This window comes from Corvus kubaryi, unplaced genomic scaffold (assembly GCF_017639235.1).
Source record: "Corvus kubaryi isolate FWS band 111438036 unplaced genomic scaffold, C.kubaryi_AGA036_p1.0 66, whole genome shotgun sequence".
In the NCBI taxonomy this organism is placed as follows: Eukaryota; Metazoa; Chordata; class Aves; order Passeriformes; family Corvidae; genus Corvus; species Corvus kubaryi.
Genome location: NW_024582054.1, coordinates 4,660,979 through 4,732,218, shown reverse-complemented (window position 1 = coordinate 4,732,218; position 71,240 = coordinate 4,660,979). Strand labels below are relative to the sequence as shown.

Below are 71,240 nucleotides of genomic sequence, written 5' to 3'. Positions count from 1 at the left end.
CTGGGGGAAGAGAGAAAGAGAAGCTTTCAGGCTTAAGACACACCACTCTTGGACATGAGATTTGTTCAGTACTCTGATTTGTATTGTTTTTTACGTAAGTTCTTTTTTATCTGAGTTAGCACAAACCTAGTAGGATATTTCTTACATTTACTGAAATTCAAGTCAACAAAATGCAAGATAAAGCAGATTTATGAAAAATGTGAATAAGAAGTAATCTTGAAAGCTAAGTTTTGTGACTCTAATGACGCTGTCATTGAGACAACCATTGCATTAACACTGCAGCATGTACACAGCTCAGCTGCTCACATGGAGTAACAGTATTTAGCTTTTTTCATAGACACTTTTCAGCATATTTACCTAAGAACCTTTATGTATGTGCCTTTAAACTTGATTTTATCTATTTGGATTGTCATTACACACAGTATCACACAGCTTGCAATCAGAGCAGGTGGAAGTAACACTCCAGTGTAATTGCTTTTTTTTTTTGTACCAATGCAGGATCATCAAGAATTCTCTATTTTGCTTTCTGTGGACAAAACTGATTTATACTTTTGTGATCTTTAGCAAAAAAAATACATTAAAAAACCCACAGGGGAACATACAACAATCAAACATGTTGCAGAAAACTCCCATATTCCTCATTCTGCACCTTACAAAACGGAATCTTGCATTATTTACTCGGCCAAGAGAGGTTTAGTTCTAATCACGTTAACTAAATTAAGGATAAGACACTGAAAATAAACTAACTTGATTAAAGGCAACGTCTTTTCACACTGGCAAAGTTGAAAGTTTACAAATTTACAGCTTTAACCATGTTTTCTAATGAACAAAATTTCATTTATCATGAAAAACCTATATAAATGCAGAAAGATGTTTTTCAGTACCAGAATGGCAGACCAACATTTCTCTTTTTTTAGAAGCTTTGAGGCACACCAAACTTTAGTAATCTATTGTAATAAAAAAATGTTACAAAATGAGCCCTCTCAGTACTGAAACATGCCACAAAGATTTGATTTAGCAAGAAACAACCATAAGGAGTCCAAATGCTTATTTCTTAAGCACAAATCTCATTTGTGACTTCATACTTTTGAATGCAAAGGTAAAACCAAAGCAAACTCCCATACTTTGTTGGTTACAGTTCCAAGGTCCAAGCTGGACCCATAGAGAAAAACTCAGATCTGGCAACAGCTCCTGAACTCAAATGTTACCAAAAAATACAGGCTGCTGTTCTTGTTAGCAGCAGTAAACAATTAAAATGTTGGCCAGTTATAAAGTCACATTTAGAATGTTTGAGCACTTTTTCTGTTCTATTTGGAAACATTTTGCTCTGTTAACTGATTTCCCCATAAATCTTCCTATGAAAACCTTCAAAAAAATTACCCAAGGCCTCTAGCATGAACTGGATCAACACATGCAAAAGCATATGATCTGGTATAACATCCCATAAAAGGGTGGCCAGCAGCTTTATTTACCTAAGATAGGGATTTACAGTAATAGCCGAGAACAAATCAGCAAAATGCTTCTTTTCCCAAGAGAAAAAGATATGGGAATGGCCCTCTCTCCTGCTGAAACATCACCAAGGCAAGCTACAACACCTATCACTTCCCTTAGCTTTTAAAATGGGAATGCAGACTGGGCAAGAAAGGCAAAAAACAGGCCATCTTCAAGCTGCCAGAAAGATGTTCAGAGGAGCACTAACCACTGCCACTAACATTCTCCGTAGAGCTACAGACATACCTTCACACAGACATCATGTCATGTATTAACATGCACCCGTGCTGTTTACAGTTATGTGCAAAAGCAAATTTCACAAAGGCTGACTACGAGAGCATCAGTGGTCCCAGCTGGCCTCACCTGGGAGCCCCACGCCCTGCCCATGGCTCTGGCAGCTGTGCTCAAGCTCTGAACTGGGCACACAGTCCAGCAGGTGTGCCTGCCTCCTGTCTCTGGGTTGAATCTCAGACCTATTTCACTTTATTTTCCAGTTAAAGTGATTAAATATTGTGTGCTTCTTCCTCCTTAAAAGAAAAGGAACATCAAAAATATGGCAGAATTTACTGTTAACCTGTACAAAGTTTGGGGGCTTTTATGTTGACCAGAGAAGCTCCCTCTCTATTTCAGTTAGGGTAGATATTTCTATGGCTGGTTTTCCTAACATGAAAATTAAATACAGGAAATCAAAATCTCTCATTTGTCCTTAAGGTCAAACCAAGATTCCCCACTGCTTTACTGCACTATATGGCACTTTCTAGCATGTGTTCCTTGCTACAGTACAGTTCTATGATTTAATACTCCCTAATAACTACTAACACACTACTAGTGTTTGAGACTCCTATTACATGCTGCTGTTGCAGTAGTTACCATGCCAAAACCAACAAATCTCAAAAAAAAAAAAAAAAAAATCTCTGATTGCACTCAGTAGGTTTAGCAACAAAACAGTCAAAAGGCAACAGGAAAAAGGAGATGTAAGAAAACTCTTTGGTCTGCCTGCTGTCTTCTCCATAGACCAAGGTAATTTTGTGCAACTCACCTCCATATCTACAGTCGGATTATTATATTCCAGTTATTTACAGTCTTTGCATCCTAACTTAAAAAGCACAGAATTTTTTTTTTTTTACTGCATGCTCCTGTGATGATCTCAGTTTATAATCAATCTTTTGGGAACCCCGAAGCAGCAGCAAATTGTTTAAAAGACTTTGCATGTCAAGGCAGAATTGTTCCACACAGTGGTAGTATCTGATTAATCAGAATTACTAAAAGCACTCAACACCCAGCAGGGATTTTCTAATTAAGACCCTTCCAGTGTAGTGAACCATTTTTCAAATAAAAATTTATTGTAAAAATAACTTGACTGAAACATGATAGAAGTGTGTAGGAAGGAGAGTGGGGGGATGTGGGTATGTGTGGGGGTTTTTTCTAAAATCAAAAGTATATGAATATTTAATTTCTAGAGTTTCCAAAGGTACAACCTGGCCATTGTCTACAATGAGAGACCACAAATAGGAGTATTGAGATAAGATCACAGTGTTCCCTAAGAAGCCATGTTATCTTTGGAAGTCACTTAGGCCCAATTTTGCAAAAGCCGAGGGTTCTTTGGGTGACATCCCAAGCCTGATCCTCAGCAGATGGTGACCATCCATCTGTATGGCTTCTCAGGACAGACAGCCAAAACTCACTCATAATTTCAAACAATTTCAACTGTATGAGTTTATATGCACATCACAACCATTGCTCCTTCTGCTACTACCTTCACATACTCTAGCTTCTTTTACTCTTTCCTTTGCTCTCTGGACTTCAGTATCTCTTTTCTTCTGCTGACTGTGTTTTAAAAAACAAAACAAAAGGATGTCTTTGCTGTCCTATTCCAGAGGCTTGTTACAGTCAGAAAAATTTTAGTGTGGTGGCGATTTATTCTTTTTTTCAAATTAAACTGCAGACATAGAATACTGAATACTTAATAGAATACTTAGCCAAATCTCACACAAACACTAGAGAACTGCAGTGGATGAAAATAAGGATAATAGATAACAATTTTTATAAGTGAACTAGAAGAACATTCTGTAATACACTGTTGAGTTCTGCAGCTTTTTCTGTAAGTATAATAGTAATTCCGTTGACCTGTACATGATGTTCCTTGCAATGTTCCCATTTCCTATTAATGCGTCAATGTTTGTGAGGAGTGGGCAAAATAAGCCTCTTTTAAAATATGGGCTCAAAATAAAACATGGACATGTCAGAGAACAGTATATGCGCCAACATCCCCCCATTGTTTCCTGATGATTAGTAGTCATATACACAGTGTTACTGTACACATATAGGTAGTTTCCCAGATTTAACTTAAGCAAGATAGAGACACAATGGATTTAAAAAAAAAAAAATTGGATGCTGCATCCACATCCAGCCATCACAGGGTATCTGTGCATGCCAAACAAAATAGGAAGAATGCTTATCTCTCTGTGGTGGGAGTACATGTAGCAAACAAAAAGGAATCAAACAGGGCAGGTGGCACAGCTGTTTTGCCCAGGAAAGACAGGAACAAGGAGAAGGTCAAACAAGACTGGTGAGTTTGGGACTGGCCTGCTTCCTTTGGTGGCCACATGCTTCTAGGTAAGTGGGAGTTTGCTGAGGCTACTCCAAGTGTTTGCCAAGAAACTACATCTTACTTCACTGCTAAGCACCTTACAAAGACACCATCCTACAGTACACTAGAGGGTCAGCAATCTTAGTCACTGAAGCAAGACAAGCTAAATTAATAAAACTTCTAAAAACTAACATGTTAAGCCAGCCAAATTCTGGAAAGAAACAATGCTACTGGCCAGAGCACAACATATGTGATTACCTGCTCAGGGGCAGAGAAGTCCCTAACTCAGACTGACACAATCCAAAGGGGTTGTAGCTAATGCTCCTCTGAAAAGGCAATAGGAAATAAACTGCCTAATACCACAAATGGAAAAGGCAATCAGACTACTCTTTTTTGGTCTAGATGCTCCTAAAAATTACAGATATTAAACTGAAACAACAAAAACCACCCTACCTCTGTGTTTTCCACTCGTTAAAATTAATTTAGGCAATAGCAGAAGAAAATGTATTTTAGCCCCTTTTATGACTGAATTTTTTATTTGTTCTATGGTATCAAAGAAATTATCCACACGAAATAGAGGTACAACAAAAGTAAGGCCTGCTGGAGTATGGAAACATGCCAAGTGACACAAGGTTTGTGGACAAAGGTGTAAGAGGTTACACAAGAAGCAAGATCACTTCATATTTTATCAAGTCTTCTGGAAAAAATTCATGAGTTCTTCTCTGTCTGCTTTGACAGACAAGAAAATAAGTCAAAGGTGGTAGAAAAAAGCATATTAAAAATAGAGTCTCTGTCTCCCAAACAATTACAGGCTTTTTTCCCCCCTCCCAAGAGAACTGGCAGAACAGAAGGAAGGACTGTATTTGCCAGGATGCCACACTATTCATGATGGAGAGGAATGTCAATTACAGCACTGAGTATCATAACTAACAAACCATTTTAAAAGGCAGCAGTCCACAGCAATGTCCCAGCAATTGCCAATGACAGCAATACCATGAGCAGGGAATAAGACAATTAGAGCTCTCCCTGCCATCACCATTTCAGCTTCACTACTGCTTTCGTTACTGCCATAATTGCAATTTGCATTGTCTGGCTAAACTAATGCCTTACCATGAGAGGTTACACAATTTCTTATTCAGCCAGCCTTCCAGTCCAGGATATTTTCCTCATTGCAATGTTTCTATGGAAGCTAGCTGACTACAAGGCAGCAGTTCTTCTCCCTGCTTCCAGCTGCTAAATCTAATTTAAAGATGCTAAAAATAAAAAAGGCTTACATGTAACAGTACTGTTCAGAAGACAAGAAGCTGTATTTCCTACAGGGAGAGCATTTAACCAGCAGTGAGATGAAGGGAGGTACAATATAATAATTGTTTCACTAGTATTTCTGCCATTTGAAAATTTTCGAGCAGTACCTAGCCCACTACCAAAACATTTTGACAACTCTTTCCTCATTGGATATTGAGACAGCAAGTTAGGAAACGTAACACGGAAAAATCCCAAGTCTTTTGGCATCCAGTTTAGCTACTGCCCCAGTGACCACCCATACCAGACACCTAAGACTATTTAGAGTAATTTACAAATTCTGTCATGAGCCACGTGGGTGCAGGCATCGAAAACAAGTACAAGAGGAAAACAAAACATTACTTTGGCATTATGGACATTTTTCCTTAAATATATACATGATGTATATAAAATCCACTTTTGGTTTTCTCTGCAAAGCACTTCACAGTGATATTCCCATTAGTATACATCTCCTGTATGATCTCAGAGCCTCATCCTAACCAAGTATCAAAAAGAAGTGTTTTGTAGCCTATATTAAGAAGTATGATTACCGACTCACCTCCATGAAGATGAAGGAGCAGAGAGATGGCAAGTGTGGGAACCTCAAAATCCTACTCAGAGAAAGGAGCCCCTGCCCCAAACCCTCCCCAGAAAACAAGGCCATTTGCCAAAGCCGATAATACAGATTTTATTTAACGATGAATGTGAGGTAGAATGAAATAGAAGAGGGAGGGGGACCAGTGGAGAGATCAACTAGAAGATGGTCACCACCTGCGGACCCAGTGATATTCCATTGGTTCTTCTTCACCCTGGGCTTCTCAGTGGTGGGGGTCCCAAGGTCATTCAAAACTTTGCTATTTATACATCCTAGCAAACAAAGGAGTTAATGCTCATTGACTACACAGTTCTCTTATTCTACTGGCTAAATTATTTCCTCGCCTCTAAGGCTAATTAGTCCATGTGCTTAGTCTTTCTCTTCTTTTGAGCTGGTGGGCTGTGAGTCAGTAGTTGCAATCTGCTCCTGCCAGAATCACCTTTTAGGGAATCCAAGCTGATTTCAGCACAGTTGCCGAGTTGGTTTTCCTTGTGGCTTTGTGTCCATTAACAGTGATAGATTCTTCTCCCCAAGCTTTCTTAAGATGCCCCTAGGTCTGAGATAACACCTGGACAGTAGTATCCCCTTTAACTTATCTCAAGTTCCCACTATACTGGCTTATCTTACAGTCCAAGCTCCAGGTATTCAGCCATGGTGGTTTGGGCAGGAACAAGTGGAGGAGACCAGAGGGAAAATGAGATAAAAGCCATCTATAAATTGGCACTTGGTTCATACACTGGTCTGGCCATGCCCTGCACCTGATCAGCACCGTCTGTCCCACCTTCTCATTAAATGCCATTTCCAACTCTTCTCATGGGTGAGGGGCTCTCTCCTCCATGGACCTGTGAGGAAACAGAAATCCAAGTGCAGTAACTGGGGGAAGACCATGCGACATCAGGGCTGATGCATCAGGATGGCAATGCCTGGAGAGACCAGAGAGTGAGTATTTGTGTGGGTGTGTGTCAGTGTGTGATCATGACTGAACATCAAGGCAGACCAGCCAGCAAGTAGGAAACACTCAGGAGGTAAATGTTGGCATGGCCATAAGGTGTGATCCAGGTAACCATGGGGGGACAAGAGGGCTATGAAAGTTGGCCAGCAGAGGACCAAGAGCTCCAACCCAGCTACTGGAGAGAGCCATCTACATCTGTGTGTCTGTGTGTGAGGCAACTGGGAGACAAGAGGATCCCAGGCCAGCTACTGGATAGACTGGGAGTCTAGGACCAGCTACTATGGAGTGATCCATATTGGCTTATATATCTGTATACTTAAGTATTTTATACTAATGGGCTTTCATCCTGAGCAGCCAGAGAAGGGAAGAGGATGAGGCCATTGATACTCCTTGTGTCTGCCTGAATGCTGCATCTTCTCTCTGTGTCAGTCTGTGTGGCTGCTTATGTATAATAGGTATAGATGGATCGTGTGCATGCCTGCCTCTTGGGAATTCGTGCTCAGCCTTGCTAGTCCTCTGTTCTGATGACATGGGGCTGCAGCAGGTACACCTCTATCAGCCTACAGGATTCAGCAGCACTGCCAGCACATTCTGTGGAGATGTATACAATTTTTTAGATCTTGAAAAATGTTTCTAAGTGGCAAGCCTACTTTTTCCAACATCACACAAGAAATTAATTACTAAAGATTAACAGAATAGAATAAAAGCCTCGTTTAAATGCTTATGATGCCTGCCTAATAGCAAGCCAATAAATGAAATTGTAACAGAACTAACACTATTTGAAATTCTTGCTAAGTGCGTGGGTTCATTCATGCCTAAAATGCTAACTTACTGCCCATAACATCATTACAAAATCTTGTATCTAGATTTTCACTGAAGTTCGAAACAGTCGAGTGATATACACCAGCAGGCATTTCAGCAACTGTAACTCACAGTGAAAAGCAAAACATGACATCCAGTCACTTAGTTAAAGAGCTGTGGTTCATAGGTCTCATTAAAGTGTTCACACAGGGACTACAGACAGTAAAATGACAGGTATGAATCAGTTTCTCCCTAAATAGTAGCAGTCTACAACTTCCTCACAAGAGGAGGCGGAGGAGCAGGCACTGATCTCTTCTCTGTGATCACCAGTGACAGGACCTGAGGGAATGGCCTGAAGCTGTGTCAAGGAAGGTTTAGGGTGGATATCAGGAAAAGGTTCTTCACCCAGAGGTGTGGTTGGGCACTGGAACAGGCTCCCTAGGGAAGTGGATACAGCAGCAGAGTTCAAGAAGCATTTGGACAATACTCTGGGGTACATGGTGCAATTCTTGGGGCTGTCGTGTGTAGGACCAGGAGCTGGACTCAATGATACTTGTGGGTCCCTTCCAACTCAGGATATTCTGTGATTCTAGGATAAATAGGGATCAGTTTAACATCCTTGACATACATGATCATTAGAGACACTGATTAACCCCCCCAACACATGTCTGAGGAACTCTTCAGCACACAGTATCCCCACAGCATCAGGCATGTGCATTTCAGGTATAAATCACTGCATCTCATGCTTCCAGGCTAGGTAAAGGGCTGTTTTCCCAAAGCCTCTCTTTTAAACGGCAGCAGCAGTGCTACCTGAGGGGCCGCTCAGCCAAATCCGGACACAGTGCCTCTGCTGAAGCTCGGGGAGAAGAGAGGTCTCCATGGCAACAGGGGCCCCAGCAGTCTCACAACCCCTCTTCTTCATCTTCTCCTAAAACTCGATTTTTCTTCCAAAGAGAATTGCTTAGTAGTTCAACTGAACACATATAAAAAGCAAAAGCATAACATCTACTGCAGATAGGCTTTACCAATGCACATCCTGAACTGAGCTTAACTGCTGCACAGTCCATGACCCCTGAGGCTTAGAACCAGCCATACAGAACCACAGGGGAAAATTATTACTACAGTGTTATGATACTGCAATGTGTTATTACCATGCAATTATTACATGCAACCACCACTCATATCATCATTTGCCTGATGCTTCTTTTTAGACTTGATTTTCAGTCACTTTTTGCTTTGCCAAACTTTATTTCAGCTAATCAGCAATTAAGTTCATCTATGCAAAGTGCCTGGTTAAGAAGATTTCATCTAAGACACTTATTGTGATACCAGTGAAACAGAACAGCATCATTCCCATCCCCAAACCTTTTTGTTTCTTCCCTTCAGATGACTCTACCCTTTTTGTGGGCACCACCATAATTTTTTATTGGAGGTCTTGCAGACGTGATCCTCATTCTTTAAAAATTCTCTCAGTCTAGCCTTGAATCACATACCTGCAGTATCTTTTACTGCAAGATTCCCTGCTCCATTCTGTACAGAAGATGCCTATGGCAAGCTTTACTGGTAGCTATTCAAAGACAGGTATTTATTCCTTATGCTAACGTACATTTGCCTTTACAAGCATGTTACCTAGGCTGCCAGTTACTTCAGGTTTGTACCCCAGAAGGGACCTATCCCTTTACAAATTAGTTGCTGCAACAATACCCTTTTACATCTCTCTGCAAAGATATCAAGACAAGGAGAAGAAGATCAGTTTCAGGGGCAGAGAGAGACTGGGAAATCCTCATGAAAAGGGGCAAGCCTGTCCTGCAGGACACTGGGAAGGCAGCAAGGGTTCAGTTTGCACTGCGATACTGGATATCTCTTTCACAGCACATCATTTTCCTTTAAAGAGTGGCTAGAAATCAGGAGGTAACCAATCTAACCCATGGCTTTCCAAAAAGTGCTAAAACCACTGAAATAGAGTTGAAACTTCAGCAGAGCATACTCAGCTTTTCCAGTTAAATTTTCTTCTGTACAGGACAGATTAAGGAAGACAAAAGAGCAAGTAACATAGAGCCTAATTCCCAAAACCTCAAATAAGGCACTGATCTAAAAGGTCTGGGAAAGTTTCCTGGATTTGGGATTATGTGGGATATAGTTAGTAAAAAATGAATAGAAAGTAAGATGCATATTCAGTCTGGGGAGTAGAGACTAGCAATGAGGACATCTCTTTCTTGTTATAATTTGCATCAATTTTTGCGTGTGTGGATTTTTTTCCTAAATGTCCAACAATCTTTTTTTTTTTTTTTAAAGAAGAAATTCGGTTTTATCTAGCATGAAAATTGTGAACATATTCAAATAACCTCAGGAACAAACGCTGATTCTCAGACCCTGGAAATACAAAAAGAACAGAAACCACAAACCACAAAAAGGGGGAATTTAAGTTAGATATTTGGAAGAATAAACTGTGAGGGTGGTGAGACACTGGAACAGGTTGCCCAGGGAAGCTGTGGATGTCCCATCCCTGGAAGTGTTCAAGGCAAGGCTGGATGGGGCTCTGAGCAGCCTGGTCTACTGAAAGGTTTTCCAGGCCATGGCAGGGGCGTTGGAAGGAGATGATTTTTAAGGTCTCTTCCAACCCAAATGCTTCTGCAATTCTATTCTACAATTCCATAATGGGATATAATCTTACCTAAACCTAATGTGACATGAACATTCAGTTACACCGGTCAGTAAAAGCATAACTCATAAGCTCCTCCATTAAATTGCAGTGACTTTATATGCAAGTAAGTAAACTGTGGGAAAGTCCAGGTTAAGAGTGAGAGAGCCCAGATCCTCATCTACCTCATAACAGTTACTTCTGGTCTTTCTTTCCCTTCTCCTGAGAAGGTGCTATTGTCCACTCCATTTCACCCATCATTTTTATCTCCCTTTCAAGCTAAGCTCACTGTGCATACTGGTTCCAAGAGCTCTTTGAAGACCCTCTTCATTTCCCAGATCTCATCCCACTGCTCGCACTCAACGGAAAGCAGTTGCAGCCACCTTCGGTGACCTCTCCCCACCAAAACTCAGAAGTAACACACTCTCTTCCTTCTTTCAAAGCTAAAGTAACAATTAGTCTCTGCAGACTGATTCCTTCTAATGGCAAGAGGAAAATATGCCTTGCAGATCAGTATTGCTGTACTCCTATATTCACTACAAAACAAATCTCAAGAATTTTCTTTGATAAAAAGAAAGCTATTAAAAATGTAATCACTTGGAAAAGGAGCCTTATATCATCCCAAGCTCAAAACAAAACAAAACAAAAATTGATGATGTGCTTTCAATGTATTTAAGAGTAACCATGAAAAAGAATAGTTTGACTCTTCCTTGCCTTCAGCAGGTATAACAAAACACTCAACACAGCACTGTTTTGTCATATCACAGTGAGAACTAACACAAGAATTTTTCCTAGTGTTCCAAGTCTGCCCACAGGTCTCAAGTAGGGGTCTTAAATGGAAGAAAATGAAACCATAGCATGCATCTCTCTCACAGCTGACAACATTCTTCTGTACAGCAGGTACCTAAATTAAATTTGCAACACCGACCGTGACTCTTCCCTCTTGCAGGACCTGGACTTCTCCATGCCATAGACTCCTGCTAATGTCAGACCCCTGTAATCATTATCAAGACTGAGTCATATAGGTTTGTTCCCTTTCAAGCTTAAACTAAGAATAATTTCTTCTTTTAAAACAGTAATGCTGTTTTATCAACGGCAAAGTGGCTTGGGCACGCACTGATGCTGTGAAATGTACAAGTTGCACATCCACCCAAACCAGAAAGGATTCAAACCCACACATCCTACCTCTGAGGGGTGTGACCCCCATCTCAGGCTCTAGGGAGAAGGATAGTCTTATCCACCTACTGAAGGGCTACCCCTCTGCAAAGAGGAACCTGGGACTCACTAGAACAAAGAACTGCTATCCTGCAGCTTAACTGAGGGGCTCATCTGATGGAGAAAAGAGAGGGATGCCACTCATGCTCTAAGGACCATGGCAGAGAATAAATGATAATTAGCAGTGTTTGTGCAAGCATTAAGTGTGAGGTAAATATCCAGTTGTTAACCCTTGCTGATGCAGAGGTACTGTGCAGCATGCGCACATGCAAAACTTTTGGCACGTATGAGAGTTGAGCACACAGGCACCAAAGCCCTGAGATCTTCTGGAGATGTGGCTTTCTTTCCATTCAGTAACAAAGAAATAGTAGTACATTTATTGGGTTGATAGGGGAAGACATTTTTAAAGACTCCAAAGTTTTCAGCTGTTATGATAGTGTGTATCATAAATGGCTTAAATTAGCATTTCAGGGACACAGGGAGACGAGAAGCGAAGGCTGTTTCAAAAAAATAGTTAAAATTGGTTTCCATCACTGTAAATTCACAAGGCCCACTGCTAACATTTGTCATTGAACTAGTGCATTTTCATGATTTAAAAAAAAAAAAAAATCATTTCCTCCCCTGTTTAGCTCTTTGATAGGCCTGGAAAAGTTATTGATCTGGAAGTTTCATCAGCCTCCCAGCCATCCAATCAGAAATAAACCCCTTGTGACATGTTGAAATCTTTTCCCAGTTCACTTCTTGAAAACAAATTGCAGGAGTGCCAAACCATAACCTGTCTTTCAAAATTTCTAGCTATAGTTATTTTTTGGTTGGTTGGTTTTTAAAAACTCCTAGTTGATGAAGGAATGATTACATGATAATGTCTGTTTTCTTCTTCAAATAAAATTGGAGGATCCATACTCATTAAACTAAATCTGGACATATGACTCAAATTTATTCTCTGAAAGGTTCAAAACCCAAAAAATAAAGAACTAAAATTCTGACTTTTCTCATCTAGTCTTGTTGTTTTAGGACACTATTTGCTGGCTATTGTTTTGTGACAGGTACTATCCAACATACAGGAAAAGACAAGAGTACCTATGATGTTAATAGTATCCTTTCCCCACACTATGTGCTAAATAGGAAAAAAAAAGCAAGAACCATGAGGATTACCCCCACTGCACAGAGGAATAATTGATGCCAAAAGACTCAGGGATTTACAGTAATAACCAGTAAGTGCACTGTTGACTGGGACTCGACACTGTTCCATGGCTATGCTTACCATCTTCTTAGAAATTATTTAAGTGATATTGCCAAAAACAGGCAAATGTTAGAATTCATTGCCATGACCACAAAAATGGATTTTAGCATTATTGAAGATCAGGAAAATCCAAAACAAATCCTTGATAAAATGAGCCAATGACCATCAGCAAATTCCGGCTGAACTCCCTTAAGAAAGCTGGACGTTTTCTCAATCAAGCCCTGTGTGTAAAGCTCTGACTGTTTGAGATAGTAGTGACATTTTACTGAAATCCAGCTTACTTTTCTCCCGAACAGTGCTAACTTGACTCACCATAAAGCTTATTTTGCCTTTTTTTTTTTGCTAAGAAATGAACACATATTCCTAAAAAACAATTTGCTACAAGCATCCAGAAAGCAACTGTACACACTTTAGTAAAATTATATAGCAATAGCTTACTACCACATATCTAATCTATGATCCCTACTGTAAGGATAATGAGTAGGCAAGGTTGCACATGGTTATACATATTTACAGTATAAAGTACTTCCAAAGGATTTATTTAAAATCTGCGAGACACAAATACCAAATTACTGCAAAGTGAAACAGAAATTCAGCAAAACTTGTTTAAAACCCTCCACACCCTCTTTTATGTTAAAGAGAACAGATCCCATTGCAGCTGAAAATAAGCGTAACCAAACCCATTTAATTTTTGCCCGTTTACATCCTGTTGTAAAAGATTATTTAGTAATACATGCATCTAATGTATAAGTTCTCATCTGTGACGAATACATTTCAGAGTAACAGCTTTTACACATCAAAACCCACAAGGAACTTGAAACCATACGCCTGAGGACCAGAAATGCAGTAAGACGAGTCACGAAGGCAGTCAGTGATGCCGGTTACCATTTGGTCCGCAGTCCCTGACCGCAAGGATGGAAAAAAAAAAAAAATCAACAAAGAACTCCAGCAACTCTCACTCACCCAGCAAAGAGCCCACGAAGATGACAACCTGCACGGTGGTGGTGAAGTGCCGGTAGCTCTGCTCCTCGCCGTGCTCCTCGCTCTCCACGCCGCCCGCCTCGCTGACATTCCCGCCCTGCCACACCATCTGCGCGGCCGAGGCGTTCCCCATCTCCAGAGCGCTGGTGACAGCCTGGGACGGGGCACGGTCGCTTTCATTCATCAACACCCAGCTTCTGTCGTACCCCATGGCGAAGTTCCCGCCTTCCTTGCTGCCACCTAGTATCACAGGTTGTCCAGCCCTTGCCTTTAGCGAGTGAATGGAGCCCACAGGCACCAGGGTGCTTCTGAGGATAAAGCCCGGTCTCTGCCTTTCGGAGGCACCTTCACCACATTCCTGTGTCCCGAGAAGCAGGGCTGGCTGTTCGCGTTTCCACCTTGTAAGTCATGATAGCCGGTAAAGAAAAGCAGAAAACAAGCCAGGCTTCTCCTTCCGGTCAGCTGTCCCATAGTTTTTGCTTCACACCGCCACAGGTCTCCTCAGCATATTTTACCGCAATAAGCGAGAGAGGGAATCAGGGTCCCCAGAATCACACCCCACGCCGCGGCTCATGTTCCCACCGCCGCCGAGGGTCGCGGCGCGCCTGCCGCACGCACGGCCACGGGCTCACAGCACAGCACAACCGGCCTGCAAAAGTGGAGGGGCCACGAACTCTGTCCTCTCGCTCCACTCTCAGCGTTGCCGCTGGCTTTGCTCACAGCCCTGAGGGAGGAAAAGCATGGCTTTCCCTGTGGCACATCTGCTCCCGCTCTCTCCTCTGCTCCTGCCCGCTCTGCCCGTGGTGAGACAGGGCTCCCTCCCGACTCTGCGCGGCGCTGAATGCCGCGAAGACCCTACACAGCGTCCAGACAGGCCAGTGACTGCTCAATAGCTTCCCCTGCACTCCCGCTATTTCTCGGGGAAAATGAATTGGGGTTTGAATCGCAAGGCGGGGACGCTCGAGCGTCCAGTGAACCGAGGCGGCTCCGTACGATCCCTGCGCGCCCCGCACTGAGCGCGGCTGGCAGCGACACTCCTGCTCCTTCGTGCTCCCACATCCCGACGCGGGCGCCAAGCTGCTGCCACCCCGCGCTGCCGAGCCCCGCGGCGACCCCGGGCCGGGGCAGGAGCCGCAGCCCCGCCGCGCTCCCGAGGGCGGGCGCGCCGCCATCACGTGGCCGCGGCGCTCGGCGGCGCCGCCATTTCGCTCGGGGGCGGCGGGAGCGCGGGGGCGCGTTTTAGACCGGTGTGTTAAAACAGGTCCCTAATCCTGATGACAGGCTTTCAAAAGACGGTGATGGGTTCTAGATACGCATGTTACTTGTTAAAATAGATTTTTTTTAAATGTATAATTTTCCAGAAAAGCTCTACAGGGGACGTAATAAGTTCGGGCATTGATTGTACAGAAGGTGTGCATCCATATAGTGGGTACACGTTTGCCTTTAATTTGAAGACTTTAGGGGGAGTGCTAGCTAAAAATTAAGCCAAAGAGGTTTTTTCAGACACTGGACAGCCAGTCTGGAAGTGCCCCGGGAAGAGGAGCTATCCACGAGCCCAGCCCCTGCACAGCAAGGCTTCCTCAGGGACCCCATGTCCATGAGACGTATCCCAGTGACATCTGCCCAGTCTCCTGCGATGTGAACTTGGGTGATCCAGGACAGAGCTAGGTGCTGTGCCATGGGTTCAAAGACATTTGCTGACCACAGGGATAGGGAACTGCCATTGTCCCATCCCACCATAGGTCCTGGAGGCTGTTGGCCAAGCCTCTTCTTGTACCTCCATGTGTTTGGGCCCTGCCATTTGCAGCCTCCTCTCATTCCTCTGGGAGCTCATTGCTCCAGCCTCTTTCCTAGTAATTCATGTCTCTGACTCACTCTGATTGTGGCCTCAGAATCACTCTACTTTTCCTCTCACCCATCCTACTTTTCCTCTCACCCATCCTACTTTTCCTCTCACCCATAACTCATTCACCTTGTCCACCCAGTCCCATTTTTCCCCACTTTCCCAGGCAATAATCAGCAGCTTTTACCATGCTTTCCCCTCATCTTTCCTTTCCTGAGACACCTGAACAGGTTTCTTCCTCCTTTTGGTCCTCCATCATTCTTGTGGCCAATCTCTGTAAAGAATCTGACCTCAGTCCCTTCACTTCCCAGCCACCTGCAAGGTGCTTTTCCTCACACAGCCGTCCCTTTCTTCAGCTCCTCCGTGTGGGATGATAACCAAGGAGCCAGGCAAGAGCTAATGCTTAGTGTCTACAGGCTACACTGTGTACCCTCTACATTGTCTTTGCATCCATCTGTATAGTCAAGAAAGGATGAGTTGGCTAAAGGAAAAGGTCCTGTAGAGATAGCGTGATCCGGGTTTGACTTTCGAATGGAACAGAACAGAAGTAAGTTGTACAACTGGACCTTTAAAGGGCACAAAAGCCAAAAAAGAAATGTTTGCCTGATTAAAAGTCATTTAAATATTAAAACACTCACACCTGCATATGCTAATAAGCTTAATGAAGTACATGCTACCACATAAATGACTGTATTACTCAACTATCTGCTTAGACCATGTTACAGATAACCTAGCAGGAGGGGGATCAGATTGGGCTGTATGTAAGAAGGGTAGACCTGTTAGGAGAAAGACCCTAAAAGACATTAGAGAAAGTTCACAGGCTACTCTCCTCCTCCTCCTTCCAAGTGGAGGTGCTGTGTTAGTAAGTGTCTACCTACTATTATTATTATTATTATTACTATTATTATTATTATTACTACCCAGGTTAACAATGTTATCATAAGAACTCTACCACAGCTAGTGCATTTATTCTGACTTTGTATTTCTGTTGCTTCAATAAATCTCATTATTTGTGAATCTGTGCTTGTGGAAGTTCCCACTGAACACAACCAGACATATAATGCCAATTTGGTTATAATCAGAATAAGCCCAGCTGCACCCAGCCCCTCTGATCTCTGGGGACCAGCTGGAATGCAAGAGGGTTCATTTTCTGCCAGGTTTCTTACTCTTAACACTCTGGACCCTTCCCCTTCCTCCTACACTTCACGTAGGAAGACTGACTTCTCCTCACCATGCACATGGGGAAGTGAAAGCACATTCTCACAACTCAATTACATTTTATTTGCTTGAATTAAATTTTATAAATTTTAATGTTGTGGGACAGAGTTTTAAAATTTGTCTTAAATTTTGGAAGGGAAGCTTCTGTCCAGATGCAATGTGGCACATGTTTGGGGCAGGTGGATGTTCATTGTATTCCAGTAAATCTGTGCTGAGCATGTGAATACGCCCTCCAGTAATGTAATTGGGTTTAGTTCTTGAAGGTTTTCACAAGGTTAGCTAGCAAAGCATTGAATAAGGTTCTCCTTCCTCTCTTCCTTCCACCTATCAAATTTTCACGCTCCTGCTGAAGTGCAAGACTTTTTAAAATAAATTCTCAGAATGTTTTTATTATTATGTTCTTTTACTCTTTCTCCTTGGAAGCAACAAATCATTATTAATGTAAGTAATTACGGAAAAAACATAGTTTGAGGTAGACATCTGGTCTAGAACATTTCATCTTAACTGGTTAAAATTTTACGAAGTCACAAAGTAGGGCAGCTTTAAAAGGCATGATGTTATCTGTCCCACCCACTGCAATACAGTGTAACAGGGGAGAAAGCTCCCATGTGCTGGACGGTGTGCCTCACACCACGTGCTTGGGAAGTATAAACACATAATTTCTGTTAAAGGAAATTTCGCTGACATTTCTTAATCACTTACTGCATTGCGTCTTCTAATTGGCCCTTCTTGCTGTGTCTTTGTGCGGGAGAAAAGATGAATCTGTGGCCTAGACACTTTTATTTCCAGTTTTTAACACAGGGAAACTTTTTATACAAATTGATAATGAGAGCACTCAACTGCACCAGAGGAAACTCCAGTGATCAGTTACAGTGCCCCAGGTCACAGCTGACTGAGCAAAAGGACGTCTCTGTTGTTGCTAAATAAACACTAAACAGCTTTGGTCATGCATTTCCCACCAAAAAGCAGATGAGATAGAAAGACCCTGCTGCCGAAGACGCATTCTAGGAATGGTAAGGAAAAGAGACCTGCATCATCACAACAGTGATACAATTTAACACTTGGTTTTAGTTAGATACTAACGACGTTATTGAAGTGCAACTGAAAGATAAAGTATGCATGGAACAAGCTTTCAATTTCAGAAGGACAAATTGAGGGCTATAGAAACCGATCGTAAGTGTAAATGAGTGGTCTTTTTTTAACAAAAATTCTGTACTCGAAGGTCAGGGAGTAAAGGGAAAATCAACAAAACTCCATTCCTAGATCTTGGTGCATGGTAGCAAGCTGCAGTCTACTGTAACATTTTTCTTTCCCTGGGGATTACTCCCTTAATAGATAAGCTTGTATGTATGAATTTACTTGGGGTTTCTATATGAAGATCCCAAAACTTTAAAGGCTCCATCCTGTGGCCGTCCTTTCCAGTAGTAACCGTATGAGGTGACAGAAGGAAAGCACGTTTTCTTCTCTGGTTATCACTGCTCCCCTGACAGCTCTCAGCTGCCTGTCTCTGGCAGGTTCCACCAAGGATACCCGGGGACTAAGGGGTATTCACCTGGTCTGGCCTCACTTTGTGTTTGTAGTTCAACCAGACAAAGACTGTTCGCGCTCCACCTGCTGTTAGTCACTACAGCAATTGTCGGTGGAAACCTTTTTATAGTTTTCACGGGAACTTGTATCCTGCCCCAGCTCTACATGAAATCTATTCTGAAATTCTTGGCTATTTTTTCCCTTTTGTGAATCTTTCTGAAGGTCAGTTTAAAAAAATCTACACAGTATCCAACAGTATTTGCTGTGTATTTCTGTATTGCAGATATACCTGGAGGTATATCTTGAGGGAGTTCAGACTGGACATTTGAAAATGTTCTTCACCCAGAGGGTGATTGGTCACTGGAACAGGCTCCCAGGGAAGTGGCCATGGCACCAAGCCTCCCAGGGTTTGGACAGTGCTCTTAGTCACACTGTTTAGTTTTAGGAGTCCCGCGAGGTGCAGGGCGCTGCACTCGGCGCTCCTTATGGGTCCCTTCCAACTCGACCCGTTCCTGTGGACGAGCCGCTGGACCCCACGCGGCGGTGGCGGCCCCGGCCCCGGCTCCTCCTCCTGCCGCCGCGGCGGAGGCGGTGCCGGGCCGCGCTCCGGCACCAGTTCCAGGCTGGCAGCGCGGGGGGCCCGCCATGGCCGCTGCACGCCCCCACCGGCGCCGCTGACATGGCGGAGCTCGCCGGGGAGCCGCCGGAGAGCTACCAGCTGCGGCAGGAGAACGAGCTCCAGGTGCTGGAGTCCATCTACGGGCAGGACTTTCAGGATCTGCGGCAGAGCCAGGCCTGGAAGGTAGCGAGCGGGGTCGGCTCACAGCGCGCGGGGCGGGGGCGCAGCGGGTCGGGCCGGGTCCCGGTGCGGAGCGGGGCTGGACGGCGGCGGGGACGCGGCTGGCGCTGCCTCGCTGCTGCCGGTCCGTGTCTTCCGTGCCTGCCGTGTCGCGGCTCTCGCTGCGTGCCCGCGGTCCTTCCTCCAGCCCTGCAACCGGCCGCCTTTGCGATTAATCCTCGAGATAGACGCGCTCGCTCTATAATCAGTGCTGTGCTCGTAAATCGCATTTTAATTAATTGTCAGGCTTTTAAAAAATTGTTTCTTAATTCATTCCTTAAGCTAGTAATTACATACCTGTTCAATTAATTCATCTCATCGGTATACATGATGATACTTGCATAGTTCTTATATGCTGTGGTTTTCTCACAGTGCAGCTATTTCCGTGATAATAATTTTGCTTTCATTTTTATAGGTTTGGGGTTTTTCAATTACAACTAGTTAGTGCTCAGGTCTGGTACTTACTACTCTCTTCCATTTGTCTTTCGTGTCCACATTTAATTGACACTTCCTTTCCAGCTGTGTCCGTGATACTGTTTTCCTGTACCTGGAGTTAATGGTCGCTCTGTTCTGTTCCACAAGTTCACTTTTACTGTTGTTTCTTTTTACATTCTTTTGTCTTGAATGTCTACGCAATATATTCTCTGCTTTCTTTTGTGCCATAGACTTGAACTTAAATTTTTTGCAGCAACTAAGGACTTTTTATGAACTTCGGTTTTTTTTCTCTTTTTATGAACTTTGGTAAGAATAAGTAATTTGTTGGGTTTCCAGAAGGGTTCACTCTGTATTGAAGGTCATATCTGACATCCTCTTGACTTGGCATGTTCTCCTCCTTGCTAGAAAAGCAAAGGGGGTAGTTACCATCTGTTTCTGTATTTGTTATTCCATGTGGTCTTACTTCCCTATCTGCTTTTCATGTCACTGAGGGCTGGGTTGTTTTGTTGTTGTTTTTTATTGTTTGTTTTTAAACCTAATTGAAAAGAAAAAGTTGGGAATGCTTATATGGGCATATTGTACTTTATTTTGATTTTGAGTAGGTGATTTGAACAGGTTGGGGATGAGGAAGGCAATGCTTGTTAAAATTCTGGTTTATGGCAAAACACAAAATACAACTACAAAAAAATTACTGTCCATTGGTTTGGCCATGTAAGGTGTATATCAGTGTGACATTATGGTCCGTTGCCATGTCAGAAAATAAAATAATGCCTAGTGTTAATGATCTAAACACAAAAGCAAAAATGCTGTTTTTAGAATGAATGCTTTAATTGGTGATATAAATAACATGTGTTAAGTTTATTTAATTTTTTTCTACTGCTACCTTACAGTAAGCAGAATACAAAAGCTTTATTATAAAACTTCATTTTTGCTCAGTCTGAATCATCTTTCTAATGACTTTAACCGCACTTATCTGAAGAAGTTGTAAAAATATGCTGGATAAACCATGATAGTAAGTGGACCAGCTCACTCCTATTGAGCAATGTCAACACATTAGCATATTTTTTTCGTGGTTTGGATGGTCTAAGCTGTATTCTACTATAATATAGATTGAGAGTTGTGTGTTTTCATTAAAACAAAACCAAACAACCATTTTCAATCAGAAGTTTTGTTTTGTATTTTAGGTACGACAGCCTCCTGAAATTAATTTAGTTCTGCGTCCTCAGGGATTGACTGGTGCTAATGAAGTGTATGCCAAAGTTGACTTGTGGGTTAAGTGTCCACATACTTACCCTGATACGTAAGTGAACATTCAAATATAACCTTTTTTCTCTGCTTTCCGTAGTAAAGTGTAAGTTGAAAAAAACATGGAGCTTTATTCATCACTCTTAGTCTTGCTTTCTGCATGTCAGTATTTATTAAGCTTGTGGTATGTTATAATATGCAACTCTAAACTTTGCACCTGAATTGGATTTAGTCTTTTGTGCAACGTAGAATAACAGGGATGAGTTTGTCAGTGCAAGACTGCAGCCCCAGTTTGTAGCTTGGAGATACATAAACACAGGTGTACCTGCCACTATCTTAGTGCCCTTGTTAAACTTCTTCAACTCCTGACTCTTTCAGCTAAGACAGACTGAATTTCCTTTTGATTTAAGGCCATCTGCTGTTCTGTTTTCTGCTGGATTACCTTTTGGAAGAGTTCTCCATAGAGAATGTAGAAGGGGTTGTGGGTGACCAGCCTGCCCCAGCATTTTGTTGGCAAGTGATTTCTGGGTGAACTGTTGGTGCCCCATTTTGTTCAGTCCTTATACCACTGATAGTCCAAAGCATAACTCCCTTCAGTCCATCCATTTGTGCTGTGGCATGAGTGCTGTAGAAGGGAAATGCTGTTCCTTACTAAGTAATTGCTCAGTTATACCCTATAGCAAGGACATAACAGCTACTCTCATTTTTTTTTCATTTTAGTTTAAAAGAGCATACCTACAGATATTTTGTTTGTTTACCTTACTTTAAATATTTTTTAAATTTAACTAGTATTTATTTATTGCATTTGTTTCTTGGGGTTTGTGTAATCTGTATAGTGGTGATAAATAAATTTTAAACATCTAAATGTTATGCTAGTAATATTTTAAATGGCTTGTTCAGTAAGTTAGTGGTTAAGTGCTGGATTATTAGAGTCTGCAGGGTTTCTTTGGTAGTTCTACTGTTAAGTGTAACCAACAGGTAATCTGGTAAACCAGAAAATTTGATGGTAGGGAATTTAATACAGTATTTCTGGCTTTATCTTGTATATGTAGTATTTATATTCTGCTTCTTTGACCACTGACTAATTGCCAAGTAACTATGAACTCTATTCCTTTTCCCTCACACACTGTTTTTATCAACAATCTGTTGCTTTTTACACTCAGTTTTTCTAATAAGGGCTTTTTTATGTTTTGTTGCCGTCCCTCAGAGTTCCTGAAATACAACTAAAAAATTCAAAAGGCTTGTCAAATGAGAAAATAAATGAACTAAAATCCAGACTAGCTGAACTGGCAAAACAGCGCCGTGGAGAGGTAAGAGCTTTTCACTTCCTTGAGAAATATACTCTGGACTTAAGTAGTTCTAAAAATGTATGGTATAATATAGTGAAATACATCCACATTGGAAGTGTAAGTTGCATTGCTTTTAAGGAAGGAGGGACTGTCTTTCTTAGGAATGTTTCTAATTAATGGAAGTCCAGTCTGTGAATCCTCTTAAAATCCAGTGCATGTATAAATGGTGGAAGCTTTATTCCTGTTTAAAGGTTCACGTTATTAGGTTTAAAGGTTCTAAGTTATTTGGCAGTATGAAAAGCAATGATAACTGTAAAACTGAGAGCTTTCTTCACTTTTCAGATTAATTTGAATATTGTAAGAGGCTGTATCTGTTTAGGCAAACAGTGGTTACCTGGGGAATTTTTCCATGTGATCTTGTTCACCTAATGCTGAACTGAAGGATAAGAGACCTTTGTTCCAACACCAGCTCAACACTTCGTAGCACAGTCACCCCATGCCATTGTGCCTTTTTTTCTTCTGTGTTTAGGAGTAGTGATAGTTGGGTTGCCCTGGAACAGGGTAAAAAGAGAAAGATGGAGAAATATGTGAAGCTTAGCCCTTGTATCTATTTTAAGGGATTTTATACATCCTCAGGTATGTTTAGTATTAATGATATCTTTCTGTTGTTGCTGAGGACTGAAATGATTCAAAGAATTATGAGCAAGCAAAGAATTCTTGGTGAAAGCAGGGGTTTTGGTGTTTCTTCCTGCTATTTGGAAATATTGCAGGTGAACATGCTTGAATAGCTCCATTTGCCTTTTTACAAGTGAGAGTTACACAGCTGTGTACATTATAATAGGCTGAAATGGGACAATATTTTGCTTTCAGTTTCCCAAGCCTGTCAACTTTACAGGTTTAGCAAGAGCTATCTGTCATTCAGTCCTGCCACATCAAGCCTTTTTTTTCCATTTGAGTACTATACTTGTATTTTGATTGCCAATATTTCTGCAGATACTTTCAAAATAACTCTTTTAGCCAGATTTGTTTTGTTCATTCTGTTCAATAACCAAGAATTTCCTCCGTTTTTTCAGTATCTTTGGAAATAAGCAGTTTAATGGTGTATTCTGGAATTTAGGGAGTGGGGTTTGTTGTTTGCTGTTTTTTTCTAATGACAGTGCTATGGACAATTCATTGGATTTAACAAGGGTTAAATTCTCTAAGTAACCACAAAACCATGCAATATATACTTGGTCTGCTCACAACGGACCCCAAGAGTTATCAAATCCCAGTTTGATTTCTGATCTCACTGAAAGGACCTAAAATATATCATACATCTTCCTAATGTTGATTTTCCAAAACAAGAGTCATGCTTGCTCCAGCAATGTGTAGATGTGTTTGTGAGTTACATGTATGTACATGTTTTGTATGAATGGCATATGCAGTTGCATTTATTACTGAATTACTTTATCTGCAGCAAAAGGGAGATAACTTCTTGCTCTACGTTGACAGCTATGCCTTATTAAATTCTATTCTGTGATATAGAAAGTTTTTCAATACCTCAGCCACCTGTTCAGACTGAACAGCAAACTGTTGGTGTTTTTTTTAATTATTGAAGCTTCTCTTGGTGGTTTTTTTTTGATACATATGTCTACATGCAATGATTGCCTTGCCTTCTGAACAGTAACCTGGGAAAGATATTTTAGTTGCACATGTCAGATTTATGCATGTTGTGCTATTCTTTCTATTTTGAATTGCCTCCTGGCTTCATTCTTACTTTCAAGCAGGGGATTCAGTGTTTGAGAATCTTCTAAATGTCACCCTGTTACAGGCAGATGGTACAATTTAATTTAGCTGATCTCCCACCTGTACATGCAAATCCTTCTCAGTGCTCCTTCTGACTGCACCTTTGTTCTGGACTATTCTTTAATTTTAGAGCTAAGATGGTCTATTAGCAGTGTAGATTGCTTGAATTAATAAGGGGATGCTACTAGACTGCTGAAAGCTTAAGCCCTGACAGGTCAATAGATTATCAATACATACACAGGTAAACAGTAAGTGAAAATTGATTCCAAGCTGGCAAGCCATATAGCAGAATTCAGCTGAGCAGAGTTTTCAGTTTTCTATTTTAGTAGTCGTGGTTATATGAATATGGAATGCCTTATGTGACTTACAGTTCTAACTGGGGGACTGCTTTGTGCAGGAAGGGTTGGATTTGCTGTTACTAGAGAAATAAGTAACTATTTCGTAGCAGTAGGTGCACTAACAGATAAGTGCAAAAGATTTGTTTTGTTGTAGCTCGTATGTCATAAACCCATATCTTTGGGAGTAGAAAAATCATGCCTAAAAGAAGATGAGAATGTGATTTTTAAATTTTACTTTTCTTTTAGAAAAATAAGATGACTTGGGTTGTCTGACTTCCAGTAATTTTTGCAATCTTTTCTACTGTGGTCAGGGATTTTTCCTGTTACAGTTTATTAATAAATAGAGAAATATGGTAAATTCTCCTTGATAAGTAAAAAAATTGGCCATCATGCTTCTGCTGTGTTGCTTTTTGGGTTGGGTATCATTTGGCTATCATTTGACTCTGTATGTCATTCATTTTTTTTTTTTTCAGGTGATGATATTTGAACTTGCTGACCATGTACAGTCATTTCTCAGTGAGTATAATAAACCACCTTCCAAGTCTTTTCATGAAGAAATGCTAAAAAATCATCAAAAAGAACAGGAAAGATTGGCTCAGGAGGAACTGCGTAGGGCACAAGAAGTTAAGAGAAGAGAAGAGCAGGAGGTAAGAGAAAACAAAGTATCAATAACCATATATTCTCAAAATAACATAATCATGATTTTAAAATCACTCTGCATAATGGTGAGTTTTAGTGAGTTATTAACTTGTCAGACCTGCCAGTATGAGTGGATCAATATGTACTATATGAACAATCTGCTGCTGTAATTGTAATATTTTAATGATGTGGTGTTAACCCTGGGGAATATTTATGCCTGAAACAAACCTAAATGTTGATTTCTCATCCTATGCAAATCACTTATCAAGAGGACCTTATACAAAAGTGTAAGCAAATGTGCATATTAAATGCATTCAATCTTAAACTAGGAAGCGTTAGCCAGGCAGACAGGCTATCATACCTTCTTTTGCTCTTAGGGTGACTGGAATATTCACTGTGACAGACATCTCTAGAGAGCACCAAATTTAACCTAAGGAGAGGTCACACCACCACCATCCTTCACTAGAAATGAAGGGATTCATCCGAGTCTCACAGGGGCTGGTAGTGTGAGGTTTCTGCTCTGTGGGGAATATGGATAGAATAGCTCTGGTTTTTAAAAGATTGTTTGGGTTTATCTCCCTGTCTTTTTTTGTGTGTGAAACTTTATTTTTGGGTCTGGCAGTAGAAGTAATTTACAATTCCATTCTCCTATATCATACAATTGATACTGTTAACTTCCTCAGGAGAGCTAATTTGACTTCAATTTTTTTATTCTTGTGACATCCTCTAAGTCCTCTTTTAAACGCTTCTGAAAAATCAGCATCATAGCTTTTTTCTTTTAAATCAGGGTAAGATTTTAGCAGTTGCACTGCATGTACTGTTGCATCTCTAACAATACTGAAATTCATTTCAGCAACGTGAAATCCTTAATGAGATTCAGAGAAGGGAGGAAGAGAAAAGGGAAGAAAGAAAAAAGAAAGAGATTGCCAAACAGGTATTCTTTCTAAGCAGGTGTGCAAAAAAAACATTGCAGTAAGTTCTTCCCAGGACTGTAACAGTACATGTAAAAATTTGAAATCTTCTAGGACATCTTCTCTTATTCAGGGCCTTTAGTAGATCTGAATTAAAAGAGGTTCTTGATTATTTCTGGGGTTTATATCTGGAATAGACTAGCATCTTGAGTGTACCAAGGTGGATATTTTCAAACAGGAATAGAAAAAAGCTGGTATATTAATGTTTCCAGTTTCTTTACATTCTGCCCCAGACAGTGTGGAAATGTACTTTCTGAAATCTCAGCACTTCTTCTTTGGTCTCACATGTACATTTATTATGAAAACGTATTTCTTCTGTCATCTGCATGACTTCATGGAATAATAACTAAGTACTTGCATATGCGAGGATAGGAGTGACTTCTGTACTTACTTGGTGTCTTTCCTGATTTATAGGAACGTTTGGAAATAGCTGCTCTGAAGAATCCAGAAGATTCTCACAGGAGAGATACTGCAGGACACAGAGTTGCTTCACGCTTAAATGGGAGCTGTTTGGAACATGGAGGGAATAATAAACACCGACCAAATTCAGCTGGACGTTCAAAGTATGTCAGTTTGCATACGGATTTTTTTAGAATGATTTATTTATTTATTCTGTTGCAAACATTAGATTACAAAGTGAAATTTGAAGGCAAGAGAATAGTGTGCCATGTTGTTCACCTGCTCATTTTGGTCTCTTTCCTGTCCCCTTCCCCCACTACCTTCATTTGTCATGGTTTAACTAAGCTATGTGCTGTGGATAACTTGGAAACTTTCCAATTTTGAAGGTTTGTATTCAACTCCTGACTTTAAATATACTATATGTCTGAGTTGGAGAAAAATGTTCTCTTCACATTTCAGACGGGAACGCCAGCTTTCTGTTAGTAATAATGAAGAGTCCCCTGGAAATCATGAAGTTTTGAACTTCAGCACAAGTGGTGCTGGACAACTTACTGTCCATAAAGGAAAATGTCTAGGTAAGCAAAATTACAATTGCAGCTTGAAATGCTGGGGTTTGGGATGCTTTCAGTAACATGTGAAACCACTGATAAGCAGAGGGCTGGAGATGCATACTTACTCTGCTTCTGTTGCTGCTGCTAGCAACGGCATAAAAGCAGCAGGTTTAGCAAAATCATTAATACAGGACATCACAGGAGACTTTCAGAGCTGGAAGACCTCCATGAAGTGCCCATGTGGACAGACCATCAAATGTTTTCACTGTTTGTTTTCAACATAGCACTTCCTCAGTGGATGGATGAAGAGCCTCAAGGTCTCTCAAGAAAGGAAAACTTTATTGTTTTGCAGTTTGAGGATGAACGATTATGTTACTATGTGTAGAGCTGGCATTTGCTAAGCAGGAAGGTTGTTCATTTATTAAAACTTTAAATTCTTGAAGATGTGCAGCAGTTTTTTGTCAATGTGCTATTGCTTTCTTTTGAGTACTGTTACATAGCATTCAGTCTCATCAAGCCTGATATTTTCCATACTTACAATATAGATATGTCTCTTGTCTACTTGTAAGTAGGTTTATGTTTCTGGCTTTAGAAAACAGGCTTACTGGTATTTATTTAGCATTTGCAGGAGCTCTTGCCAGATCCTTAGAAACAGAAGAAGCCATGTTCCTCTTCTCTCCCTTTGTGTATAGGAAAGGATGAACAGCTTGGTAAATCTGTCTACAATGCCTTGGAAATTCACAGTGGAGACTTTGTTCTAATATATGAGTGGGTTCTGCACTGGCAAAAAAAGATGGGAAGGTTTCTTACAACTCATGAAATAGAAAAGATTGAGAAGTCTAAGAAACAGGTAATGCCTGTATTTTGCATTTGGCTTAATAAAGTTTAGGTTGAGGTTCAGTGTTTTTCTTCAGGCTGCAAGTTTAATATAAACTTGAGAGGGTAGTAATTAACTTGAAAATGCTAATCATTTAGAGCATTTGCATGAAAGAAGATGAGATGTTGGGGTATTCAGGAGTTCCCTTTGCAATAATACAAATGCAAGAAAGTGTTTGCAAGTATGCATAAATAAAAGAATAAAATACTAAAATTCTGAAGAAAGAGGGAACCAAGTTTACTTGTTAGAAAGCAAAGCTGTACTTTCCCCAGTGCACAGTACTTCCTTTTAGAAAAGTATGAGGATGTCATGTATTTTATACGTATTTTGTATATGCTACATATTTTATTGGAAATGTGTTCCAAGATGTGACAAAATGCATGTTATGTTGTGTTTCTCTACCAGCTTCAGGGAGCAGAAACAGAGTTCAGCTCACTGGCAAAGCTAAGTCACCCAAACATAGTGCATTATAAATGTATGAACCTCAAAGAGCGGGACGACTCAATTGTGGTGGATATTTTAGTGGAGCACATAAGTGGCTGCAGCCTTTCTACGTACTTACACAAGGAGACTCCTGTTCCAGTTGAGCAGCTGCGCCATTACGTGATCCAGATCTTGTCAGCTCTTGACTACTTGCACAATAATTCAGTAGTGCACAAGGTCCTTTGTGCTTCCAGTGTCCTGGTAGATGCTGAAGGAAACATCAAGGTCACAGACTACAGCATTTCCAAGCGCTTAGCTGACATCTGCAAAGCAGATGTTTTTGAGCAAACCAAGGTTCGTTTTAGTGAGGATGGTCTTCCCAACAAGCCTGGAAAAAAAGGAGATGTATGGCGTCTGGGCTTGCTTTTGCTTTCACTGAGCCAGGGTCAAGTAACCAAGGAATTCCCAGTTGCTGTTCCTACCAGTTTACCTGCTGACTTTCAAGACTTTCTGGAAAAGTATGTTTGTCACATTCCTGTTTCTTCTTGTCTTTGATTTTCCTTTTTTTTTTTTTTTTTTTTTTTTTTTTAAGATTTTAACAGCTTTTGCAAAGAATAACTAAATCCTCCTGTGTCTCTAGTTGTAGTTTTTGTAGAAGAGATGATTGCTCTCATGGCTCGGGCTGCTAATCTGGGATTTGGGAGAGCAGGTTTGGTGCTGTCTTTTTCTCTGCTCTGCCACCAACTGTATATCACTGTGGATAAGTCATTTAGTCTGTCTTTGCTTCCTACTCCTGCCTGAATGGTGGGGGTAATAATTTCTTAAATATAACTAGAACTCTTCTAACATTTGTGTCAGACATGGAATAGTTCTCTCTGTGGTTTGCTAACAGGTGCGTTTGCTTGGAAGATAAAGAAAGATGGACTCCTCAGCAGTTGCTACAACATAGTTTTATAAACATTCCACGAATAAAAATACCTGTAGCTGATGAAAATCTAGATGGTAAGGAATTTAATTCTTCCTGTATTCTGCTAAATAAGTGGACTACATGCCTGCAGTAAGAGAAGAATTGAGCTGTGCTACAGCTTCACAAGACTGCACAAGTGTGTTACATTAACTAACCTAAAAGGTAGTGTGGTCTTTAGCGCCTCTGTCCAAGACTGGCTGGGGTGGACTGACGACTGTTTTTTCTTCAGTAGAAGCAGCTCATGCTTTAAAGAAACATGTAAACTCATTCACCTCCTGCATGGTGTACATGTAGACTTAACTTCGTCTTTGGAAGAGGGTGTTCCAGTGAGACTTCTTTCCTTCTTACCTTCTTGTTAAAATCATTCCTTTGTCCAGCATCATTCATGTTTATAATTAAAAACTGTATTAAGGTTTATGCTTGCACTAGAACTTAACTCTACACAGCAGAGCACTTCTGTATTTTAGGTTTTAATTGCACTTGAAGTTATTTAGGTTTTGTCTCCTTGATCCTTATTTGGCAGTCCCTAGTGCCTTCTCCCTATATTGCCAGCAATGGTAGCTTTGTCTTCATTACAGATTCAGCAGGTATAGATTGCATGGAGACAGTTGTGCCCAGCAGTCGGATATCCAGCGCTTCGTTCTTCACAGAAACACAGAGACAATTTTCACGATACTATAATGAGTTTGAAGAGCTAAAATTACTTGGTAAAGGGGCTTTTGGAGCAGTCATCAAGGTATGGTATAAAAATTGTTTCCTCTGTGGAAATCTTTTTGGGGATATGTTTTGTTTTCTCTGAAGCAAAACAATATATTCAATGTTTGCATGGTTTTATTTACTGTGTGCTAGTGTGCTGTGCCTGTGTTGAGGTTTTTATCTGGAACTGCGAAGTCTGAAAAGTTTCTTGCAAGAGGTTGCTAGGAGATTGGGGAAGAAGCCTGTCAGTATGGGGAACCTTGCATTTGAATTGTAGTCATTTTCCAGGTGAAAGGAAGACTTCCTATACTGTGAAATTATTCTTCTTCTAGCTCTGCTTGGTAAGGCGTTTGTAAGTGTTTGACTTTACATTAATTTGAATTTTGCAGGTGAGAAATAAGCTTGATGGTTGCTATTATGCTGTAAAACGCATTCGCATAAACCCTACCAGCAAGCAATTTCGGAGGATTAAGGGGGAGGTAACTTTACTCTCCCGCTTGAACCATGAGAATATTGTGAGGTATTACAATGCTTGGATAGAAAAACATGAAAGTCCTGTTCCCACTGTGTCAACATCTGAAGCAACCGAAGAGAGAAGAATGCACCCCAAAGCTGGTCTCTTCATCCTTTCCCCTGAGGAGACAAGTGATGTGGAAACTAATGCTCCTCCTCCGTGTTTGACAAGTTCAGTTGAGTGGAGTACTTCATGTGAAAGATCCTCCAGCAACAAATTCAGTGGAGCTGATCAGGAGTCCAGTGACGACGACGATGATGGTGATGGCGTGTTCTCGCATTCAATTTTGTGAGTAGGCTTCAGTACTGGCACTATAGGGAGCGTGAGCAGAGTTAGTTTTCCCAAGTTTGTGCCTTATTATCGTTCTTGTTTCTTTTGTCAGCAGTAGTTCACAGTATGTTTATTTTGTCCCCTTGTTCAAAACTAGTGTACTTGCTAGCAGTCAGATAGCCAGGAAGAGGAAATTTTCTAGATAAGATTGTCAGTCTACATGGAAAATTTTTTGGTGTAGTCTTCTTGAAGCTTCTTATTATTTCTGCCAGAATGCATGACTGTTATGTTTGGTTGTCTTTTCCAGCCTTGAGATTCAAGTTTTTTAATAAACAGTAACAGAAATATTACAAATCTTGAAAAATATCAAACTTGCCCTTTCTTTTTTGTTTTGGTTTTTATTAATGTATTCCATACCTTCCTCTGTGTATGGTTGGGTTTTCTCACTCACAGTCATTTTTTTGTATAAGCAAGTAAGTAAACTTATCTCAGTTTTGCTTACTGGAAATAGTAATTAAATTTTACTGATGCAAATATACACCTTCCCTTTTAGAGACTGGACTGTCAAAGGAAGTGTTGCTTTGCAAGCAGGATGCTTTTCTGGGTATTGTTTCGTTTTGCTTTTTTTGTTTAAGGCGTATAGAAAGTCTTCAGCAGAAGCTTAGATTTTCTTATTTTCCTCTGAATAATTTCCAGATTCTTTAGTAAATATTTCTTGGTATGCAGAACTTTTGAGGTTTTTTTCTTTCTATTTTTTAAACAGGCCAACCACAGATTCTGAAAGTGAAATAATTTTTGATAACGAGGATGAAAACAGTAAAGGTCATTCTCTGGTAGGTGTAAAGATAAAGTTAGTGAAAATTAAAATATAATAAAATAGCCTTTGACACGTAAACAGGTCAGTTAGGAAGTTTTATTTAACTTCTGATGTAAGTACAGAAACATGTGAGGTTATGTTCTGTTAGAGTGAGTGGTGTGCCATTGTGAGCTGCATTCCATAAAAATCAGTCTGATGCAGCTAATCTGGATCTGTTTCCTATAGTGTTTATTGAGCTAAATATGAGGGTTTTTTAGTCATGACCCAAGTTATTGCAAATTTAACACTTCAGTGTATTTATGACTTAACAGTTAGCCATATGGATTACACGGTCTTACACCATCTCAAAGTTGAAATTCTGTTCTGCACTTAGGTGCTTTTAACCAATATATCTGTTCATAGCCCCTTTTTAAAGCAGACAAAATACGTATTGCTGGCAGACAGAAAGGGAGGGGAAGTTGTTGTAATGTCTAAGGTTTTAGTTGACTTTAAGATTGTGTCACAGCACTTGCTGTGGACAGTCAGTGCCCTGTATCACTAGAAAGCTAATGCACGCTTTTCTACAGCCTCTAGAATATGTCACTGCCAGTCCTGATGATCTGTAACATGCTTTTATTTAAAGCTTCATCCCTTTCCTCTTTCTGTTATAATGTACATTGGCATGAAAAAGTTTTCAATATATAATTTAACAATATGGTAGTGCATTCTTTTGTCATTATACATATATACACACACCGTACCAAAATTTTTGATTGAGGGTGGTAGATGCATTATGTATCAAGCAAGCTTTCTATCTTTTCGTTTCAAATTTTATCTTTTTCTCTTTTTTTAGTATGACACAGCTTGAAATTTAAGCTTCATCCAGATTTTCCAGAATTCTTTCCCTTCAGAGTCTAATGATGGCAAAATGTTACTCATTTTCACTTCGAGGGTTCACCACTCCTGCTTTTCTAGTTTATTTAGACACAGTGGTATTACAAAAATGTCATTGTATTATTTTGCTGTTTTTCAAACCTACCCATAGAAGCTGAGTTCTCATCAGTGTATTCCAGCCATTAAAAAATAGTAGTATGCATAATAAAAAAGTGCACAGCTTTCTGTAGCTAACTGTTCTATTACTTTTATTGTGATAAAGAATGAAGAAGGCAATGAAAAGAGCAGCCATGGAGGAGAAGACAGGACACCAGTCATTCAGGCAGTGCATTATCTGTACATTCAGGTACAAATGTGCTCGTGTGTTCACATGAAAGGATACTGTTTATGTCAACCTGCAGAGACTAGTTGCTGCTTTTCATGAGAAAAGTAATGACCTTTAAAAATGCAAATGAGTAAGTTCAGTGCTGTTTGTGCAATGGACTGTGTTTTTGAAGGCTTGCATGGTGGGAGGCACTGTGCCATGCATGTGGTTTTTTATGCCTTCCAAGGCTCTATATTTGTGACTGGAGAGAGCGAAGTTTTTTACTACTATAGTGCATAATAAGTAACTGGTGTTGCTCGTGTACAAGTAAAAGTTGGCAGTTCCTGACCTAACCACAGTACAGCCCAGGCAGCCAACCTTTGAGTCCATGCCTTTCAAAGCATTCTTTCGCCTTGTGCTTATTTGTTGAGAATATCCATCCCAATCCCCAACACTGTAGCTGGTGTTCCTCAGTTTGGTTATGGTGTTAATTCCCAATGTAGACTTGAAGTCTACCGTGTTAAATTCCAGAGAGGAAATTGTGTTTCACAGATGTGGAAACTTCCTCATTCTCTTCAAAAGCACAGCATTGTGTATGTACTTTATTTTAATAGAAATCAGTAATCTGTAAAGCCATTGTATGGCTCTAACAGTAGGCACAAGATGAAACTCCTGCAGGGTTGCAATTTCAGGCTATTCTACTGGCACCTCCTTTGTGTTAGGAGTAGTCAACTTCTCCCAGAAACAGTCTATCATAGCTAACTATTCTGTGGTAATGTGCAATTTTTTATAATGCACTTAATGCTAGAGCTTGTCTGGAAGGAAGTTACAAGTAGGTGGAATTACATTTTAAGACACTTGTTTGCGTGTGTTGTGTATATTCATAATAAAAGCAGCTAAGATGCCAAGTGAAATAAAGCTAGAGATTCTTTGGGGTTTGGCTTTATCATATATTATGGCTTGGCTGGTTCCACCTTGTTGTTAATGTTTATGTTAGAGAATATGCTGCTGCAAGCTCCTAGGATTGTCCCAGAAAATGAGGTAGGACCCAGAAGTGAGCACATGTTTGTAGCTAAAAGACAGCTGTCAGGAAAATTCCAAATAGCTGAATGTTTTGGTGAAACTATTTGCTCCTGAGCCCTGACATTAATATGTGTACAGATACAAGTTTCTGATAGTCTCTTTTCTTGACAAAATTGTTCTTTCTTCCTCTGTCCTCTATGCATGCACAACTGAAGATGGAGTATTGTGAGAAGAGCACATTAAGGGACACTATTGACCAAGGGTTATATGAAGATACAAGTCGGCTTTGGAGGCTTTTCCGAGAAATTTTGGATGGGTTAGCTTACATCCATGAAAAGGTTAGTAAATATGATAGTTATGACCTGCGCATAATATCTGTGTTATGCCTCTTTCTTTATGGGTTTCTTCATGTTCATTTATTAGCAAGTTTCCTCTCTTTGCCCTTTCCATTATTAGTCCATTCTTGGGGTTTATTATATTTTATCATTAACGTGATTTTTATAATGAACTGCTTCAGATTTTACCCATTTGTCATAAAAATTTGACCATCTTTTAAAAACATTCTGTTAGGTATCTGGTAGCACTGAAAATTGTTTCTAGCTTCTGGGCTACAAACTATAGTCAGTCTTCAAGACTGATCTTCAGTGACTTAATGCAATAGATTTCCCACTGTAATAAAAATATGTATTATGATTTTCCAGTCTATTATAAAGACTTATTTTGAATCTTGTTTATTGTTTAATATGCAGTGGGTCTTTTTTTATTCTCCTCCTGTAACAGGGAATGATCCACAGAGACTTGAAACCTGTGAACATTTTTTTAGATTCAGATGATCATGTGAAAATTGGTGATTTTGGTTTAGCTACAGATTATCCAGCAAATGCAGTAAGTACAGCTTGAAGTGAATGAAAAAACCCCTTGAATTTGGTAATGTAATTACTTGAAAAATAAAACGTAAGTTAAATGACCACAATGTTCATATATTGAGAATGCTCTAAACTTCTTTTAAATTTGTGAGGTTATAGAATTAAACCATGCAGTGCCAACAGAAGTAACAAGAAAAGCCAACAGAAGCATTTCATGTGTCATTTACAACATGACTGTTTTGCTGGTTTCAGGTGGTCTCTAAACAAGAGGAAAATCTCTCGGATGGTTCTGCTGTGTCTGACCCATCAGGTTAGTTTACGTTGCAACTTGCTCTAAATTATTTTAAGCAAACATTATATTCACTGGTCTTGTACATTCTGTTAGAATTTTCGTTTGTTCTTTGAAAATAAAACTTCTCTTTACTGAGGCCAGGGGTGGGACCCCCAGCCACCAAGTTGGGTGCCTGTGTTATAATCTGGTAGTTTTGCCTCTTATCTAAGAATTAATTTGTTATCTCTGCTAGCCTTCTGCCATAGATCAGTGCTTTCCTCATGGTGAGGTATATAGAGATCTGGTATATCTGTTCCATCTGCCCTTGTATTCTCTTGCCTATACAGGACAATATCAAGATTTCAGCGTCCTTGGTTGGTTGGCTTGGTTTTTGTTAGAGTCTGAATTTGTTGTTTTAAGGAAACTTTAGTACATGGTACATTTAAAGACAGGTGTAATGGCAGTGAAATTTAGTTGTAATATTTGTGTGCTGACCTACTACTACAAATCTGTAAAGCAGTAGATAAGTTTAGCTACTACAGATAGACACAGGTACTTGATGTGTGAAGGTAAGAACTGTCTGTTTGTCAAAGTATTCTCAGCTGGGTCTCTCTTAGTAAGGACTGCACTCCAGCCTAGAAGACAGAGAACATGACTGAGTTTTTTCTGGACGTGGATGCTGCATTTCTCTCCCACTTTCTTGAAACTGGTGCTCTCATCTTTTGCCACACAGGTAACTTGACAGGGATGGTTGGCACTGCGCTGTATGTCAGCCCAGAGGTCCAAGGAAGCACTAAATCTACATACAATCAGGTATGATTGGAGTAGACCTAATGAAAAGGTAGCATGGAATCTAAGATGTACCAGCTATGATTTGGGTCATTTCTCCTTGACAAAGATGTGTGGTGGGACTCCTGTGATAATCAGGAGGATTAATCATTCCTTCAAGAGGAAACCAAGGGTAGAAGGATGTGGGCAAGTCAGTTTTTCTGCCTGTGCGTGATCATGACTAGATGCAAGCGACTTTAAGTTGAAAGCATGTAATCATGGAGGACCTTTATAACTGAATAGGATAGAAATCTTACCGTCTTTAGTTAAGGTAATAAAGCATATATTGCTGTTCTGGATTTCTAGACCTTGACTGTGGGAGGTGGGGGTGCATTTTTTCTGTCAAAGAGAATCCTGTTTATGTGCAGAGACAGACTGAATTTCAAAGCAAGAAAATGTTTTCAAAGTGGGGGTCATAGAATTATAGAATGGTTTAGGTTGAAAAGGACCCCAAAGCTTATCCAGTTCCAACACCCTGCCGTGGGCAGGGTCACCTTCCACTAGACCAGATTGCTTCAAGCCCCATTCAACTTGTCCTTGAAGACTTCCAGATGCTAGATGATAGGCTTTAAAGTCTAGCAAATCTTAATGGGTTGTGTCTTCTAACAAAAAAGCTTTAAAAACAAAAATAATAAAAAACACACAAAAAGACACAGGAAAAAACCCCAGCCTTCTCTCCAGCTTTAATAGACTTTGAAATTTAGCCTAAACATTATTTTTTTTCCTCTGCTATTTTCATCTTCAGAGAATTGATAGGTACTACATACAAGTTTTCGGGTGTTTTTCTTCCTTAGAAAGTGGACCTGTTCAGCCTAGGTATAATATTCTTTGAGATGTGTTACCATCCTATGAATACTGCATCAGAAAGGATCTTTGTTCTTGGTCAGCTAAGGCTTGTAAGTACCCAGATATGAAACATACTAATTCTATGCATCAAATAGTTTGTTAAGAGAAGAAAAATGATGGAAAATATAGCAAAAAAATGTTGCCATAGGGAGTGCTTAAAAACAAGGTTTGTAAAACATATCTTGAAAAGTGAAGAATACAATTGGAGCTGACACACTGACATTCCTTTAATGCACTGTGGATTCTAATGGTATTGCCAGCAGTCAGTGTTCTGTCTGTGAAATTAATTTTTACATGTCAGATAAAGGAATCATCTCTTTAGTATACCTAGCTTTAGGCCTGGTGGGCCTTTCTCAGGAATCAGTTGGTATTTGTAGTTGGTAAATGCTTGGATTATGGGTTGTATTTTCATTGTACGAAACAACATCAAAGCATTCTTTTTCCTTTTAGCTCTTCAAATTAAATTTGCCGTGTGGGGGGTTTGTTTGTTTGTTTGGGGTTTTGTTGTTTATTTATTCATGGGCAGTGGAATGCTTAGTTTCTCTGTTTAAATATGTAGAACCTAAAAATAAGGCTAATCTGAGCAATCTGAACTGCCTGTTAAAATTGAAATGTGGATTTTGTTTTTTGTTTTGTTAGCCTGCAATTGTATTTCCTAAGGACTTCGATGAAGTCAAGCATGCAAAGCAGGTAGTTTTGATGATATTATAACTATTAGGTATTCCCTGTCAGGAAACATTAGTTATAATTTTCCCCCTTAATTTGCCCCTTAATTTCCCACTTAATTCCCCACTAGTATTCTCTGCCAAGTTCTTATTACGTGATATTAGAACAAGGTAAGGAAATGAAATCTCAAAAGAATGTTCTAAGTTGACATGGAAATATATTTACCAACAAAATTCTCAGAGCACAGTCATAAAGAAATTTATAGTTCACTGGCATGCCTTTCTAGCTCTGAGGGACAGTTTTGGCTTTTTATGCTCAGAGAAGTGGCAGCTCAATTGTTTAACTTTTAACTTAAACTTTTTGAAAGAAATCTGTCACAGAACAGAAAGAGATGAGCAAGCTCAATTGGCTGCTTGCAAGAGCTGCCAAGGGCGTGTTCTGGAGGCCTCCATGGCAGAGTAATGAAGTGATAAGGGGCAGTGTAATCTTCTCTGAACCATCTAGGTAGCTTTATCCTTCTGCTAATCAACTCTTTCATTGACCATTAGTATTAGCTTTTTGTCTGTTATGCTTGTAAAACAGCAATTTGCATGTTACTAGTACCATAAAAACATTTCCATTTTGTATATTTCACTGAAATATGCCAGAAAGATTCCCCCTTCTCTAATATTTGTACCTCTCAAGTCTTTGATTCTGAGCATGAAATTCTGCTTTTTCTTAACTTGGTTGATAAAGAGATGTCAGAGCTAGCATACCATGGAACAATAAAGGATAAGGATACTACATATTTTGTCATCCCAGGAGGCACAGGTCTAATAATTTGTGTGGTTTAGTAAATTTGTTCAGATGATAATAAAAGATATTCAGAATTTACTTAGCAAATAATATACACCCAAAAGATTTAGATTCTGCTGTTCTGTCCCCTGTAGCGTCTCGTAGTTTGTTATTGTAGTGGTGTGACTACCAAGTTTGTTGTAAATACTGTTAACTTATAAAATGTTTCTAATCTGTAATATTTTGATTTAATTTGTAGAGATTGGTTATTACATGGCTCCTGAACCATGATCCTGCAGCACGGCCAACAGCTGTGGAGCTGTTAAAAAGTGAACATCTTCCACCACCACAAATGGAAGAGTCTGAACTCCATGAAGTCCTCCACCATACCTTAGCAAATGTGGATGGGAAGGCCTACCGGACTATGATGAGTCAGATATTTTCACAGCGTATATCTCCAGCAATAGACTATACTTATGACAGTGATATGCTGAAGGTTTGTAAGTGTTCAGGGGATGTGTGGGTTTGGCTTTTTACCCTGTGTTGAATTTTTCAAAAATATGCTTATATGGGTAAACCTCTAGTGTGTTTGAGTGAATTGCATTAACTCAACATTCACCTTGCCATTGGTTCCCATTTAAAATTACAGTCTCTACTGTGTGGGTTTGAAAAGCCACTTCCCATTTGAACCTTACATTCATTCTTCAGTGAAGAAACCAGCAGTGTTTGATTGTAGCAGCTAAAGCTTTAAGCTTATGTCCAGATGATGACTTTCTTTACTCTGAATTCCTGTCAAACTAATCGTTGACTGGTTGTCAGCAGAAAGTGTTGCCTCTGGATGTTTTCTTCCCTTTCTAATTGACGTGATTTTTCTTAGTTTATCAGCTCTTGAATCTTTCTAAATCCATAGAAATTCAAGGTAACACAGTACAATAATGCTTTGTATAGCTGTAGTTCTTCTTTATTGTGTAAGCATTTCAGTTTTTTATAGTGGGATGAGATAGCAGAATGTTTATTGCCTATATTACATGGAATGATTGCCTACATGGAGTGTTCATCGCACCTGAATTATATATGTACTTTTTATTTGTGATGGTTTCAGGGTAGTTTTTCTATTTGGGCAGCCAAGATACAGCAGCATGTATGTGAGATTATCAGCCGGATATTTAAAAGACACGGTGGGTGTGTTTACAAAAGTCATTAATTACCTTTTTTGTGATTGAATGGAATGGGTTTACTGCTATAAGAGAAATCAGAAAATATGTTCAGTAGTTGTACATCATTTGAAGTTTTTATAATGTTTTCTTCTGTTATTTTGTCATTCCAGTAATAGCTACTAACATAAAATCTGAATGATTTACACAGAAAGAAGAGTAAAAATCTTCATTATATTTTTGAATGTATACAGTTGTTCTGATAAATCTGTATAAGCTTTTAGAGGTGGAGGCTGTTATGCAAAATCTGGATCTGAGTATAAGGGCAGCTCGTAGTGGAAGACCAGGCATCCATGTAGCACAGCAACCTCTCTTTGAACAGCCAGAATGGGAAGGGCATAAGGGAGAGCATGGAAACAGAGCAAGTGTGTAGTGGTACTTCCAGTGATAGTATTCTTGGCAATGCTGTGCTGTTAAGGAGTTTCCCGAGCCAAAGCTTATGCCATGATGTCTTCTGTTTTCCTTTCCGGGAATCTATCCAGTCATTAATATTAGTATTTGCTTAAAATTATTTTTTGAGAAGAAGAAAATTTATGCAGCTGTTGTCACACTTGAAATTTTATAAATTGTGTTGGCTTACAGGTGTTCATGATACTATTTTATATAAACATAGAGAATTTTGAAATAGAAACTAGGAGTTTTCCTAGTAAATCATCATCTGATTAAGCATGATCAAAGTTTGGCAATACTAAAGAGTAAGAGACTGAGAAATGCGAAGTCAGGGAAGAATTTACTCTCTTCCCCCACTCCTTAAAGCTTGACAGACTTGGGAAAGTGTTTGTCAGCTTTTTAGAGACTGAAATGTTTTCATTCTTTTGGAAAAATAATGGGGATTGCGTATTTTTTTTTTTTCCATTAGATTGTCTCTGACATCTGTGATGGTTAGAAGAATTTCTTTCTATCTGAGAGATCTTTTTTTCTCATTTAAAAGTTTATATTGAAATCTAATTGAGTTAAGCTTCAATAATATTTGATTGAGAATCACTAGAGACTTTAAAACAGGAAACTATTTTTCAGTAATAAGTGGTATTATTAATAGTAATGAAGATTGGATTCATACAGATAGATGGTTGCAAAATATACCCGGGAAAAAAAGGTGTTTGTGAGGCTTTAAAAGGAAACACAAACACTTCTAGTATGTTTTTGAGACAGAGGATGCAACATGTCTGAACAATATTTGTTCTGTATGGAAGTGCCTCTAGACCAAAGCAGTACTTGCTACGGGTAACTGCAGAGTTTCTCATCTGTTTCGTATGCCTGCTTTTGTGAAAGTGGTGTTTAAAGAGGGAGGGCAAAGTGAGGATTCTGCTAGGCTGTGGAATTGGCAGTTCCCTCTTCTGTGGCCTCCCTGCTGAGCCCAAGAAGCGTGCAACATAGGCATAAAACTTTGACATTCTTTCTTTAAATATGGAAGAGGCAAGTCTATTAAGAATATTTATTTTTTTTTAACTTATGGATTGATGTAATTATGCCCTGCAAGGGTGTTCATGAACTTGTAAAAAGCAGGTGTTACTTGTGAAATGAGAGGTGTTTTCTGGTTTTGTGCAGGAGCCATCAAGCTCCATACTCCGCTGCTGATGCCCAGAAATAAAAAACTATATGAACATAATGAAGCTGCATATTTCATGGATCACAGTGGGATGCTGGTAATGCTTCCTTATGACCTCAGAGTAAGTAGCATCATCTCTGCAGGCAAAGCTTGCACAGGGTTTGAAGGGTGCTGTGGTGGAATTTGGTTTAGGCTTGCACTTCTTTTGACTGCTGAAGTAGTATATCTTTCAGTGTCTCTTCTTGTACTCCTGAGTTCTGTACTCATGCTCTTGACAGCTGGAGCCCTGACCACGTATTGAATAAATAGCCTTTTTTTGTTTGGTTTTTTTTTAACAAAGGTGAAAATAATGTTTTTATTTAAAACTTGCAGCAAGGATGGTCAGAATACTATTACTTAGCTATGTCAAGTACTTTAACCATTATATTAACTGTGTAACTGCACTGTATAATTCATCTCCAGCTACAGAGCTCCTTGAGACCAACTGTTTTGTTTCAACAATTTTCATGTATTTTGTTTTTCAGATTCCTTTTGCAAGATTTGTAGCTAGAAATAACATATCAAACTTGAAAAGGTAAGAGATGTAGAGGTGATGTTTTGCACTGATACCATGCTTGGACAGTGACTTCTGAAGAGGCTGATTGATTCTTCAATGTTTCCTTTAGATACTGTATAGAGCGAGTTTTCAGACCTCGGAAGTTAGACCGCTGTCATCCCAAAGAACTCCTAGAATGTGCATTTGACATCATTACATCTACTGGAAATAGCTTTTTGCCTATAGCAGAAACAATTTATGCAATTTCAGAAATCATTCAAGAGTTTTCAGTGCTACAGGTAGATTTTCTAATCAGCCCCTTTCCTCTCTTTTCCACCCAAAATTTTAATCTAACTGAATTTTTAGTTTGACGTGTTGTAAAAGGATACTTCCTTTAGCCTTTAATCTGTAGTCAGTTACAGAACACTGTCATAAAAATGTGTTTCCTAGGTAAACTTAAAATGAAGCATAGGTTTATGTGCAAAGGAAATATTAACTGAATCCTTTAAAGTACCATTGAAATAATGTCTTTCTTCTGTCAGGCAAGTGATTATTGTAGAATGAGACAAGACTTGCCATTCTTTAGTTAGAAATGGAAGGTAAGGTAGTGAAAGAAGAGGTTTGAAGTTAATTTTGAGCTATTATTAAATGTTCAGGAAGCCTCTTTGTTTTGTGGGGGTTGGGGTTTTTTTAAGCAAAATAGAATGTAAGTAAAACCTGCTTTTTTCATTTCTTTCTTCCCTTCTTTTTTTATTTATGCTTTGACAGGAAAGAAATTACAGTATTTATCTAAACCATACTGCCTTACTGAAAGCTATACTTTTGCACTGCGGGATACCAGAGGACAAACTCAATCAAGTCTACATCATTCTGTATGATGCTGTGGTAAGGCATTAGTTATTAACCAGCATCTATAATCATCACTGCAGAGTATTCTATTTTGTGGAGCTTTTTCTAAAATGACTAACCACCCATTGCCAACATAACCAGGAGTATACTCTTGATATATAAAAAGGCTGTCTATCTTTGGACTGTAAACGTAGATTACTTACTTTTTTGTTACTTCTGGATTGGGATGGTTTAAGATGATTCTTGAATGTGTATTTATGAGAGAATTATTCACCTGTATGATCAAGAATTGACAAGCTAATCAATAAAAACTTTAAAATGTATTCTAATATCACTTAGGTCTTTTCTATTTTATAAGCACAGAATATAGATGAAATTAATTTGAATAATTATGGTAATGCATTAAACCCAACCAAATGCTGTTTTAATCTGTTTTTCTTGTAGACTGAAAAGCTAACTAAAAGAGAAGTAGAAGCCAAATTCTGTAATCTTTCTCTCACATCAGCTAGTGTAAGTGATTTTAATTCAGTGTTAATTTCCCTGTAATTTGCCATAAGTCAGTAGTATTTTATTTTCTTTGTAATTTACCCAACTAGAGTAAGAAAAATAAGCTGTTGCATGTGCTGTTCAAAATAGGTCAATCTCTTTGCAAGTGGTCTGACTTTGTTCCCTGCTTCCTCTGGAAGTCGGTATTGCAGTTTGTTCTTTAAACGTATTTCTCAGGCTGTGGAAACTAATAAAGGGTAAAAGGTAGAGTGCTATTTAATAAAACAAACTGAGAGAAACATTAAAAAAACTTCTCTGCAAATGTTGCGTGTGCATAGAGTTGAAGTTAACTTCTGGACAGTCTGAGACTTGTGTCTGTCTATTCTTTTCCTCAACTCCACTAGGTAAAAACAGGCTGCTAGACAAAACAAACAAAAAAGGCAGATGTCTTACTCCCACAAATGTCAAGTCAGATATTTTTCTTTTTTTTTTTTTAGATGGGACCTGTTATGGGTGTTGTCTGTGTTGCTATGTGTGCTTATAATTTTATTTTTTTGTTTTTAGCTTTCTCGACTCTACAGATTCATTGAGCAGAAGGGAGAAGCAAGTAATGTATTTCCATTTCTAAACACAATGATAAAACAAAAGCCAGGTGTCACTCAGCTGTTGAAGCATGGTATGAAGGATTTAGAGGAAATCATTGGTCTGTTAAAACAACTGGGAATAAAACTTCAGGTGTGTGAAATACTCTGCTAATAAATTAATGGATTGAAAGGCTTCTGGGCCTTGTAATTTGCCAGGAAACAAAGTAATGATATTTTATAATAGGAAAAGCACATGCAAGTGTCTTTTGATGGCCTATAATAGTACTGGCATTGATATTTCTTCCTTTTTTTTTTTTTTTTCCCCTTTTATTTTTTTTAAGATGCATTTTAAAAATAAGACCTCTTCAGTCAGAAGTCTCTGGCTTGACTTCTGTCTAATGACACTCAGACTTCTTGTCTTCCCCCAACCAAGACTGAAAGCATTACTTAGAGCATAAAAGAGGGGTTTTATTAAATTTTGGAACAAACTGTAAATATTTTAAAAATGCAGAAATCTAATGACTGCTTAAGGCCTTCACCTTCCCTGAAGCTTGCTGTTTGGGTATTGTGCTATAGGTTTATTGGGATCTGTAAGATTAAAGCACCATTTCCATATTTTTCATTGTATTTTGAAGTTTTGTAGATAAGGAATATTACCATGTATCTTCCTTATGTAAAAACAGTGTTTTCAATCCATGCTGCTAACAGGAAATTAATTCTATATGTGCACATATTCATTTTTATTTTACAGATTTCTATAAATCTGGGACTAGTTTACAAAATACAGCAGCACAATGGTATTATCTTTCAGTTTATAGCATACATCAAAAGAAGACAAAGAACTGTGCCTGAAATTCTTGCTGCAGGAGGCAGATATGATCATCTGGTATGTGCTCATCTCTTCTAATAAATTTGAGTGGGTTTTTTTAACCCATGAAAAAGATGGCATTTTGCCGAGGTAACTATTTGATCTTCCATTTTGGTTTTTTTTCTTGTTTTGAGATTCCACAGTTTAGAGGGCCACAGACGGTAGGACCAGTTCCTTCAGCTGTTGGAGTCAGCATAGCTATAGATAAAATAACTGCTGCTGTTTCCAGTGTGGAGGATTCTGTAAGTCTCTTTTTTGGGAAGTGGGGAATTTGTTTGTTTACTTCTCACGGTTCAATAACCTAATCGTAGCTGGAGATTGACAAAAAATAAGATGTTCAGATGTGTTCCAAAATAATACCATACTGAAAAAGAAGGCAGATATCAAGATGGCCTGTTTTCTTTTGTGTTTCTCCACATAGAACTATTTAGTAAATGACTGTTAAGGGAAGGCAGGATCTTCAGGCTTCCACCATTTTATTTTCAATTTAAATGGAATATTTTTCTCAGCCTGTGTATTCTTTCAGATGGAAGAGTACAACTGTAGGTATTTAGTGTTATTTTCTCCTTACTACTTCTCCCTTTATCAAAATATAGAAGATGGAGATGGAAAGAAACTTTAAGAATATTGACTACTTTGTACAGTGTCACACATCTTCACTTGACTGTGGAATGTGTATTTTATTATGTTCATAAGAATAAATTAACGTTGCCAAGGAGAGTGGGAAGGAAAGAACAGAATAGGCTGGGATACTTGCCAAGCTGAGGCTGTGGAGGTGCTTTGCATCAAAGATTGAGCTTCAGTGACTTTCAGACAGACTCAGGTAGATTGTAACTCTCAAAAGAGGTGGATCTAACCCCTTTTTTTTTTTTTAGCTTGATGCACTTTGGCAAATGTTGGTATATTTGTCCATCTTTGTTACTTTAACTGCCTTATGAAGGGGGAAAGGTGGTCTTGTGACTAATCTCAACTCCTTGGTTTTACTTTCCCTTCAGGTTTCTGTCAGCTCGTGTGACCTGCTGGTTGTAAGTGTTGGTCAGATGTCAATGGGTAGAGCTATCAACATTGTTCAAAAATTCTGGACTGCAGGAATTCCAGCCGAAATAATGTATGACTGGTCCCAGGTAGAACTTTTATCTTTTATGTGTTAACTGTATTATTGTTCTCCAAGATCAGTGCAGACTGAAACCATACTTTTTCAGGGTATTTTTCTGTTTTTATGGAGGTACAGACTCATAAGACTGAGCATGTAGGGTGCTAATTCAGACACACTAATGTCAAGAAAGTCTCACTGGCCTTGCAGTATTCTTTTGGTGTATTTAAAAGTGTAAAGAAGGATCCCTCAATTAATAAATTTAATACTTAATAAGGGGTACATCAAGAAGAAACAGTAGCATCGATTTTAAATAGCCAGATAGATGGCTGAAGATACTCAGGTACAGAGGGGATATTGACATCATTCTACTGTTAGAAATAGAGTTTGGCAAACTGAGCTACCAGATGGGTCCCTATGTAGTCCTTGAAGAGATGTGTTGTAGGAGGGGAAGACAGAGTGACAAGCTGAGTTGTGCCCTTTTATGTCCAGCTGAAGCCAAACAGAGCTTTAGCCAGCACTACCTCGATAGAGTGTAGTGAGCTATGTGACAACACTGAAGTCCCTTTTAGAGGTGGTGGCACTTACCTGAGGATTATGAGTCTACTTCACCTTTAAGTGTCCCAGTTGGTGACTAACAAAAGAGAGACTCTGCAGTTGCCCCTTCCAAGTCACGTGTTGCAGGGCAGGTAGTTTTGAGCTCATTCAGTACATTGTCTGACGTTTTTGTAATTTTTTGCCATAACATTTCCTACAGTTTCAATCTCTTGGGACTGGAAAAAATATAGATCATATACTTTTCCTGTGATCACCTAGGCTGGAATTTCTTGCTTTAGGGTTTTTTGTTTGTTTTTTTGATTCATAAAGAATGAAGATTTGGGTAGTTCTTGGGTGTGTCTAATGCTGTCCTGCAACCCAGTGCTGAGTAAGTCAGCATAGCCATAGGTTTACAGGAACCCAGCTAGAGTCAGCTTTTGTGGCAGACCTCCAGCCATGCAGGACTGAAAGCTGCAGGCAGCAGGGTGGTGACTGTTTGACTGATGTTATATTGCACATTTTTACAGTTACTTAGACCCTGCACTTCTAGGTGTAGATAGCCCTTCTATGTGGGAACTGGGACTGCAGGGCCTAGGCATTCTCTTTATCTAAGTGTAGACTTAGATTTCAATTTTAGCAAGCATTAGGTGGATAAATATATGCCTCATGGAGTTTCATCTGCTCAAGTTGTTAATAAAGCTTTTCTCTCTTGGAAACAGTGTGACTGTTGTATATCAAGTTACTTTAATTAAAGACAGGAGACTTTGATTACTCAATTGGTCATTTTATAATCTGTCAAATTAATGTCTCATTCTCCTTCCTCTGTTAACACTTTAGTCCCAGGAAGAACTGCAGGAATACTGCAGATGCTCTGGGATTACATATGTGGCTCTGGTGTCAGATAAAGAAGGAAGTCATGTGAAGGTAAGCATGGGAACAGAGGATGCTTGATGGTATTTCAGATTTATACTCTGTTATTTTACATTATTTTATTTTTTTAAGGTCATTATTAATATAATATAAATTATACTTGAGTAAGTGGAGTTGAGGTAAATACAGTTTCGGTTGTTAAGTCGTAGAAATGTTATTCCGAAGAATTTCAACATTTTAAACATTTTTTATCCCTACATTACACTGTTATTCACAGACCTCCTTCCCTCTAGGAAAGTCCAAAAACTAGTGCAAACGTTGCTTGACTGTGCCATCAATGGTTTAACACGGAAAAAGGTTTCTCTTGTCTCTGATTTCTTTGAATCTACAAAATGAATTTGTTGAATTAGCAATCTTTGCAACTGGCACCTTTTCATGTTACAAAATAAATACAACTAAAATGTAAATCTAAAAAAATCTATGTAGTTCCAACAGACAGTCAGAACCACACTCTTCACCTCTCTCAACTCAGGTTAAGATGCAAAGACTGGACTCTGTCACAACATGAATTACCATCTTCTGTACTCTGCAGCCTGTGATTCTGGTGCCTTTGGTTTTTTGAAGTTAAAAGTTTTAAAATATTTTGGATCATTAGAGAAAAGGTTATCATTTTTTGGATAAAGATTCATTCTTTGACTGAAAAAAATACTAACCATTTGACAGCATCTGGCAAGGACAGCCAATGTGCCTTACTAAAATGTTTTTCACTTCTTATTTGCTCTGTTATTGTAGCAACAATAATTGCAAGAATAAGTAAATCATGATGATGACAATGTGATATATCAAAGTCCTCCACAAGCTTATTATAGAGTGTTCTTTTAAAAATGGCTTTATTGAAGCAAAACCAAGAAAGGAGATATTAATGAGGTGAATGGTGGTGTTACTGATTAATCTCTTGCCAATAAAGATGGTGCAGATTCCTAAGTTTTGAATGTTTGAGTTAACTCCTGCAAACTGAAAAGCAAGCCTTATTCTAATGTTATTGCTTAACTAAAAATATTATATTAATAATATGGTATTTACAGTTATAAACCATTCTGCTTAGAACTTAATTATCATATATTAAATGCAGGGAGCCGAGCTAGTTTACGCTTTGGGAATGCAGAATAAATTAGTTGACTGGAAAAAAAATCTAATCAAAGATTTAATTTTGATTGGTAATTGATGTGATTGATTGGTAATGATGATAGCTTCCTACCTTTGACTCTTTCACCTTTAATGAGTGAAACAGTTTGGTTTTGATTAAATTTGGTAAGTTGATTTGTATGCCATTTTAAGAATCAACAATCTTATGAACTATTGAACTACATCATAGGTGAAGTCCTTTGAGAAAGACAGGCAGACAGAGAAAAGGATTTTAGAATCTGACTTAGTAGATCACCTGATCCAGAAACTGAAAATGAAAATCAGTGATGAAAGATGTAGTAGGTAAGTAGCATAACATGTCAGTGATGTGAATAGTCAAAATCAGAAGTGAATATATGTTTGCATGTGCTCAGTTAAACATTAATTTTATTTGGCAAAGAAATTGCTGAATTTCTTTTGAGAGGAAAAGAAAGCAAAAGGCTTGGTTACAGAATTGAATTGAGATAAGAAAGAAATGATTTCCCTAGCTGCTGCTACATTCACACATCCATAGTGCTTCATAAGTATAGTGCCTTCAAAAGGCCACAGTTACCCTAATGCGGCTAGAACAGCAGTATTGTTTGGCTGGCTGCCTGCAAGTCCCTGTTACTGAGCAGAAGTCCATTACATTTGTGTACTGTGTAATCAAAGAATTAAAGCAGCAAATCCCTTTCATTCTGAGGCAGTACTGGTATGGTGAAATGCAGGTGTAACTGTAGCACACCTGTATGCTCTGGTGGCACAAGTGAAAGTAACACCTGGCAAAGACTTGAGGTACACAGGAAAACCCCTTCATCCTGTTTTCATTGAAATTGCTATTTATTGTCACCAGTGGAAGTTAGTACAGAAATGACAGGAGAGGCTAGTCATTCCTGTGTGCTCAAGCAGTACAGCTGTTACTTACACATAGCCCTCTGTAAGTATATCATTACAGATGCACCTAGATATATTTGTGTGTGTATGTATGTGTGCATTGGAGGCAGGAATAGACATGCATTAGTCACACAAAGTAGAATTCAGAATTTGGATTTGCCATCCATAGTTTTTCTGACTAGGCTTAACAATAAAGGAAATCATTGAGCTTGGAAATGCTGAACTCAAGCAGTAGTTTATACAAGTAGTTGATGTCTCCAGCTACCCACCTCTCTTTCTCCTTTTTCTGGCCTCAGCCAGTCTTGGTGTTTAACTCTGCAACTAACCTGATCCTCAGGTGCTTTGTGACAGATCTACTAGAAGCTGTGAAAGAAAATCATTCTTTCATAATGTTACCTTATTTCTAAATCCTGAAAACAGAATGGAAAAACCCTTGCATGGTGCTGCTAAACAGAGAAATGCAATAGCTGATTTTGTAATAGCACTGGCAAATTTCTCTTTTAATGAATTCCTGAATGTGGAAAGTAAAATTACCCAAACTAATTATTGAAAGCTTCTTTGAATAGGTGTGCTCTTAAATACAAATACTACCTTTTACACGTTAATAGTATTCTTTCACAGAAACCTGTGAGAATTAAATTAATAATTCAGAGAGAATACTCTCACAATATATTTTTGTATTAGGATATAAATCACTCTTGCATGATATGGAGGACATTTTTTGTATCCACAGGAAGCACTGCTTCTAGACTTGACTTTTTAATGTAATTTTGAATGATTTCCTGTCAATTCCTGAATAGAATTTATTTATGAATAATAAATATATGCTGGGAAGTATCCGTAAAGTTATTTACCTGTTGGAACTAAGTTTAAGTATCTATGATAGTCTGAAACCACTGTCTTACTACAGTATTTCTTTATGATTGTAAATCTGTTTCCTTAACTGTCTTTGTTTATTTTTAGAGAAACCTCGGATAATCTTTCAATACCAAATCAAAAAGGATCATTTACTAATATTTCAGGTATTTAATATCTAGTTACAGAACATACAAACTGTTCCTCTTTCTGCTCAAAAACTATTTTATAGGAAAATATTACCAAAGGCAAACTAAGACAATGTTTTGTAGCAGAGCTCTGATTAGAGACACTGCTTCTTAATCTCAGATATTGTTCCAAGTGATCTAAAACTGAATTTTTCTCCAGACTAACAAAATCAGTGCTCAGACCAATGGATAGAGTATTCTCCATACAAGCATTTGTTGATGCAGTAATCCAAGAGGTTGGGAAAGCCAAAACTCACAAGTTTTTCCTAGCTGAGGAGAAATTTAAATGTCATCTTGATGAAAAATGACTTGAACTTGACTGAGAGCGTATTGAGATCTGTGTACATTGACTTACCAAAAAAAACCTACAAAAACCATTTTTTTTCAAATGAAAATGCCTTTACATTTCTAGCTATGGTTTTGTATTCCTTATTCTGATAATATAAGTTTGTAGATAAAGAATAATACTAAGTACTTACTGTGTGGCTCAAGTTTGGCATTTTTGATAGTTGTTTTATTGAGCACTGCTATAGTGGGTGGTGGTGGTGATTTTTAAAGAAACACTTCACACACAAACACTTCTGCTAATAGGAAGGGAGAGAGGCAAGGTTTAACTGGGGGGGGTGGGGGGGATGTGTGTGTGATTACCAGAAGTGGCAATTGAGATTTCAAAATAAGTAATTTCAGATTTTAATTATTGATTTTGGGGAAGCTGGGGTTTACTGTTTGTTTCGTCAGTGATTCTGCTATGGGACCAAGCATTAAATAGTTGCCTCATTCTTGTAATAGCTTTACTTTTTTTTTTTTTTTTTTTTTTTTTTTTAATATTAGGTGCCCTGCATTCCTTTGTAAAATTATGCAAGTCATTTGGAACTTTTTCTTAGTTTCAGGGAACAGTGATGTAAAATACCAAATTTCTTAGTCTTAACAACCAGTCCTTCAAAGTCATAAGTGAGTGTTTGAGAATTTATGTGCACGTGTCTCATTATCCTGTCAGATTTTGGAGTTTTTCAGCAGCTTTTTAATCCCTGTTCTGCACTGATTTTAGCTTATTAATAATTTGTGAATTTTCTGTTTCTTGGTACTTGTTGTATAAAGAAATACTATAAACTAAAATTATATGTTTGCATTTTAGGTGTGTTTGAATCACATGGATCTCTTGTAGTGCCTAATGTTAGTGTTATAGCTCCTGAAAAATTATCTGCCAGTGCCAGGCGTCGTCAGGAAACTCAGGTACACGCACATCAAATAAGTATTCAGAAGTGATCCTTAAAAGTTAAGGAATGGTAGAATTCATACTTCCATGATCACCTAACTTATACAAATTGATGCTGTTTGTTCTTTATTCATAAAATAGACTATGAATAACCCAAAAGGTTGAAGGCAAAGACCACCCTTTTTAACAGTTTGGATGTTAGGGATTATCTGTGACATCGTGGCTCAGCTATCATTGTGCATACATATTAGAAATCTCACTTTACTAGGAACCGTGGTTCTGGAACTTCCCTTTCTTTTTCTTCCTCCCTAAATGCTGAAGTATGTTAGAGGCTGTCATGGTTTCACCCCAGCCAGCAGCCAAGCCCCATGCAGCCGCTTGCTCACTCCCCCACCAGTGGGATCAGAGAGAGAATCAGAAGGGTAAAAGCCAGAAAACCCCTGGATTGAGATAAAGACAGTTTAACAGGGAAAGCAAAAGCCATGCACACCAGCAAAGCAAAACAAGGAATTCCTTCACCACTTCCCATGGGCAGGCAGGTGTTCAGCCATCTCCAGGAGAGCAGGGCCCCATCATCTGTAATGGTGACTTGGGAAGACAAACGCCATCAACTCCAAATGTCCCTGCTTCTTCCCTCCACTTTGTACACTGAGCATGCTGTCATATGGTCTGGAATGTCCCTTTGGTCAGTTGGGGTCACCTGCTCTGGCTGTGTCACCTCCCAACCTCCCATGCACCCCCAGCTTCCTCACCAGTGTGGCCATAGGAAAAGCAGAAAAGGCCTTGGCTCTGTGTGTTACCAAACAAGTTATATTGGTTTTAAAAAAGGAGTCTATGCAGCAGTGGGGGAAGATGTTAGAAAATTCTTTTAACTTTAGTACAATAGTGTTTGATCCCTGCATCTGTGACTAATAGTCTTTGCACTAGCTATTGCTTCCTTACTTACCTTTATGAGTGATTAGCTGCTCAGCAATAACAAAAACATCTCTATGTTATCAATCCTGTGTTCAGCAAAAATCCAAAACATAGCCCCATACCAGCCACTGTGAAGAAAGTTAACTCTACCCCAGACAAAACCAACAAAAAGGTACAAGTTCATCGTACTTCTAATTTGTAGTATGTTTGTAAAAGATACTTTATGTATTTTATTTTCATTATGTTGTCTCAAACTGAAGGCCTAAGAAAAAATTGCAGATTTTAAAAACCACACAAAAAGCCCCAAACCAAAACAATAACAAAAAAACCCCACAACCCTGCCTAAAACATGATACTGTAGTAATGTAGAAAAGATTCAGTGATGCTAGAAACAAATGTCAAAGTTTTCTCATTTAGGATTATTAGCCTCAAGATATTTAGAGTACATGGTAAAGCAGAACTGTAATCTTACCCCCTTTTCAGTCCAAACTTGGATGTGCAACAAAGAAATCTCCCCAATTAATAGTTCTCAGAACTCAAATAAAGAAGTGGATGTTACTCTCTGAGCTTTGAGCTAAACAAACTTGCTGTTTTCAGGTTTTGAATATGTAAAAGCAACTCTTCCAAGGTACAAAAGACAACATAATGCAAGGCTGCAACTACATTTGTAAAGTGCTACCTTTGCAGGACCACTGGCTTGCTCTGAAAAAAGGTGTTATAATGCAGGACCCATATTTTAGTTCGGCTTTCAAAAGCCATCCTCCTTCTTTAGCTAGAGGTGATTCACTGTATCCAGTCACAAGTTCTCACTTTCCTTTGAAAGTTATCTAACACCCAGAAACAGAAGGTTTTCACTAGTTATGCAAGCATGCACATTGTTCTGTCTGCTTTAGCACTGTGCCAGTATTACCAAGTGTGTACCATTGCTTCAAGTGTCTCAGCCCCAGTTTCCTTCCTCTCATCAAGGATCACTGTGAAACTTTTACTGAAAATTATATTAAACAATTGTTTAAATATGATGTAGTTCTACGTCTTGTTAGATGCAGCCTCTTTTGCTCTCGTCTAGATTTTGTATTTCATAACCTGTGTCACACATGCAGTGTATCTTAGTTTTGCCCCTCTTTTGTTCCCAGGTACAAACAAGACTTCAGACGTTCATTTCTAGCCTGCAACAGAAAACAAGTGAGATTGAGATTTTAGCAGTAAGTATTTAGCAGAAGCCTGAATTAATTCCAAATTCTTAATTGCAGTGGATGATGCTGTTCCTATCTGGAACAAACTATTGCCAACTGCCTCACTTTAGAGATACCAAATGAATCAAACTTCTTGCTAAATAAGACCCCTGGTCTGTTTCTCTAATACATGAAAAGTATCTCAAATTGCATCTATGGGACAGTTCAGTTGCATGGAATAAAATTTTATATAAATTTATATGTAAGTATTAAGTTGTAAGCTCTTAAGCTGTAATTAGCTGTGCTACTGTGGTAGCTGTAATAAATTGTTCCTGCTAGATTTGCACTTCCATTTAAGCCAACATAGCTCTTGTTTGTATATAGCTTTTAGACTTCACTGACCATGTCACAAAGGACTTTAAAATGGTATATGCTTTTCAGGAAACGTAACTGCCTGTTTGCCTGCACCTATGTGCAACTTTCTATAATGGAATCTGTCATGAATAGTTAGAAAGGTTTTAATCATTTCAAACTAAGTTCACAGTTCTGTCAGCATGAGTCCTTCTCTGGAAATCAAAAAGTCTGACTCCGTTCAGTATAGCTGATCTCTAGCTGGCAAACTGATAACAGAGAACTGTTAAGTATTGATTTCTTGGTATTTTTACAGGTTGATCTGCCAAAAGCAACTGTGATACACTTCTTATCATTAGAGGTAAGCAATTAAGTATTGTTGTTAGAACTCTACCTGAACACAAGAGATGATAAATTCTGTTCCCAATGAATGGAGTAAAATTCACCCATTCTAGATTTCTCTTTCAAATTTGAATTAGGTTTAAAACTTAGAAGGATGTTTTTACCCAGGGAGCTTGACTGAGGCTAGAAAAAACATTTTGTCAAATGTCCAAGTTACACAAGACAACATTAGGAAGTCTTAATCCAAAGCTCTGAGGTTTTTTCCCCCCCAAGAATAGTTATCTAAAATTAAATGTTAACTGCTCTTTTTCAGAAACCAGTAAGTATTAATAGCAGTTTCTACAAACGTGTTCCTTGAAGCTCTTAATGAAAGAGAGCCCAAAATCCAGAGGCAATTGTTTCAAGTACAGTAGCTGAAACATCCCTTAGTGAAGCCAGGATAAAAAGGGGATGTATAAGTATTATATTGACACCTTGAACAACTCAGGAACTGGTCAGTGGTGGGTGGGAGAAGACAACACCAAAGACAAAGCTTTCTTCTTTTCTCCACTGACAGCACTAGCTTAAGAGAGAGAGGGATGCCTCTCCACCCCTAAAAAAAACCCAAACTCAAGAATGGCATCCTACCTCGAAGTGCATTTAGTACTTTCATACCTTTTATCTGCTGCTCTGAAGCAGTGCTTGTCTGGTAATCAAACCCCTGTGAAACATATCAAGACATTTTCAAAATGCTTCGTTCATCCAGTCTGTCTAAATCACAGAGGTAGTTTATCACCTTGTATTTAAAAAAAAAATACATATGCACACGATCAGCTTGCATGATTCACTTTTGATCACCATTACATCTGTTATTATATTCTCTCCAGCACTGCCAAGATGAGAGCCCTTTCCATTGCTTATGCCTTTTTAGCACTGAAATGTGTTAAGAAACTGATCACGAAATTAATATTTTTTATTAAAAATAAATGAAGTTGCACGTGTTGTTGACATTGATAATCTTTGAAAGCTATTTAATTAAAAGAGCATTGACAGTACACAGTATTCAGAAGGCTGCATCCTACTGGGAGAAGTATTTTCTTCACAAAAGAATTTAAGACTAGCATAGCTCCTTGTCAATTTCTTTTTCTTAGCTTGATGGAGACAGACAAGCCTTTGATGCTACTGTGAGACAACTGATGTCACGATGGCCCAAACAGAGATGTTCATATTTACAAGCAATTTGTGATGAAATTTACAGTATCAAAATGGAAAAGAGGTAAATTTGTTAAGCTCTTATGGGTACATGAACTGCCTCAATTATTTCTACATTCAACCTAGTAGAGAAGCTGCTCCTAACTTGTCTTCCTCTTTCCCCTCTGAGGCAAAAAGAAATACTCAGGAAATGTGTGTACTTCCTTCAAAACTATAGGAAGAGTTGACTGGTCACTAACCCTCACTGATAAAATGTAAATTCTTCATTTTTCTAAGTCTTTTCAGGAAGCTCTAGAATGTATTGCAACTTTCATCTCGCTGCTGTGTTAATAAAACTGAATAGCTGACAATTATGTACAGCCAGGTATCCTGCTATACACAGTAGCTATACTTCTATATATGTAAATATACAATACATGTATATACTGCTACATAAAAGGCCTCTTTTCTGATGAGAGGGACTCCCTTTGTCTTTTAAAACTCATAAGCACATTTAATTCCTCCTGCTTTGAAATAATACGATGGCAGTCAGGCATAGGTGGGAGAGTGCCCAGTTTTGTGCAGACACGATGCATGCTCTCCCAGCATGTACAGTAAAGCCCATTTCTGTTTTGTAAGCATAAAAACATTTATGTCCAACTCCTAGTCTTGCTGTTGGATTCTGGCAAGGCTGATATACAGTCTGGACACATCCAGTATGTCCAGTTTTAAACCTCAAATAGTCAAATGTTGCATGTACTGGTACAATTGAGACCTGGGTACTTATGCTCAATTACGGGTTTCATTTCTAATACATTTTCTTAAACCTTTGTTCCACTTGAAGGTACTACTTAACCTTTAAATAAGACTAAAACTTTGGTTCCTTTTTCTGAGATGCACTGAAGTTGCTTCAGGTTTGCTGTTTACCAAGACAGCTAAATACCAAGTAAAGCATTTTCTTTTCTTCATGGGGCTTGCAAGGCTGTGAGCAACAGAACTCAAATATTACATACATATAATACTCCATACAGTGCTGGGTATGAATGTAATACAGTCCCTGACAGTCTTCCTCTCCCATTCAAGGCCTGAGCACTACTTTGCTGTAAGCCTTCAGAACACTGAAGTGAAAACTGAACAGGCAAGATCAATAGAAAGAGGATGAGGGGAAAATTCAAGTCACAGCCAAACAAAAACTTACTGGTTTTCTACTCCATCTTTGCTGCTATCTTATTGTGAGGTTTTGTCACAGAACTGTAGCATTTGAACCTGCAGTTTCAAAATTCTAAAATTCTTTTTTCCTTCCCTCTGCAGGGTTCCTGCACTCATCCTGTACAGTTACCGAGATGAATACAAGGTTTTGTTTTAGTACTTAAAGCATCGTTTGTGGGATGCTTCTACAAATGGGCAACAGTGTTTTGTCAAAAGGAATTTCAAAAAGCTGTAATAATGCAAGAGAGGCAACTAGTCCTTCTTTCTCTGTCCAAATGGCATTTCATGTATAATATTGTCCTGGTTCCAGCCAGGACAGGGTTAATTTTAGCTGTAGCTGGGAGGGTGCATGGCCAGAGGTTGATCAATACCACCCTCACACCCCCAGGCCCCTTCCAGGTGGGCACAGCGTGGCAGAGGGAGCAGTTGGGTAATGTTGCTTCTGGGGACTCTGTGTTCACCTCTCCTGTACCCTCTGCCATTGGTATTGTTACTGTTTTCTTATCTCACTGCTGTTTCCAGTAAATTGTTCTTACCTCAACCTGTGCTCTTTACCTTTTGTGCCTCCGGTTCTCCTCTCCAGCCACCGTCAGGGGGAGAGGGTAGTGAGCAGCACATGGATTCAACTGGAGCACTAAACTAGAGAATGACATTCCTAAACCATGACAAATATAGAACTAAATTCTTTCAAAATGTGGAAGTAACTGTTTTATAGGCAATTAAGGAACAAGTCTGACTATAGCCACAGATATGTATTACCATGTAGTTCTTGCCCCTTATGCTGCACAAATCAGCTGTACAGATGTAAAACTACTTTTTTTTAAATAGTTTCAGAATGCCTTAGTACTGCAACGAGAAACATCAGTTCTAGAATTATGAGAATGAATTACCTCTAACAAATTGTTTTAAACATTTTTGAGTTTTTATGTAATAAAAACTGCTGAGCTTTATTGAAATACTCATTACAAGCCTTTTGTGTGTCATTTTTGGTTCCGTTTTTTAAATCTGCTGTTTTAATTTATATATAAAATATGGTAGATTTCAGGCTGAAAGTTGTTACAAGCTGGCTCCCTGTGCTTGTCCTGTCTGTACTTTTGCGTGTAAATTAAGCAGCAGCTTCTGCAACATCAACACCTGATAAAAGGAAACACTTGTTTCAGACCTGCAGAACTTAAACCAAAGACTAAAGAGAAACAGAAACCTGCATGTGCTTGAGTCATAACCAAAGTTTTGAACTAACTTTCTTTACCCGAGTGGTCAGATGACGTTTGAAGTTAGAATCATAGTAACGATGGAAATATTATCATTACCTTCTTGAAGCTAAACAGCAACACAACCCCATCAGGAAGAATAAAGCTGAGAAACTATGATTTACAGCAGCTATAGTTAACTACGCATTATATTTCACAGCAAAACACTGGATGAATATGCAGAAATATTAAGGATTTCTGGAACTATACTGGTGTTCGCCCTCCCTCCCCCCTTGGTACCTTCTGTTTAAATAACTTAGACCTCTTTCTTTCTCTAATGACTGCCATTGTAGGCTCATTACATTAATAAATACCTACTTACTTTTTCTACCCTTTCTTGTAGCAAAGAGAAGGGCAAAGTTAAAATATGTATAGGTAACTTGCAAGACAAACCAAAAACCTTCTGAGAACTGTGAAGCTTCTACCAGCAATGCCCAGCAGCAGCAGACAATCCTAAAGGCATAAATAGCTGTGCCATTCCTACCGATTCACCAAGACAAGTCACAGCTGTCATTACACTCAATCCATTTCTCATTATGTTTAATAGGAGCAATTACAGATTTACTTTTTGCATCTGCTTATACGAAGGAAGGAAAATTCAGATCCCTCCATATACTGAAGGATGATGTTTTTAAAAAACAAAAAGTTTAGGTGACATGAGCATTTTAAAGCGATGTCTGAGGGGAACATTACACAGAGTCCTACTCTCCCCCCACCCTGAGCCGGGGTCAGAACAGCTGGATCAGCATGGAGTGAAGGCTCTGCAAGAACTCAAGCACTGTGCTGGCTGCCTTGGGGATATCTGCGTTGCATCAGGTAGAGATGTCCCTCAGCTTAAGACAGAACCAAGAAAGCAGCTGTTCCTGATAATATGTTGGCATCTGCTTGCCCTCGAACTGCTGAGGCTCATCTATAAAACTGAGCATCTGTCACTGAGACTCCTGCTCCAGCCTTGTTTTGCTTCTGGTACAGAGCATTTCTCTTCACCCTGTGCTACCCCCCCCCCCACAGGTTTTACACTGCAGAGTAAACAGCAGCAGTGTAAGTACAAACCAGCTGAGTGTAAAGCTATTTCGGTATAATGCTGTACATACTCCTGCCATACAACAATCCAAAAAGCACCTCTGCTCTCAGTTTAAACAAAAGTACTGATCACATCCCAGTATCCTGCTGGAAGGAAAGCCAAAGACAAATGATAAAAAGAAATGGACTTTGCTTTGAGCAAGGGTCAAGTCTATTATAGTGATGGTAGTACGCTGTCCCATCACTGCGTTGCTTTACTCTTCTTGGCCTTGCTTTTCTTGTCTTTCTTCTTCAGGCCATCCATGTTAGCTCTTAGCAAATTTGAATATGCCTGAAAAAACAATTAGAACCGTTTAGAAGAACAATATAAATTACAATATGCAAAAGGTAACATTTTATGTATTACTTATGGCTAATTACCTGCCTTTTCACAGGGAATCGTGCTCTTACACCCTACACCAGGAAAATACTGTTTCTAAACCAATGTACAAGATGAGATAAAACAGGATTTTTTTTTTAAACAGATTAAGACAGATGGGTAGTCTAAGTTAGTTTCTGTGGCAGTTCAGCACAGAATCAACCTGTTCACAGCTGTCCAGTGCTTCCAACTGACCACTTCTACTACTTACAGAAAAGAAAGATAAAAGGCATACAAAACTTACCATCTGGAATTTATTTACTTCCTTTGAGCTCACCTAGGAAAGTAATACCAGAGGTTAACCATGGAAACTCTGGCTTCTATTACAGACCAAGTATCAGTATGTGTTTACCCACCAGTTACCATCTGGTCTTTTTAGCAGCAGTTGGTCAACTCATCACATTCAGTGTTCAATATGCTGTACTGGTATGTCATAGGGATTTAGAAAACTGAAAACACTCCTTGATTAACAAAACACCCTACAGGCCATTCATTCCTACGTCACGTGTTTTCAAATGGGAAGAATGTGAAGAAGCATTCAAAGGTCTGATTCACTTGTAGGGCCACAAAAATGCAGCTCAGGTTCTCAACTATTTCTCAAAGCAGCATTTTTCCTTGTGTCATATCACAGAGCAGAGCTAAAGTCAGCTAAAGCCTTTCCCAATCCCCCATTCAAAGTAAACACACACCGGGTTTTCAACTTTCAGTTAACATTTTCTCAAGTTTCACTTAAAATGTGGAGCACTAAATCAAAAATACATAGAGCCACTAATCTTTCTAACTTAAAGTTGTCACTTACCACTGTGCTAATTTTCTTCTTTCCATCAGTTGCTCTTAGGAGACACTTGTTGTCTGCTGGTTCAAAACTTTCTACGTGGCCTTTGCGTGGGACTGGTTTTGTTCGGCCATCGTCTGTATTGAAAAAGAATTTTTATTCTAATTTTGTTAAAATCAACAGATGCCTTCTGATGTGAGATGTTAAAAACTGCTCATGAGGTCTGTAAAACACCTTGGAATTTGAGGCCATCAGAACTAATACTGCTGCCAAATTGCCCTTACTCTAGAAACCAGAAGGATCTGTTCCATAAACAACATCTGCCAGAAAAAAATAAATTCTCCAGAACGTGCTGCATGCCCCGCCTGCTCGAGTAGCAGCATGCTTTAAATGCATGTCACCCTGCTGCCTCAACACACGGCCTCTCAAGAAGTGCCAGCTAGCCAGGAACCAGAGCAACATGAACACACAAAAACATTAGAACTCTCCCTTTACAGAAAACTAGCGATTTTCAATTATTGTTTAACAATCAGAAAGTCCCAGTATTTCCTGCAGTCTGAAATACAGTCTTACTCAAAGATTATTAGTACTAATAGTACTAGTACAACTAGTAGTTGTAGGGCTAATAGTATCAGAACTGCCATCAGTAGTACCATCAGTAGTACCATCAGTAGTACCATCAGCTGACTGGTTTGTCCTATGGCCGCTCTTGTTTTCAGATACCCTGGATTACATCTGTATCGCTTAAAATACCTGCTGACAACACTCAGTCAGATTTAGAGGAACACCTCTTTAATCCACTAACAGACTCAACACTTACATTTCTTCAGCGTTATGAAAACACTGCCGGAAGTCCTGCACTTTTGGAAGAGCCTGGTAAGCTCCGTCAGGAACTGCAAGAGAAAGAGACGCGCCCGTGGCTGGGAGCCACCACACGAGCGCCGAGCTCTTCCCCCCGCGCAGCGCCGGCCTCGCCCCGGCCTGTCTCCTGCCCGCGGAAGGCAGCGCCGAGGGAAGGCGAACTCCCGGCTTTCCCCACGCTGAAGCTGCAGGACACGAGGTCCCAGCCGGGGGCGGCCCGGCCCGCGGTTCTGACTCCAGACACGAGCTCTGAGCCCCCCGGACCTCCCACGGCCCCGGCCCTCCTGCCTCGCCGAACCAGAGCCCCCGGCGACAGCGGCGCTCGCTCCGCTCCCCTCCCCCGCAGTGGCTCCCACTCCGCCGGGGCCGGCACGGGCCCGGCATCGCCGCGGGACTTTGCGGAGCGCCCCTCTCTCTCTCTCTCTCCCTCGCTCGTTCGGTCCCTCCCTCCGCGGCGGCACACAGGGCTCGCCCCCGTTCCCGGCGGGCCGCGGCCCCGCACCTGCTCGCTCTCCAGCAGCACCATCCTGCTCCGCTCCGGAAGGGCCGCGCGCGCACGCGCAGCGCGGGGACAGCTCCACGTCAGCGGCCCGGGCCGGGCGGGCCCGGGGCGGCCCCGCCTGCTCCTGGGCGGGGACGAGTGAGATTCCAGCGGCCCGCCTCCTGCCGGGGCCTGGAGGCCGTGTTTCCTAGCGCGCGTGCCGCGGTGTCCGTGCCCGGGCACCGGGAGTCGCTCGCAGGCTTCACCTGGAGCCGGCCCGTCGCCCCCAGTGAGGCGCTGAAGGGGCTGGCGTAAGGGGCGCCGCTGAGCGCGGCTGGCGGTGAGGGGCGGGATTTGAGACTAAACGAGGCAGACCCCTGGATTTGTACGAAAAGAGCAGAGGGGAAACCTGCGCCTGGTAGGGCCGAGAGGGCACTTCGCACCCCTGACGCTTGAAGCTCCTGGGGGGTGGGTTCTGTAACAGGGGAGTTTTCTGTCAAGCCCGTGACAGTCGGTGCGGGAATACACAGAAGTAGCACGTGACCTAGTGCCTTTTCGTGTTTATCATTAGGAAAACAGATCTATTTTTCCTCCTTGGACCTAACAAAAGTGAAAGATAATGCCTTAGAGATTAAAAGGAAAAGCTGCTCTCAGGCTCATAGGTGCTTGAGCCCCTGAGGAATTCATACTGTTCATTTATGAGCTCTGGTGTGCATTCTAGACAGAACTGAAATACCTTCTTGCATTATCATTCTCATGGTGGAGGTGTTGTTCCATATATGAAACAACGCGTGATAATCAGAGAGCCTAGTCACTCCAAAAATCCTTTTTGGAGTTCACAATTACTCACGGTGCTTTTGCAGGTTCAGCGGGAGGCAGTAGAGGGTGCTGTGATTGCACACACAGAAACGAAACTGCTTAAAGAACAAGGAAACAAATACCCAAGACGCAGGTCATTGCAACACGGCCATGGTTTATGAAAGTCTACGAGGTTATTAAGGTAACTCCATTATGTTAAGAGTCAAGGGAAGTGTAGAGATCCAACACTACTTTCCTATATCATGGATGGTATTATCCTCCTGATGCTTTTGCGCTTGTATTATTTGCAGTTGAGGAGGAAATACTTCAGTAAAATAAATTCCATTGTTCCTCATAGCATTAAAAATCTCATAAAAAATAAGGAATGTATGTGATTGAAGCCTCCTGAAAACAGGCATTCTAAGGGGACACCATCAGTGCTGTGGTTACAAGTACTGATAGGCCAAAACCCTGTAGAATTTTAGTGATGGTCCCTGCCCCTACCAGCTTACAGTCAGTGGGTACAACAAGCGAAGATGGGTGGATGCATGGAGTCATTGCTGACACGTACTTCCTCTAACACTGCCTGATTGCTGGAGAAGTCATAACACACTCCTGACTACAAGAGGTTGTTTTGTCAGAAATCAGAGTAGGGTTGTGTTTTCAAGAGAGCTCTGAACATGGACAATGTAAGAGTGTTGCAGATTTTTATAGGCAACTTGTGAAAGAAGAGCAGAAATGGAAAAACTAAAACAATTGCAACATACTCCCCCTTGGAAACTACCATGGTCACAGACACTGGAAGGCAGAAGTACATTTCCACTCGTGCTTGCCAGAGGAGAAGATGGGTGGTCTTGTAGCTGTAACACAGGGACTACAACTCTCACCTGAATTCTGACTCTTGAGTTCACCAGAGAAGTCTTGTGTTGCCATGAACTGGTCTCCTAACCTCTCTGTGCCACAGCTCCTCATTATAAAGGTGGAGCTTTATTATTGAAAAAAGCATCAATGCCTGTGGGAAGGGCATCACAGAGGTTTCTTTCCCTTTTGCACAAAACTCTCCCCCCCTCTATTAGGCACTACCTCTGTTGCTGAGGTGTACCTTTGGGACACTGCAGCTGTGGTGGTGCCCACCTTGATGTAGCTGAGGTGTCAGCAGCAGTGTAGCTGCCACATCAGAGACTGTACAAAGATACAGGGCATCTACCTCTGCAGGCAGATTCCTTACAGGAACCAGTGGCACTAAAGCTCTGGTTCTGCTGTATACTGGAAGAAGGGACAAAGGGGGAAATTGCCATGAAGAACTCCAGAGACTCGCAAGAAGTTTATGTTTTTCAAATCTGTTGTTTTATCAGCAATTTTTTGGAAAATATATTTGTCTCACTGCTAATAAAAGAAGTGGCTCCACTGAACTGCTGAATTTCTTTCCACAAGAAAGAAGGAGGATTTTTTTTTTTTGCATGTGTGCATGTGTGTTAGCTTATCTTCCCAATCTTGAAGCTGTTTTTCAAGCCAGAATGTCACAATTTAATTGGGGGAGAAGCCTTAATCACAACTTGCAAACAAGGTGAAAATGGAACATTTTTAACGATTCCTTTCCAAAAAATAGATGGAACAGGGGAATGCTGACATTGCTTTACTTTTGCCAAAGGCTGCCAACACTCCAAGGGAATAAGCTATTCAGCTGGTGAAAAAGTGCTGAACAAACACTGAAGGAGCTAAAGGGATACTCCCAATCATGATATACTTACTTTTCACTCTATCTCCTGCCCCAGCCTGATGTCTTACCCCTCACCCCATGCCCTAACATAAAAAAAAAAAGGGGGGGGGAATAGAAAAAAATAGGAAAAAAAAAAGAAAATAAGAAAAGGCAGGTTGGATTAAAACAGTAGCAAGAGGAATTGGTGGATCCTGAGAGTTGGCAGGGGTATTAGTATTTTGTAACCTGATCTGTCATGTGACCAGGGCCAGGCAATAAAAATAAGTCTCCTACCAGCCCTCCTGTTTGCTCAACTTTATTATATGGTGTCGGTGGAGAACTATTTTTTTTTTTTTTTTTGGCAAAAATTTAGCAAATGAAGCCACCTGAATCATTAAATCCTGAAGGAAATCTGGCAGAGAACTGGAGGAGGTTGTTGCTGTGCTTCCAAGTTTTCCTGGAAGCAAGCATGTACTGAAGAGAAAAGGAGAAGGTGAAATCTTCTCTCCTAAATGTGGTGGGAGGGGCAGGAAGCAGAAAAACAAAACTATTAGAAGTAAATTAAATTCTTGATCAACCTTAGTAGAGGTTGGCAAAGATCTATTTAAATTAGCCAGCAAAGATTACTACTCATCATGGACTGGCACACACACATATTCAGCTGCTGCACACCACAGCGAGCAGAAATGTAATAACATACTGTAAATTACAGTTTGCTCACCACAGTGCTCAAGATGAGTTAATAACAGATAATGGCCCACAATTCACAAGTGGATCATTCTGGTAATTCTCTTTGATCTATAAGTTCAAGAATACCACGTCAAAGTATAGCTATGCACAGGAAAAAGAGTCAGTGTTAGAGCAAAACCCTAGTAACAGCCTCCCCCCCCTTTACAAGTCTATCATTAGCACTGTAAAAACAGAGATGCACACCTCACTGCCTTACTGGCCTCACCAGATCTGAGATTAGTAGGCAAAGGAAAAGCCTTCCAGAGCCAACATTTAACAGAGGTTGAGCAGAAAGACTATTAACCCTGGAATAGCTACCAAAACATCCCTAAGCCCTGTGCCAGGGGAGTAAAAAGAAGTTTTAACAAGAGGAAGGAACAGTTATTCTTTTTTTCTGGTATTAGGTGGATTTCCAACAAACCTATCAGTGGGTTACATATGTACTGGTGAATGTCAGTTCTGAGATTGGGTCTTAACCTTCTTTGTAAGTGGCTCTTGTGAAAAGAAATAAAGGACATGCACGGGGGCAATGATCAGAGACTTGTTGGTCAAGATAGATACAGAGGCACCAAGCAATGTTATTCGCCTCGTCAGCTGGTAACCCTGAAAAAGAGAAAGATTCTGAATACTTTATAGATTCCAACAGAGAACTAAACAAGGCATTTTAGAAAGATCTTTCTGAGACCACAATATGCCATCAGAAAGCTGCTGAGTGAGAAGCTTCTCCTAATGAGAAGGCGAACTTCCAAAGAGAAGATCTCCTCAAGAAACAGGTTCCTTATGTCTTAGGAACTAGTCAATTTACCCTAAGCTCTTCCCTAAGCATTTCCGTTCATTTTAGTGAATCCCTCCTATTTTATTTAATATCATGTTATATTTACACATAATGAGTTTCAAAGATAGGTTAAGTGTAACCTTGAGTTCAACAGACACTGATTTTCGTTGTGTAATAGCAATGCTAACAGTGATTTATATTTTGTGAGGGAGACCAGGAAATAGATATGGATACATTTCTTAAAACTCTAATGCACCACATTACTATTGTAGTGCAAACCAAAGCCCATCTGAATGAGATGCAAAAAGATTGTTTGTTGGACAAGGCCTACATGGTTTTGAAGTACCATCCAGATTTTAGAAAGTTTCCCTGTCAAGGAAGATGAGGGATGTATATTTACCATATTAGTAAGTGTCTCACACATGCTCGAAGTGGTTTTGTGACAAGCCCCCATCTCACAAAAAATGGGGGGGAAAAGGCTGAAGGAAAAGCCCAGATGCAGATTTGTTCATCTGTACAAGTGATAGTGTCACCTGTGCTCTCTAAGGAGACCCTGCAATGGCATGTATGTACTGAATCCAGGAATAATGCTGTAGTGCTCGACACACTTCTGGGAACAGTGAAATTAAAGAGCCAATTCATTTAACTCCCGAAGTGTGAGAAAGGGCCTAGAGACAAGAAGCAACATGTTATCATATGTGCTTAGTTTGAAGGACGGGGCAAGCAAAAGACAATCTCACATACCTCCAAATCCAATGCAAAACACTGGAGGAAAATGGTCAGATAAAAAAGGAGAGAGATGCAATTTGAACATCCACCGTGTGTTTTGACTGATCCTGGTAACTTTCAGCTGTGCATAGAGCAGAGCAGAGTGTAAGAGCAGCCTGTTCTGAAGGAGTGCACCTGCGAGGTGACACAGCTGAGCTCTCCTGCCTGTCCCCTCCTCCTCTCAGTCCTCAGTCTGTGGCTGCTGGCACCACTGCTGGGAAGTGACACTGCACTGCCCACAGAGACATCAACTAGAGACTGTGTGGCCATGAGTGCGGCACCGTGGGTTTGTGACATAAGCGCTCAGCATGGTTTCAGTGGGTCTTTGTAAGTCATCTGTGAACTCCACTAGTGCAGGATCAAGCTTGTACAGTATCATGCACCTTCTGGGTGCTCTAGAAATGGTGTTTACCAAACCTCACATCTCCTCTCTCCAGCAGGAAGGGTATATATAGTCATCACTTCATTTAGCATGGCAGATTTTTAAGTAGACACAAAATGTCTGGTTAAGAGCTGTGCAAAGCATCAGGGAGGTAATTAAGTTGGAGCTCAAGAGTAATGAGGTGACAGAGATTAGGTTGAGCATCATTTCTTTCACATCGATGTGTCCTACTTTCAGAAAGACAGAAATGCACTTGTGAAAAATTTCCACCAAACATTCCCACTGAGGTTACAGGAATTTTTTTTAACTATGTAAGTATTTAAAAGACCAAGTGAAGAATATCACAACATTTAAAAAAACAAAACCAAAAAATAAACCAAAACAAATCAACGGGAATTCTAGGTCAGCAGGATGTCACCAGGGAGGATAACATGTTATCAGAGATCACCCAGGGATGTGCAATTATAAAGGGAGCCATGATGTCATTGCTATCCTCCATTTGCAGTCCCATCAGAAGGACAGAAACCCCAGCAGCATGTATTCTCTTGATACCATGGGGTGTTGCTGTCTCAGGAAGAAAAGGGTCACCTACCACCTCACCAGCACTATTTCCTGCCTCTGTTGAGAATGCCCAGCAAATCTTATTCAAGATTTACTGGTACGTTTTGCTCTTCCTTAAAGACTCCTCCAAATGTCTCGACACTTTCTAGGAACAGGGTGGCGTAGGGAGGCCACTCTGCACAGCCAGCAGCTGCCCTGGGTTCGCTGGGTCAGCGGCTGGAGGAAGCAGTTTCCTGTTTTGCTGGTGCTCAATGCCACTTAACAATAGGGGGAAAGAAAAAACTGCAGGATCTAGGCATTGCAAAGCTGTTTTCTACATGAGCTGTCCGCCTGCCTTCCCCTCTCCTCCAGACACCCCCACCTCACACACCCAGCCCCAGCTGGTGGATGGCAGCGCAGGAGAGGAGGCAGAGATGCTTGAGACTGAGGTTACAAGGGCTTGAAGGGATCTCTACCATGTAAGCAGCCTGGACCCCATGTAGGTGAGTCTGAAACAGCAGGCTGGATATTACTAGTTTGTATCTTTTCTTCTGCCTCCTGTGAGAGAGAAAATGAGAATCATGTGTAGTGCTTCTGGAGCTTCAGTGTCAGCAAGCGTCATTCATGCCTTCTTACAACACCTAAAACATCTCGTCCATCATAGTAGATGGGTTTCAACAATATCCTGAGATAACCATTTCCAGCAGTGGTCAGTTCATTAGGGCAGGAACAGGACAGGCGGTGATTTCTCATTCTGCCTTTCTGAAACATGTCCTTCTTTAGTGGTTTTCTCAGTGCCAAATTCTTAATCCGCTCTTATCAGCTCATGGAGTGCTTTTACACTCTTACTTGGCTCCTACTGCCTACGCATTCAGGAAGCATCCCTTGCTACCATGACAGAGTTTGGTTCTGGTGATGCCTCTCCATATCCAAATCCTACCTCACTTACTGGCTTTGTTGACCAAAAGCTTCTTCTGACATTAAGGGTTGCAGGGGGTACCTCTGTAAAGCAGAAGAAACTAAGCATTGTAACTGTGAGTGGAGCCACTCAGAAACAGGAAGTGCAGGTGCCCAAACCGTAATCTGGGTTTGTTGCTATCCCTGTCCCTTTATTTCTGCCTCCCCCTCTGTTTCTGAATACATGTTGTCTTCAAAGGCACACAGGGCAGCAGACAAGAGCCCCAGGCAGATGGGAAGTCACAGGCTCTTTGTTAGTGCTCAGGCTATAGAAATTCCAGGTGAGTCACCCCTGCTTGCAGGAGCAGGTAGCCTAGACATTGCCAGTCAAGCTCGTAGAGCCTTAAATGCAATCCTGACAAGGAAATTATCAGAAGCAATGCAGATATTACAAATGCAGGTCTTTTGTTATTTCCTGTAGCCTTAAAAACTTCTGTGACAACTGAGCCCTACAGCTTTCAAAGTTCAGGAGTGGCATTGCTTGAAGATACAGTGTGCAAGTATTGCACTAAGTTTACCAAATACTGTGCTAGAAACCTCCTTATTGAAGGATTTCTTTTGTTAAAATTTTTGTTTGTCTGTTTGTTTTTGCAGTGAAACCTCAATCCCACCTGTTGGTTTTGGTTTGGGGGTTTTTTTTAGAGAAGTTATGATTGGGTTATAAAGCCAGTAAAAAATCAGTAAAATCTCCGGGGCTTAAACTGCCAAGCACACAGTAAAGTTTTACAGAGAACTCAGACAGAGAGACACAGTAAATGTAGGGCATCTACCATGCTTAAACCTTGTAATGACCCAACATTGTTTTATCATCATCTGAACACAGCAGGAGAGCTAAAACCCCACTGAACTCCATTGGAGGAAGAGTACTCTAGGTCTTTATGAAGCACATTACAGAAAGGATATGTTTGACACAAAAAAAGCCCCCACAAATCCTAGGATGAAAGTGACTTTGTCTATGCTAAAGGTTTACCTAACATTATTTTGCAATCAAGGTATGGTGTTTTCTTACATTCGTCTTTACTTTCATTGTTTTCCCAGACAAGACTGAAGAGTATCATTAATGCAATTTCTCAGAAGACATCTGTCATCTGTCACATGTGTTTATATATCCATGCCTACTGTGTGCAGTCTGGGAAAATCCCCTAGTGTTCTTGAGGGAGAAAAAAGACCACAGGGATGAGCAGTGGCATGACACCAGCTACCCATGGAGTAGCAGTGTCTTCAATGTTGTGTTGCACTCAGTACTCTTAGAACAAGTTAATTACCAGGTTAAAGGAAGATAATCAACATAGGAAACAACATCATTATTCAGCAAGACATCAAATGCTATCTCGGGTGCCTGTTACTCTTGCTCGACCAGTTCAGCTTTTAACAGTGTATTAGTCATCTGACCACACTGAACATCAATCTTTCACTCCTCATTACACACTCAAATACAAGCTACAGTATAGACTTGCTCCATCCTGTAATTACAATATATAGCCATGCTATAAAATCTATTATGTCTAGAGGTTAGACTCAGAAACAAATTAATTGATTGCACTTTCTCCACTTCTAGGCTAAGATAAGATTTTGTTGATTCTTTTCAGTGAAAGACTACTTTTTCTGTAATTAACATGGTTTGCCATAATAAGTAGCATGTCAGCAAGAAACTCTTCATACAGAGGCAAGCAACAGGCATTTTATCATCACAAGGCACCTGATTATCAGTATTATAAAGTTATCTTTTGGCAGAGAAGTCTTGGCAGCAAATAGCCTCTTCAGTGTGAGATTAGCAGTTCTGCACCAGGCCAGAGCCCAGCTGACAGCTCAGCCTCTGCGTGCGTGCCGTGGCACTGCTGCGTGGGGGACGCACCCCTTTGCACAAGTCAAGTGCTTTGCCATTCCACCTGGTGACAGGGGTAGCAGTTCATGCCTTTCAGAAGCATACAAACTGAAATGCTGGATTTAAATCGGATCACATGATTTGTCAGATGGCAAATGTCAGGGTGGCCTGTGGACTGTTTGAACACAAGAATCTGGAGAAAGCTAATATTTTGGCAGCTCTGTAAATAAGGTTTTCCTTGTTTTTTGCTCTATGGAGGACAGGACTCCAAAAGTGATTCCCCAAATTCTCACTGCTTGGGGATCAGTACTTCGATCCAACTAGGGACCAGGACTGTGGTGTGGCAGGAGAATGCACAGGTCTTGCACTCATGGGTATTGTGGTTAGGCAGTGTGGGTTCAGAGAGGCACCAGAGAGACAAGCCTGTCCTGGCTGAGGAAGATGCTCATTTTCCCAAGAATGATTTTACCTTCTCTTTTTCTCTTTTCCTACAAAAATTGTCTTAGGGGGGTTGTTTCAGTTCCTTTTTTCCTTCAATTTTCCCCTTGTTTCCCTCTGTCTCAGCCCTTTCCTCCCCATCAGTCACTTCTCTGTCACCACTTGCCATTCTTCACTACCCCGGTCATGTACCTGGCTGTCACTCAGGATGGTTTTCACTAAGCAGGGTAGTGACCTCACTAACATAGGGACTTCCCCGCCCCTGCCTCTGGTGTGAGCTGAAGCACTAATGTCAGAGCTGGGGTAGCCATGGCGCAATCGAGCTTGGAAGATGAATCTTTTTGCTATTCTTTTTGCTCACATCCCAGCACAGCTGTGTCCAAAGAGAAGAGTGTTGTGCTGCTTGTGGTGTGGTGGGGTGTTCTGGTGCAGTGGTTCAGGCTGCTGTAGGACTTAGGCACGCCTGTATAAAACAATGGTTCCCTACCCAAAGCACCCACAGTTTAAGTGACTTTCATAAGCTTAGCATGCTCAGAATCTCTAGTGAAAGCTGCAGTGCTGTTCAAAGAACAAGTTGGGAAAGTCCCACTCTCTGCAGAATGAAAGTCCCATCTCTGGGTGAGGAAGAAGGTATCACTTTCTCTCATTTTCTCCACTGTTTTGCTCCTGGTCCTAAGCTACAAAACAAACCCAGGATATCTCAGGGAACATTCAATCTGCAGCTTGTTCTCAGCTGATCCTGTTGCAGGGAGCAAGTTTCTGGCTGATTCACGAGCAGTAAAAATAAACAGTCTGGGGAAGGCAGGGAGGAGGGAGGGAGACTGGTGGTTACAGAGGAAAAAGTAGGAGCTACAGCAGCTGGTGTTTTCTTTGCTGGTTCTTTTCAGAGGATTTAGGCAGGTTGGAGATGTAAGTGATTAATGGAGAATGATAACACCTCAACCCCCTCCTCCTCCTTCTCCTGGAAGGAACATGAGTCTTTATGCATATCACTGGTCTCTCAGCTTTAACCTTTCCAAGATTTACACACTCCATCCACTCCAGTGCAGTGCTGTGGAGCTGACAGCACATCTGGGTGTATTAACTGTACACTCTGCGGTTTTTACAAATGCTTAGGGTTTGTTCTCAGCCTTTGGAAACACTGCACTCAAAGCTCTGAGACTTCCCCCACAGACTGACCAGACTGAAGACGAACTGCCACACAAACTCAAGACTCTTTTTGGGTGTTTTTTAGCCTCTTCTGTGCATGGAGTAAAGGCCACAGCTATGTATTGCTGAACCCCAGTAAAATGTGCCTCCACAGTGGCTCCCAAAACATATTTGGAAATATTGTACAAGTAGCAGAAATCCTTTTCTGTCCCCCTCCATAGGTATGTCAACTGCTTTGCCAAGTACTTCTAGGGATCCTATTCCCATCTCTGCTCAGGGCTGATCATATCATGACACGCTTCTGTTCTCTGCCACATGGTTAAGAGGTCTGCTTTCCTCCTGGCTTTCTTGCACTGGAGAAAAGTGTTTGGCAGAAATAGATGGGCAAAGGCGCATACATAGCTTCTGCCATTGATGAAAAGGAGTTG

The 71,240-nt window shown here is 40.1% G+C and overlaps 3 protein-coding genes across 6 annotated transcripts in view; 1 reads left to right on the top strand and 2 right to left on the bottom strand.

Moving 5' to 3' along the window:
- Positions 1–14,865, bottom strand: part of GPR176 (G protein-coupled receptor 176) — a 38,089-nt gene extending 23,224 nt beyond the window's left edge. Inside the window, exon 1 of one of the 2 annotated variants that reach the window (XM_042048473.1) lies at positions 13,773–14,865. In XM_042048473.1, the coding sequence (XP_041904407.1) occupies positions 13,773–14,001 (229 nt within the window). In that variant the 5' untranslated portion in view covers positions 14,002–14,865. The remainder of the gene's footprint in view (positions 1–13,772) is intronic. The other variant, XM_042048474.1, reaches the window with a different exon arrangement.
- A 4,099-nt stretch (positions 14,866–18,964) lies between these two features.
- On the top strand, positions 18,965–56,906 carry EIF2AK4 (eukaryotic translation initiation factor 2 alpha kinase 4). 3 transcript variants are annotated; one of them, XM_042048335.1, is made up of 39 exons: positions 18,965–19,180; positions 20,836–20,951; positions 22,104–22,206; positions 24,782–24,955; positions 25,801–25,881; positions 26,333–26,481; positions 26,777–26,892; positions 27,561–27,718; positions 28,151–28,686; positions 29,061–29,170; positions 29,714–29,871; positions 30,221–30,633; positions 31,379–31,448; positions 32,568–32,651; positions 33,848–33,970; positions 34,413–34,517; positions 34,751–34,808; positions 35,503–35,582; positions 36,392–36,493; positions 37,083–37,133; positions 38,143–38,379; positions 38,986–39,061; positions 40,646–40,767; positions 41,171–41,220; positions 41,312–41,480; positions 41,950–42,066; positions 42,475–42,540; positions 43,081–43,251; positions 43,852–43,986; positions 44,103–44,210; positions 44,964–45,092; positions 46,436–46,522; positions 47,844–47,956; positions 49,490–49,548; positions 50,705–50,802; positions 52,834–52,902; positions 53,540–53,584; positions 54,696–54,820; positions 56,047–56,906. In XM_042048335.1, exons 1-39 carry the CDS (start codon positions 19,058–19,060, stop codon positions 56,099–56,101), a joined length of 4,941 nt encoding a protein of 1,646 aa, XP_041904269.1. In that variant the 5' UTR covers positions 18,965–19,057; the 3' UTR covers positions 56,102–56,906. The 3 variants fall into 3 exon arrangements, with proteins under 3 accessions (XP_041904269.1, XP_041904270.1, XP_041904271.1); XM_042048336.1 differs by lacking the exon at positions 37,083–37,133; XM_042048337.1 differs by lacking the exon at positions 42,475–42,540.
- Positions 54,549–60,880, bottom strand: SRP14 (signal recognition particle 14). The gene is made up of 5 exons (XM_042048338.1): positions 60,774–60,880; positions 60,231–60,303; positions 59,435–59,547; positions 58,880–58,912; positions 54,549–58,548 (listed from the first exon to the last, which is right to left on the bottom strand). Exons 1-5 carry the CDS (start codon positions 60,795–60,797, stop codon positions 58,459–58,461), a joined length of 333 nt encoding a protein of 110 aa, XP_041904272.1. The 5' UTR covers positions 60,798–60,880; the 3' UTR covers positions 54,549–58,458.
- Positions 60,881–71,240: the final 10,360 nt, after the last annotated feature.

Coding starts and splice junctions, on each gene's coding strand:
- EIF2AK4 (XM_042048335.1), top strand. CDS start 19,058: ATGGCGGAGCTCGCCGGGGAGCCGCCGGAGAGCTACCAGCTGCGGCAG. Junction 22,207..24,781: donor CAAAACAGCGCCGTGGAGAG/GTAAGAGCTTTT, acceptor TTTTTTTTTCAG/GTGATGATATTTGAACTTGC. Junction 28,687..29,060: donor TTTCAAGACTTTCTGGAAAA/GTATGTTTGTCA, acceptor GTTTGCTAACAG/GTGCGTTTGCTTGGAAGATA.
- SRP14 (XM_042048338.1), bottom strand. CDS start 60,797: ATGGTGCTGCTGGAGAGCGAGCAG. Junction 60,304..60,773: donor TGCTGCTGGAGAGCGAGCAG/GTGCGGGGCCGC, acceptor TTTCTCTTGCAG/TTCCTGACGGAGCTTACCAG. Junction 59,548..60,230: donor TTTCATAACGCTGAAGAAAT/GTAAGTGTTGAG, acceptor TTTTCAATACAG/ACGATGGCCGAACAAAACCA.